Here is a 70,836-nt window from a genome sequence, read left to right as displayed (position 1 = left end):
AACCCGCGCGGTCAGAATTTCACCAAAAATCTGACGTTCTCCAATTTCCTCAAAAATGGTGCCAAAATTTCCCAAGACTCCCCCGGAAGATTTGGCTGTGAAAACAGAAGGGTTTTTCATCAAAGGAAAGGAAATCAGGCCTCGACAAGTTGACCTGCGGGAAAAACTTTTTTTGAAATAATCCATAACCCGCGCGGTCAGAATTTCACCAAAAATCTGACGTTCTCCAATTTCCTCAAAAATGGTGCCAAAATTTTGCCAAGACTCCCCCTGAAGATTTGGCGGTGAAAACAGAAGGGTTTTTCATCAAAGGAAAGGAAATCAGGCCTCGACAAGTTGACCTGCGGGAAAAACTTTTTTTGAAAAAATCCCTAACCCGCGCCGTCAGAATTTCACCAAAAATCTGACGTTCTCCAATTTCCTCAAAAATGGTGCCAAAATTTTGCGCAGACTCCCCCGGAAGATTTGGCAGTGAAAACAGAAGGGTTTTTCATCAAAGGAAAGGAAATGAGGCCTCAACAATTTGACCTGCGGGGAAAACGTTTTTTGAAAAAATCCCTAACCCGCCCGGTCAGAATTTCACCAAAAATCTGACGTTCTCCAATTTCCTCAAAAATGGTGCCAAAATTTTGCCAAGACTCCCCCGGAAGATTTAGTGGTGAAAACAGAAGGGTTTTTCATCAAAGGAAAGGAAATCAGGCCTCGACAAGTTGACCTGCGGGAAAAACTTTTTTTGAAAAAATCCCTAACCCGCGCGGTCAGAATTTCACCAAAAATCTGACGTTCTCCAATTTCCTCAAAAATGGTGCCAAAATTTTGCCAAGACTCCGAAGGAACATTTGCAAGTGAAAACAGAGGGGTTTTTCATCAAAGGAAAGGAAATCAGGCCTCGACAAGTTGACCTGCGGGAAAAACTTTTTTTGAAAAAATCCCTAACCCGCGCGGTCAGAATTTCACCAAAAATCTGACGTTCTCCAATTTCCTCAAAAATGGTGCCAAAATTTTGCCAAGATTCCCCCGGAAGGTTTGGCGGTTAAAACAGAAGGTTTTTTCATCAAAGGAAAGGAAATCAGGCCTCGACAAGTTGACCTGCGGGAAAAACTTTTTTTGAAAAAATCCCTAACCCGCGCGGTCAGAATTTCACCAAAAATCTGACGTTCTCCAATTTCCTCAAAAATGGTGCCAAAATTTTGCCAAGATTCCCCCGGAAGATTTGGCGGTTAAAACAGAAGGGTTTTTCATCAAAGGAAAGGAAATCAGGCCTCGACAAGTTGACCTGCGGGAAAAACTTTTTTTGAAAAAATCCCTAACCCGCGCGGTCAGAATTTCACCAAAAATCTGACGTTCTCCAATTTCCTCAAAAATGGTGCCAAAATTTTGCCAAGATTCCCCCGGAAGATTTGGCGGTTAAAACAGAAGGGTTTTTCATCAAAGGAGAGGAAATCAGGCCTCGACAAGTTGACCTGCGGGAAAAACTTTTTTTGAAAAAATCCCTAACCCGCGCGGTCAGAATTTCACCAAAAATCTGACGTTCTCCAATTTCCTCAAAAATGGTGCCAAAATTTTGCCTAGACTCCCCCGGAAGATTTGGCGGTGAAAACAGAAGGGTTTTTCATCAAAGGAAAGGAAATCAGGCCTCGACAAGTTGACCTGCGGGAAAAACTTTTTTTGAAAAAATCCCTAACCCGCGCAGTCAGAATTTCACCAAAAATCTGACGTTCTCCAATTTCCTCAAAAATGGTGCCAAAATTTTCCCAAGACTCCCCCGGAAGATTTGGCGTTGAAAACAGAAGGGTTTTTCATCAGAGGAAAGGAAATCAGGACTCGACAAGTTGACCTGCGGAAAAAACTTTTTTTGAAAAAATCCCTAACCCGCGCAGTCAGAATTTCACCAAAAATCTGACGTTCTCCAATTTCCTCAAAAATGGTGCCAAAATTTTGCCAAGACTCCCCCGGAAGATTTGCCTGTGAAAACAGAAGGGTTTTTCATCAAAGGAGAGGAAATCAGGCCTCGACAAGTTGACCTGCGGGAAAAACTTTTTTTGAAAAAATCCCTAACCCGCGCGGTCAGAATTTCACCAAATATCTGACGTTCTCCAATTTCCTCAAAAATGGTGCCAAAATTTTGCCAAGACTCCCCCGGAAGATTTGGTGGTGAAAACAGAAGGGTTTTTCATGAAAGGAAAGGAAATCAGGCCTCGACAAGTTGACCAGCGGAAAAAACTTTTTTTGAAAAAATCCCTAACCCGCGCGGTCAGAATTTCACCAAAAATCTGACGTTCTCCAATTTCCTCAAAAATGGTGCCAAAATTTTGCCAAGACTCCCCCGGAAGATTTGGTGGTGAAAACAGAAGGGTTTTTCATCAAAGGAAAGGAAATCAGGCCTCGACAAGTTGACCTGCGGGGAAACCTTTTTTTGAAAAAATCCCTAACCCGCGGGATCAGAATTTCATCAAAAATCTGACGTTTTCCAATTTCCTCAAAAATGGTGCCAAAATTTTGCCAAGACTCCCCCGGAAGATTTGGCGGTGAAAACAGAAGGGTTTTTCATCAAAGGAAAGGAAATCAGGCCTCGACAAGTTGACCTGCGGGAAAAACTTTTTTTGAAAAAATCCCTAACCCGCGCAGTCAGAATTTCACCAAAAATCTGACGTTCTCCAATTTCCTCAAAAATGGTGCCAAAATTTTCCCAAGACTCCCCCGGAAGATTTGGCGTTGAAAACAGAAGGGTTTTTCATCAGAGGAAAGGAAATCAGGACTCGACAAGTTGACCTGCGGAAAAAACTTTTTTTGAAAAAATCCCTAACCCGCGCGGTCAGAATTTCACCAAAAATCTGACGTTCTCCAATTTCCTCAAAAATGGTGCCAAAATTTTGCCAAGACTCCCCCGGAAGATTTGGTGGTGAAAACAGAAGAGTTTTCCATCAAAGGAAAGGAAATCAGGCCTCGACAAGTTGACCTGCGGGAAAAACTTTTTTTGAAAAAATCCCTAACCCGCGCCGTCAGAATTTCACCAAAAATCTGACGTTCTCCAATTTCCTCAAAAATGGTGCCAAAATTTTGCGCAGACTCCCCCGGAAGATTTGGCAGTGAAAACAGAAGGGTTTTTCATCAAAGGAAAGGAAATCAGGCCTCAACAAGTTGACCTGCGGGAAAAACTTTTTTTGAAAAAATCCCTATCCCGCGCGGTCAGAATTTCACCAAAAATCTGACGTTCTCCAATTTCCTCAAAAATGGTGCCAAAATTTTGCCAAGACTCCCCCGGAAGATTTGGTGGTGAAAACAGAAGGGTTTTTCATGAAAGGAAAGGAAATCAGGCCTCGACAAGTTGACCTGCAGAAAAAACTTTTTTTGAAAAAATCCCTAACCCGCGCGGTCAGAATTTCACCAAAAATCTGACGTTCTCCAATTTCCTCAAAAATGGTGCCAAAATTTTGCCAAGACTCCCCCGGAAGATTTGGTGGTGAAAACAGAAGGGTTTTTCATCAAAGGAAAGGAAATCAGGCCTCGACAAGTTGACCTGCGGAAAAAATTTTTTTTGAAAAAATCCCTAACCCGCGCGGTCAGAATTTCACCAAAAATCTGACGTTCTCCAATTTCCTCAAAAATGGTGCCAAAATTTTGCCAAGACTCCGAAGGAACATTTGCAAGTGAAAACAGTAGGGTTTTTCATCAAAGGAAAGGAAATCAGGCCTCGACAAGTTGACCTGCGGAAAAAACTTTTTTTGAAAAAATCCCTAACCCGCGCGGTCAGAATTTCACCAAAAATCTGACGTTCTCCAATTTCCTCAAAAATGGTGCCAAAATTTTGCCAAGACTCCCCCGGAAGATTTGGCAGTGAAAACAGAAGGGTTTTTCATCAAAGGAAAGGAAATCAGGCCTCAACAAGTTGACCTGCGGGGAAAACGTTTTTTGAAAAAATCCCTAACCCGCGCGGTCAGAATTTCACCAAAAATCTGACGTTCTCCAATTTCCTCAAAAATGGTGCCAAAATTTTGCCAAGACTCCCCCGGAAGATTTGGTGGTGAAAACAGAAGGGTTTTTCATCAAAGGAAAGGAAATCAGGCCTCGACAAGTTGACCTGCGGGAAAAACTTTTTTTGAAAAAATCCCTAACCCGCGCGGTCAGAATTTCACCAAAAATCTGACGTTCTCCAATTTCCTCAAAAATGGTGCCAAAATTTTGCCAAGACTCCGAAGGAACATTTGCAAGTGAAAACAGTAGGGTTTTTCATCAAAGGAAAGGAAATCAGGCCTCGACAAGTTGACCTGCGGGAAAAACTTTTTTTGAAGAAATCCCTAACCCGCGCGGTCAGAATTTCACCAAAAATCTGACGTTCTCCAATTTCCTCAAAAATGGTGCCAAAATTTTGCCAAGATTCCCCCGGAAGATCTGCCGGTTAAAACAGAAGGTTTTTTCATCAAAGGAAAGGAAATCAGGCCTCGACAAGTTGACCTGCGGGAAAAACTTTTTTTGAAAAAATCCCTAACCCGCGCGGTCAGAATTTCACCAAAAATGTGACGTTCTCCAATTTCCTCAAAAATGGTTCCAAAATTTTGCCAAGACTCCCCCGGAAGATTTGGCGGTGAAAACAGAAGGGTTTTTCATCAAAAGAAAGGAAATCAGGCCTCGACAAGTTGACCTGCGGAAAAAATTTTTTTTAGAAAAAATCCCTAACCCGCGGGGTCAGAATTTCACCAAAAATCTGACGTTCTCCAATTTCCTCAAAAATGGTGCCAAAATTTTGCCAAGACTCCCCCGGAAGATTTGGTGGTGAAAACAGAAGGGTTTTCCATCAAAGGAAAGGAAATCAGGCCTCGACAAGTTGACCTGCGGGAAAAACATTTTTTGAAAAAATCCCTAACCCGCGGGATCAGAATTTCACCAAAAATCTGACGTTCTCCAATTTCCTCAAAAATGGTGCCAAAATTTTGCCAAGACTCCCCCGGAAGATTTGGCGGTGAAAACAGAAGGGTTTTTCATCAAAGGAAAGGAAATCAGGCCTCGACAAGTTGACCTGCGGGAAAAACTTTTTTTGAAGAAATCCCTAACCCGCGCGGTCAGAATTTCACCAAAAATCTGACGTTCTCCAATTTCCTCAAAAATGGTGCCAAAATTTTGCCAAGACTCCCCCGGAAGATTTGGTGGTGAAAACAGAAGGGTTTTTCATCAAAGGAAAGGAAATCAGGCCTCGACAAGTTGACCTGCGGCAAAAACTTTTTTTGAAAAAATCCCTAACCCGCGCGGTCAGAATTTCACCAAAAATCTGACGTTCTCCAATTTCCTCAAAAATGGTGCCAAAATTTTGCCAAGACTCCCCCGGAAGATTTGGCAGTGAAAACAGAAGGGTTTTTCATCAAAGGAAAGGAAATCAGGCCTCAACAAGTTGACCTGCGGGGAAAACGTTTTTAAAAAAAATCCCTAACCCGCGCGGTCAGAATTTCACCAAAAATCTGACGTTCTCCAATTTCCTCAAAAATGGTGCCAAAATTTTGCCAAGACTCCCCCGGAAGATTTGGTGGTGAAAACAGAAGGGTTTTTCATCAAAGGAAAGGAAATCAGGCCTCGACAAGTTGACCTGCGGGAAAAACTTTTTTTGAAAAAATCTCTAACCCGCGCGGTCAGAATTTCACCAAAAATCTGACGTTCTCCAATTTCCTCAAAAATGGTGCCAAAATTTTGCCAAGACTCCGAAGGAACATTTGCAAGTGAAAACAGTAGGGTTTTTCATCAAAGGAAAGGAAATCAGGCCTCGACAATTTGACCTGCGGGAAAAACTTTTTTTGAAGAAATCCCTAACCCGCGCGGTCAGAATTTCACCAAAAATCTGACGTTCTCCAATTTCCTCAAAAATGGTGCCAAAATTTTGCCAAGATTCCCCCGGAAGATTTGCCGGTTAAAACAGAAGGTTTTTTCATCAAAGGAAAGGAAATCAGGCCTCGACAAGTTGACCTGCGGGAAAAACTTTTTTTGAAAAAATCCCTAACCCGTGCGGTCAGAATTTCACCAAAAATCTGACGTTCTCCAATTTCCTCAAAAATGGTGCCAAAATTTTGCCAAGATTCCCCCGGAAGATTTGGCGGTTAAAACAGAAGGGTTTTTCATCAAAGGAGAGGAAATCAGGCCTCGACAAGTTGACCTGCGGGAAAAACTTTTTTTGAAAAAATCCCTAACCCGCGCGGTCAGAATTTCACCAAAAATCTGACGTTCTCCAATTTCCTCAAAAATGGTGCCAAAATTTTGCCAAGACTCCCCCGGAAGATTTGGCGGTGAAAACAGAAGGGTTTTTCATCAAAGGAGAGGAAATCAGGCCTCGACAAGTTGACCTGCGGAAAAAACTTTTTTTGAAAAAATCCCTAACCCGCGCGGTCAGAATTTCACCAAATATCTGACGTTCTCCAATTTCCTCAAAAATGGTGCCAAAATTTTGCCAAGACTCCCCCGGAAGATTTGGCGGTGAAAACAGAAGGGTTTTTCATCAAAGGAAAGGAAATCAGGCCTCGACAAGTTGACCTGCGGGAAAAACTTGTTTTGAAAAAATCCCTAAACCGCGCGGTCAGAATTTCACCAAAAATCTGACGTTCTCCAATTTCCTAAAAAATGGTGCCAAAATTTTGCCAAGACTCCGCCGGAAGATTTGGCGGTGAAAACAGAAGGGTTTTTCATCAAAGGAATGGAAATCAGGCCTCGACAAGTTGACCTGCGGGGAAACCTTTTTTTGAAAAAATCCCTAACCCGCGCGGTCAGAATTTCACCAAAAATCTGACGTTTTCCAATTTCCTCAAAAATGGTGCCAAAATTTTGCCAAGACTCCCCCGGAAGATTTGGCGGTGAAAACAGAAGGGTTTTTCATCAAAAGAAAGGAAATCAGGCCTCGACAAGTTGAACTGCGGAAAAAAAATTTTAAGAAAAAAATCCCTAACCCGCGCGGTCAGAATTTCACCAAAAATCTGACGTTCTCCAATTTCCTCAAAAATGGTGCCAAAATTTTGCGAAGAATCCCCCGGAAGATTTGGCGGTGAAAACAGAAGGGTTTTTCATCAAAGGAAAGGAAATCAGGCCTCGACAAGTTGACCTGCGGGGAAACCTTTTTTTGAAAAAATCCTTAACCCGCGCGGTCAGAATTTCACCAAAAATCTGACGTTCTCCAATTTCCTCAAAAATGGTGCCAAAATTTTGCCAAGACTCCCCCGGAAGATTTGGTGGTGAAAACAGAAGGGTTTTCCATCAAAGGAAAGGAAATCAGGCCTCGACAAGTTGACCTGCGGGAAAAACATTTTTTGAAAAAATCCCTAACCCGCGGGGTCAGAATTTCACCAAAAATCTGACGTTCTCCAATTTCCTCAAAAATGGTGCCAAAATTTTGCCAAGACTCCCCCGGAAGATTTGGCGGTGAAAACAGAAGGGTTTTTCATCAAAGGAAAGGAAATCAGGCCTCGACAAGTTGACCTGCGGGAAAAACTTTTTTTTGAAATAATACCTAACCCGCGCGGTCAGAATTTCACCAAAAATCTGACGTTCTCCAATTTCCTCAAAAATGGTGCCAAAATTTTGCCAAGACTCCCCCGGAAGATTTGGCGGTGAAAACAGAAGGGTTTTTCATCAAAGGAAAGGAAATCAGGCCTCGACAAGTTGACCTGCGGGAAAAACTTTTTTTTGAAAAAATCCCTAACCCGCGCGGTCAGAATTTCACCAAAAAACTGACGTTCTCCAATTTCCTCAAAAATGGTGCCAAAATTTTGCCGACTCCCCCGGAAGATTTGGCGGTGAAAACAGAAGGGTTTTTCATCAACGGAAAGGAAATCAGGCCTCGACAAGTTGACCTGCGGGAAAAACTTTTTTTGAAAAAATCTCTAACCCAAGGGCCCGGTCAAAGTCAAGGGCCAAGGCCAAGGACCAAAGCCAAATGCCCATGCAAAGGGCCTGGGCAAAGGCCCCTGGCCAAGGTCAAGGGCCCATGTAAAGATCAAGGGGAAATGCCAAGGGCAAATGTCAAGGGCCTTGTCAAATCAAGGGTTGGGCAAAGGGCAAGATCAAGGCCAAGGGCCCGGACAAAGGCCCCTGGGCAAGGACCAGGGCCCGGGCAAAGGCCAAGGGTAAATTCCAAAGGCCCGGTCAAAGGGCAAGGGCCACGGCTAAGGGCCAAAGCCATGGGCCTGGACATAGGCCCCTGGGCAAGGACAAGGACCCAGTCAAAGTCAAGGTCCAAGGCCAAGGACCAAAGCCAAGGGTCCAGGCAAAGGGCAAGGGCCTGTGTAACGGGCCGCGGCGACGGCCAAGGGCAAAGACCATGGGCAAATTCCAAGGGCCCGGTGAAAGTCAAGGGCCAAGACCAAGGACCAAAGCCAAGGGCCCAGGCCAAGGGCCCGGACAAAAGCCCCCTAGGCAAGGACCAGGGTCCGGGCAAAGGCCAAGGGCAAAGGCCAAGGACAAATTCCAAGGGCCCGATCAAAGGGCAAGGGCCAAAACCAAGGGCCCAACCAAAGGTCCCGGGGAAAGGCCAAGGCCAAGGGTCCAGGTAAAGGGCCTAGGCAATAGCCGAGGCTTGGGCAAAGGGCCCGGGGCAAGATCAAGGCCAAGGGCCCGTGCAAAGGCCCCTGGCCAAGGGCCCAGGCAAACACCAAGGGTAAAGGCCAAGGGCAAATACCAAGGGCCCGGTCAAAGGGCAAGGGCCAAGGCCAAGGGCCCACGTAAAGGGCCCAGGATAAGGCCAAGGGCCAAGGCCAAGGACCCAGGCAAAGGCCCAGGCAAAGGGCCCGGGCAAAGGCCCCTGGCCAAGGGCCCGGGCAAACACCAAGAGCAAAGGCCAAGGGCAAATACCAAGGGCCCGGTCAAAGGGCAAGGGCCAAGGCCAAGGGCCCACGTAAAGGGCCCGGGAAAAGGCCAAGGGCCAAGGCCAAGGCCCCAGCCAAGGGCCCAGGCAAAGGGCCCAGGCAATAGCCGAGGCTTGGACAAAGGGCCCGGGGCAAGATCAAGGCCAAGGGCCCGGGCCAAGGGCAAGGCCAAGGGCCAAGGCCAAGGGCCCACGCCAAGGGCCAAGGCCAAGGGCCCACGCAAAGGGCCCGGGAAAAGGCCAAGGGCCAAGGCCAAGGACCAAAGCCAAGACCAAAGCCAAAGCCAAGGCCAAGGACCAAAGCCAAGGGCCCAGGCAAAGGCCCCTGGCCAAGGTCATGGGCCCAGGTAAAGATCAAGGGGAAATGCCAAGGGTAAATGCAAAGGGCCTGGTCAACGTCAAGGGTTGGGCAAAGGGCAAGATCAAGGCCAAGGGCCTGGGCAAAGGCCCCTGGGCAAGGACCAGGGCCCAGGCAAAGGCCACGGGCAAATGCCAAGGGCCCAGGCAAAGGTCCTGGGGAAAGGCCAAGGCCAAGGGCCCAGGCAATAGCCGAGGCTTGGGCAAAGGGCCCGGGGCAAGTTCAAGGCCAAAGGCCCGTGCCAAGGGCCCAGGTAAATGCCAAGGGCAAGGGCCAAGGCCAAGGGCCCACGCAAAGGGCCCAGGAAAAGGCCAAGGGCCCATGCAAAGGGCCTGGGCAAAGGCCCCTGGCCAAGTTCATGGGCCCAGATAAACATCAAGGGCAAATGCCAAGGGCAAATGCAAAGGGCCTGGTCAAAGTCAAGGGTTGGGCAAAGGGCCCGGGGCAAGATCAAGGCCAAGGGCCTGGGCAAAGGCCCCTGGGCAAGGACCAGGGCCCGGGCAAAGGCCAAGGGCAAATTCCAAGAGTCCAGTCAAAGATCAAGGGCAAATGCCAAAGGCCAAAGCCAAGGGCCCAGGGAAAGGTCCTGGGGAAAGGGCCCTGGCAATAGCCAAAGCTTGTCCAAAGGGCCCGACTTCCGGCGGCGACGCAATTGCGGGAGGTCGTGGGCTGCCTCGGCTGCGAGGCGACCCAGTCCGTCCCGGGGGTTGGAGCCCCGCTACCGCAAAGCGGGGCTCCGGTGGGGTGCGGGAAGAGCGTCCCGCACCCTGGGCTCCCCGGCTGTGCCCATTGTGGCTCCGAACCCTTCCCTCGCTCCCCCTGTAAAGGGGGAGTGGGGGTGAAGGGACGACGGAGCCGGGCTATAGGGGACATGCCCCAACCGGGATGCAAATGCGGCGACAAATCCCGTGATGAGCATCTAAGTTCTACCTGTCTTTAATGGTGTTAAAGAACCAGGTGGTTGTGAGTACTTGACTGACTTTTACATCTTGGGAACGATCCGGGGGGAAGAGGAAAGGAAGCCTGCCTCCCTCCCTTCGGGAAAGAAAGAAAATAACCAGTTTAAGTGACTGCTGCTACAGTAATGGATACAAAGTATTTGAAATTTGAAAACTGAGACTGCTGAGATTTCCCTTTGGGGATTAAGTGGGCAGAAAATATCTCCGTTTAAAGTTTTGGTCTTTACGCTCTGGCTTCAGAAAAATGGCGATGGAAAATTTGGACTGATGTGGGAAACAATTGAAACAAAGGGAGGAAGAGACAGGAACTGAAATTTGACACTCACCCCCTCCCCCAACATGCTGGACTTTGTGTTTGAACTTGTTTTGAACTCTGGATTAACGGATGAAGAAATGCTTACTGTCTTGAGGCTGTAACTGCTTAATCGGAAATTGAAAGTCTTGAGTGGGATAATAAATAAAAAAAATCTACTTTCCACAGAGGAGGCTTTTCAAAAGTTTTACACAATGGAAGGAAACCTTTGCAAAGAGTTAGAAGGGATGCTTGAAGGATGGTTTGAAATGTCTGGGCGACTCCGGGAAAAAGAACCGTTCTTTGGGGGTGGCAGTCCCGGAACGGTAAAATTTACAATATCCAGACCCCGAGGTGGGAGCTCGGGGGCAAGGGACAAGGAATTAAGATATTTACAAGAAGAAGAAGTATGGTACAAAGAAGCGGAGGAGCCCAGAAAAGAGATGATGTGTATCCTGAAGCTCGATGCAAAGTTTGTTGTGAATGCTGCCTGGATCTGTGGACATCTGGGAAAAGAAGATAACTGGAAGATTGGTCCCGGCGAAAGACAGAGAAAGACAATGGACAGAGGGGGTGTGGGGTGAAGTATTTAATGTAAAATTTAAATGGTCTGTTATGGTACCTGAAATCGGAGGGTGAAGGTTGTTAATTGTATGTTTATCTTCAATAAGTAAGGAGATATTGAGATTTTATGTTAATAGCAGCATGATAAAGGACAGAAGAAATAAGTTTAGATTTTATAAGAATATTTTGTTAAGATTTATGATAGAATATGATGATTAAGATAATTGTGTTATCTTTAATTGAAGTTAAATTCTTTTTTCAGAGAAAAGTTGTTAAGAAAGTAGATTATGGATTTAAAACCGAAGGTGAAAAGGCAGGGGAAGTCAACCGTCAAGATTCGGAAATAGAAATTTTTCTTTATGTATATAAACAAGAAGAAGAATCCTGGCAATATATGTATTTGTATTTGTTTTATATTTGTAGGTGTGGGTTTGGGTGTGTGTTGTGTTATGAAAATGCCAATAAATTCTTCTTAAAAAAAACAAAAACAAAAACAAAGGGCCCGGACAAAGGCCCCTGGCCAAGGGCCTGAGCCAAGGCCAAGGACCAAGGCCAAGGGCCCGGGCCAAGGCCAAGGACCAAAGCCAAGGGCCCGGACAAAGGCCCCTGGCCAAGGTCAAGGACCCGGGTAAAGATCAAGGGCAAATGCCAAGGGCCTGGTCAAAATCAAGGGTTGGGCAAAGGGCCCGGGGCAAGATCAAGGCCAAGGGCCCAGACAAAGGCCCATGGGCAAGGACCAGGGCCCGGGCAAAGGCCAAGGGCAAGGACCAGGGCCTGGGCAAACGCCAAGGGCCCAGGCAAAGGGCAAGGGCCAAGTCCAAGGGCCAAAGCCAAGGGCCCAGGGAAAGGTCCCAGGGAAAGGCCAAGGCCAAGGGCCCAGGCAAAGGGCCCTGGCAATAGCCAAAGCTTGTCCAAAGGGCCCGGGGCAAACTCAAGGCCAAGGGCCTGGACAAAGGCCCCTGACCAAGGGCCCGGGCCAAGGCCAAGGACCAAAGCCAAGGGCCCGGGCAAATGCCCCTGGCCAAGGTCAAGGGCAAATGCCAAGGGCCTGGTCAAAGTCAAGGGTTGGGCAAAGGGCCTGGGGCAAGATCAAGGCCAAGGGCCCGGACAAAGGCCCCTGGGCAAGGACCAGGGCCCGGTCAAAGGCCAAGGTTAAAGGCCAAGGGCCAAAGCCAAAGGCCCGGTCAAAGGCCCCTGGGCAAGGACAAGGGTCCGGGCAAAGGCCAAGGGCAAAGGCCAAGGGCAAATGCCAAGGGCAAATGCCAAGGGCCCGGTCAAAGTCAAGTGTTGGGCAAAGGGCCCGGGGCAAGATCAAGGCCAAGGGCCCGGACAAAGGGCCCAAGCATAGGGCCCAGGCAAAAGCCAAGGGACCGGACAAAGGTCAAGGCCAAGGGCTTCGGCAAAGGCCAAGGGTAAATGCCAAGGGCCTGGTGAAAGGGCAAGGGCCCAGGCAAAGGGTCCAAGCAAAGGGCCCAGATAAAAGCCAAGGCTTGGGCAAAGGGCCTGGGGCAAGATCAAGGCCAAGGGCCCGGACAAAGGCCCCTGGCCAAGGGCCCGGGGAAAGGCCAAGGGCAAATGCCAAGGGCAAATGCCAAGGGCAAATGCCAAGGGCCCAGTCAAAGGGCAGGGCCAAGGACAAGGGCCAAAGCCAAGGGCCCATGCCAAGGGCCTAAGCAAAGGGCCCAGGCAAAAGCCAAGGGTCTGTGTAAAGGGCCTGGGCAAAGGGCCTGGGCAAAGGCCGAGGCCGAGGGCCCAAGCAAAGGGCCCAGGCCAAGGCCAAGGGCCTGTGTAAAGGTCCCTGGCAAAGGCCAAGGGAATGGGCAAAGGGCCCAGGGAAAGGCCAAGGCCAAGGGGCCAGGCAAAGGGCCCCGGCAACAGCCAAGGCCAAGGGCCTAAGCAAAGGGCCCAGGCAAAACCATGGTCCCGTGTAAAGGGCCTTGTCGAAGTCCAAGGGCAAATGCCAAGGGCCCAGTCAAAGGGCAAGGGCCAAGGCAAATGGCCCAAGCAAAGGGCCAAGGCAAGGGGCCCGGGCAAAGGCCAAGGGCAAGGGCCCAAGCAAATGGCCCAAGCAAAAGGCCAAGGTAAAAGCCAAGGCTTGGGCAAAGGGCCCAGGCAAACTTGCGGGTTCAGAATTTCCCCAATAATCTGACGTTCTCCAATTCACTCAAAAATCATGTCAAACACTTGCAAAACTCCCCTGGAGATTTGGTGGTGGAAAAACAAGGGTAAAGAAATCAGGCATCGACACCTTAACCTGCGGAAAAACATTTTTTGAAAAAATCCCTAACCCGCGGGGTCAGAATTTCGCCAAAAATTTGACGTTCTCCAATTCACTCAAAAATGGTGACAAACTATTGCAAATTCTCCCCTGGAAGATTTGGCGGTGGAAACAGAAGGTTTTTTTTATCATAGGTCAAGAAATCAGGCCTCGGCAACTTAACCTGGAGAAAAACATCCAGTTGTTTTTTGGGGGGCCCCCAAGAGAGTGGGGCCCTAAGCTATAGCTTGTTTAGCTTATACGTAGATCTGGCACTGAATACACATGTGCCAGAAAGTGTGCAAGGGTGGGTAGGTTCAGGGGTTCTCCACAGATAGTCCGCGGGTGGGCAAACAAAATATGCTACATGAAACAAAATGTGTCGTATAAAAGAAGGTTGCATCTATCCATGTAGAGCTGTGTGGGTTTTCGGGTGCAGTGCAGACGGGCCCACATATTGTAACTTTCTTGTATGCTTGGCTTACGAAGGAGGCTCTTTCATGATTTAGTGAAATGGGAGATATAAAGAAATAAGCGACGCAGTTGCCTGCTAGCTTGTGCGCTAGAGACATCTAGCGTTCTGCTGGAGAAGTGTCCGATCAACTTAACAGAAGGGTGCAAAAGCAGTGGAACAATTTTTGTGTCATGACACACGTGCAGAAGCTCAGGAAAACCACTTCCCCAGAGTGGGGCTCTGTGTTAGCTAGATCTGTTTTTAAATACCTTCATTTGGAGATGAGCAGCAGCATTCCCACATCTGTGGCACTCCCTAGGTTGGCATGGAGGCGCCAAATATGCCCAATTCATGGAGCACAATGATTGCACTTTCCATGTGCAATGCCGCTACAGAAAAGTATTTTTGCCTGCCTCCACATTGGGACTATAACATTAAAACCCAGGGCTTTTTTTCCCAGCCGGAAATTGCTCCCGTTGCTCGGTCCCAGCTCCTGCCAACCTAGCAGTTCGAAAGTACGCCAGTGCAAGTAGATAAATAGGTACTGCTGTGGCGGGAAGGTAAACAGCGTTTCCGTGCACTCTGGTTTCCATCACGGTGTTCCGTTGCGCCAGAAGTGGTTTAGTCCTACTGGCCACATGACCCGGAAAGCTGTCTGTGGACAAACGCCGGCTCCCTCGGCCTGAAAGCAAGATGAGCGCCCTAACCACATCATCACCTTTGACTGGACTTAACCGCCCAGGGGTCCTTTACCTTACTTTTTACCTTTTTTACAATAAGAGGACAAGGCAGGCGTTCAAGGTAAGTCCCAGCACCTCTTTTTCTAGAAATATAGCACTGCTAAAACCAATCAATTTTTGCATTTCATTTGGTTAAGGCTGTCAGGTATTTATTCGGCCAGTACTGTGGTAAGAAACATGTTCCTTTCAAACATTCAGACGGGGTGTGGCGATGAGGGGAGGAAAAGAAAGCCACCGACATTGTGTACATATTGTTCACTGAAAAATCCTTTACTCCTTTCGAGTTACATTAGATCTTTTAACCAGAAGTGCCTTTTTTTTTTTTTTAACAAGAATACAAGAATTCACAAATGACAATACGGCAGGTGACGGCACTGCATAGCGATAGCCATAGAATCGTAGATTTGCAGAGTTGGGAGGGGCCACAAAGGACATCTAGTCCAACCCTAGCCCGGAGTGACAATCATTGCGCATCACACCAGAGGATGGGAAGACATGACAGGTTATCGTACCTAATCTATTCATCAAGCATCAGTAGCAGTTCTGAGATGTGTGTGTCGGTTCACAGGCATGATGGAAGGTAGTTCTAACACATGGCTGAGCACTTGCGGGGTCTGAGCAGAGAACAAATCTGCACAATGCAAGGAATATTTTAAGGCTGGTGCTGGCCTTCACAAGCAAAACACTGCCAACAGGAGATCCAGCCAGGTGGGCTCTGCATTAGGGGCCGCACAGAGGTGAAGGAGGAGTTGGGCGGATTTGGCAGGTAATAGCCCTGGGTGCAACGATCCCGGCTTTGTATATGGCTTTGGGCTCTACCGAGAGAGAGAGAGGTACAAAATGATACATGGGATTTTGGGTTATAATATCTGCAACCTCTATTTAAAGCAGGGGTCAGTGAACGTTTTCAGCAGGGGGCCGGTCCACTGTCCCTCAGACCTTGTGGGGGGCCAGACTATTTTTTGGGGGAGGGGGAATGAACGAATTCCTGTGCCCCACAAATAACCCAGAGATGCATTTTAAATAAAAGCACACATTCGACTCATGTAAAAACACCAGGCAGGCCCCACAAATAACCTGGAGATGCATTTTAAATAAAAGGACACATTCTACTCGTGTGAAAACACGCTGATTCCAGGACCATCTGCGGGCCGGACTGAAAAGGCGATTGGGCCTTAGTTTGCCTACCCGTGATTTAAAGGAACAGTCAGGGAGAACATGTGTACAATAGACAAAGAAGCCATTTGAAGCTTCCATCTGAGGCAGCGAATTTGCACCAGACCAACTACGGGCCCTTCCAGACTGATGCTGTTTCTGGATAGCAATCAGTCACACACTGGCAAATTTAGGTGGCACAATTAAATGCACTGTGAAGTATGGGGTACTGGTAGTAATGGCCTGACGCACGGTTTTGTAACTTCCTCGCAAACCAATCAGAATAAACGCTCCATAAATGGCAAACCCTGCCTAAGCTCCCCACAAACTTTGCGCAAACGGATTAGGAGGAACGCTCAACAAGCTGGCAGTCTGGAACCAGTCCATATGCAATAAATAAACAGGGATCTATTTAGCCATGTATGCAGGTGGTGGGAATTTGCTGCCTCAGATGGAAATGTTATGTTCTTCCTTGTGTATAATAATTGTCCTATTTGTTTTATTTTAAGCACGTTGCACACACACACACACACACATATATATATTTACAGCACTCAGAATATATAGCAGTCACTTATATTTATTATAATATATAGCGTGGGCATGATTTTCCTGCATTGAGTTGAAATCCATGTCGAAAAATATTTTTGTGCAAAGCGACAACAACTTTCAGACTTCCTCAGGGCTTTCAATCTATTTGAGCAGGACTGGGGTCCATTTGAAATATACAGAAGCCAGCGGCAAAATTTGAATCCAGATCTGAAATCCGCTTCCCCCCCCTCTCCAATGCCTGGAGGAAATACTGATCCTTCTCCATTACAGTTCATCGCATGGAGCCAAGCAGATAAGCCTGGTTGTGTTGTGAAGACCGTGTTCTTTCTCTTCCAGGGGCGAAATGAGAAGAGACTTTAATTGCGCTTTCGAATCCCATGCCGCAAAAAAGTAGCTACGGATTTCCCCAATAAAGGAAGGGTTATTCTGTGCCCCTGTGCCATTTATCCACTCTAAACCACCCTCCTTGCCAGCTCCGATTTGCTGCAGTTTTTAACGACTGAACATTGCATAATTTTCAAGAAATCCAGCATGGGGGGGGGGCAGTTTTCAGCAGGAAAAGGAGAAGAGGTTAAACTCCCTCTCACCCCACTGGTCTGATCTGGACTGAGGCCCTCGAGGTTGCATTTTGGAAAGTTCGAGACATGGGGATTAAAAGCACAATTAAAATCACGCATAGGCGTGGGCGTATTTTTTTATTTTTTTTAGCCCCTACTAGTCTAAAAGTAGTAAAATAGCGGATATTGTGGTGTTGTTTTATTAGCGAAGTGGGGTTGTTCCGAAACGAGTTAGAAGCTTTTATTAGATTGCCGTGGGGTGTTCTTGGGTGGCTGAGAGCCCGGGAGCTCTGTCTTGGGCACAATAGGGTAGAGAGCATTGTTGCCATTCAGGGGGGCTAAGCGGACATCGTTCTCCTGCCTCTCCGATCCACCTTCTTCCTTGATGGCCCACCCGGCGTTCAGAGGAACCAGACTTCCTTGGCTGAACTGCTCTTCCTGCGAGCAAGGAAAAGGGAAAGGCAGATGATCATTCAGAGGCTCGTCGGACGCTGCGCCTGCGTATTGGGAGCGGCACACTGCCAGAGGGCGAGCCTGGGACGCCAGTGGGACGGGCTTGTTCAGGGCCCGCCGCCGGCACACAGCGCTCCGTAGCGGCTCGCTGCTGGCGGGCGAGCCCAGGATGGGCTTGGTCAGGGCCTGTCAGCGGTGAGGAAGCCCGTCCCTGGTTCGCCCTCTGGCAGCGTGCCACTCCCAGCACACAGGCGCATGACATCATGATGCTCCGCCCCCAGGGGGGTGCCTCCGCCCCGCCGCCCCGGGTGGCCTAGAGGCTCCCTACGCCCCTGCCCTCAACCTCATTGCATCTCCAGCACTTCTCTGATATACATCTTAGCAAGCCTATTCAGAGTTAAATACCACCTGTAAATCAATTTCAAGACACTTCTGAGCAGTGTGGGCCAGCACAATATTTGATTCGCATTGAACTACAGTTTGTTTTAAATGCGATGGGCGAACCAGGTCAAATCCTTTGCCCCCACTCTATTGGGTGGAGTGGATACCTCCCCTGTGTATAAGACACCCCCTATTTGGGGGGGACTAAAAATTCAGAAAATTGGGGGGGGGAGGGATTGCCCAGAGTTGTTGAGATTTTGGGAGGGAGGATTGCCCAGTGTGGATTCTGCACCCTGAGTAGATAGGATGTTGCAATCGGAACCTACGGATACCTACTTTGCTAATGTTGTCGAGAAGCTTGCTCGCTGAGTCCTTGTTCTTGAATTTGCTTCTCTCCAGCCCCTCCAGCTTAACCACCAAGGCTTCAGTCTTGGATATGACACCCCCAATGGAATGCTCCAGCTGCAGAACCCGTCTCAGGAGTCTGCGGAAGAAAGTGAGCTTTGTTCCCATGCTGACCTCTTTGTGCATCAATCAGCAAAGGAGAGGTTATTCCCAATCTCCACTTCTAGTTTTGAGCCCAACTCTTCCAAATTCGTTTGATATAAGAAGGGGAATATCAGACCCTCTGAGTGTCCCTATTTTCCAGGGACAGTCCCGGATTTACAGAAGCCATCCCGGTTTCTGATTTCATCCCAAAATGCCCTGCTTTTCTCCTATTTTCATTGGAGAAATGTTGGATGGTATGGAGTTAGGCCAAGGAGTATGAAGCTATACAACCAGTGCTTTTTTCTGGGAGGACGCAGGGGTACGCATACCCCTAAACAATTTGTGAATCTAACGGGAGAAGAAACTAAAAATGTTAAATTTTAAAGGTTTTTTTCTAGCACGGTGAATCGTCAGTTCCGTTGCTACCCCCGATGGCGGCCTCATTTCCTGTCACAGTGTTTTTTTCTGAGTTTCAGATGGAAGCGTGCATTTAATGTGTGAAGCAGTATGGAATGTGGATGTGTGGTATTTTACTGATAAAAGTTTGGCCTCATTGAGGGGCAGTATTTCAATATGAGTAATGCAGGTTCTTTGTACTTTTGTCCGTTTACTGTATCCATTTCTCCCGATTTGAACTATAAAATGGTGATTTTCTTGAGTCAAAGTGAGAGTACCCCTAAACATTTTTTTTAAAGAAAAAAAGCATTGTATATATCTGAAGGCTACAGGGAAGTTTTTTTAAATGTGTACTGTTTTATTATGTTTGTATATATGTTGGAAACTGCCAAGAGTGGCTGGGGCAACCCAGTCAGGTGGGCGGGGTATTATTATTATTATTATTATTATTATTATTATTAATAAATAGGACACCCCTATTTTCATCAGAGAAATGTTGGAAGGTATGGAGTATAGGTGTTTTGCATGATATATAATTTAGTGATCTCTTTTTGGTTGTGTATATTCTGATGAGTGTATTTGACAGGTATTAATAAAAGTAAATAATAATACAGACGTTTGGAACTCCTCCTCAGACACCAGGCTAGATTTGTTTCCTTGATTGTTCTTCGCATCCGCAATGGCAAATGGGCCGTCCAAATTGTTGTCGCTGAAGGATTTCCCTAAATTCTCAATTTCTGCATTCAGAGCAACCTAGGAAAGAAGCAGCAGCCAGTCATTTTTATTGTGTCCAGGTGTGTCCATCGTGCTTTTAAAACTCAGGACCGCAATCAAAGGCACTCCTGTGATACAGAGTGAGAATGCACCCTTACTCTCTTCTCCTCCAAGTCGTGCCGCATTCTCTTCTGCTCCTCCTCATCCAGAATCTGGTTCCCATCTTTATCGAACTTTGCAAAGGCTGCTGTGATCTCGTGCTCAGCATGGCCAAGCCTATGGAAGGAAGGACAGCAGGAGAGAGAATGGAGCTGAAACACAGGGGCCTGAACACCTAACATTCTTATTATAGATGAAAAGTTTGCCAAAACACTTTGGCTGCCCCTTCAGCGTATGCGGTGAGTGTGGGATGTGATACATGAGGAGCAGTCAAGTACAACATTCCTTCTTTTCCTAGAGAAGACATGCAGTGGAATGTTTGGTCCAGCCAGTCGAAAACTTCCTGTTTCCTCCTGGCCTGGAGCATCCTTCCTCTTGCATGTGACTAGAGGTGGGCGTGACCTTACCTGCCCAGGTAACAAAAAGGGCAAGGCACACAGCACACCTTCTTCTTCTCGACTCTTCTCCATCTTCCTTTCGTCGTGTGAACTGCAGGACTGCTAGCCTGCAGTCACTGGAATTATTCCCCCATATGGGGTAGATTCAAATGTACAGTGGTACCTCAGGTTAAGAACTTAATTCGTTCCGGAGGTCCGTTCCTAACCTGAAACTGTTCTTAACCTGAAGCACCACTTTAGCTAATGGGGCCTCCCGCTGCCTCTGCACCGCCAGAGCACGATTTCTGTTCTTATCCTGAAGCAAAGTTCTTAACCTGAAGTGTTATTTCTGGGTTGGCGGAGTCTGTAACCTGAAGCGTCTGTAACCTGAGGTACCACTGTATATACTTTGTAACTAAGTCTGCCTTCAGGGATCCAACTGTGAACTGATGCTGTGAGTAAACTTCTTATATGTTCTTTAAACAAGATTGTGGCGACGCGTGTTCGTTCTTTTAAGAGGGATAATAAGGGGACTTACCAGGAATCTAATAGTGAGAGGCTTAAACAAGCCTGCAACAAGCTACCTGCTGTGCATTTAAAAGGAGAATGTAAAACTCTGCTAAGTTATAGAACTTGCTGTTGGGATATTTGTACACGCTGAGCTGCAAAAGCAACAGTGAGGCCAGTGTGACATGTGTCTGTTATCCTGTGAGAAAGCCAGCAGTCCTATCTGCTTTCTCACACATGTGATGTTATTGTACTTTACTTTCAGTTCTGGCTCGAGAGATGCTAGACGCTCTTATGCCAGTCTGCAGTATGAGCAACTGCTGAGAAGGTTAACTGCAAGCTCTGAAGCCACTTACTCTCTCAAGCTGTTCTTAAAGTCTTCAAATTCCAGCTCCTTGGTCCCTTTTTGCAAAGCCTTTTGCACGTCAGAGATCCGGTCTTTTTTCAGCTTCAGCTTCATTAGGGTCCTATTATAGCCCTGGAGTTAAAAGGTGCATAGAAAAATTCAGCCTTGCCACCTCACCCTGCTGCAGGCAGAGATAAGAGGTATGGCAGCCACATGAACAGTCTGGAATATGGTCACAATGAAATCAGAATAATTCTTCACAAGACATCAAAGTGAGTTCACATGTCCCCCCACCCTGCACACCTTCCAGTTCTTTCTGCTGTGTGTCTGAAGAGCTTAATAATACCGGTAGTAGTAGTAGTAGTAGTAGTAGTAGTAGTAGTAATAATTATTATAATTATAATAATAATAGTGGAGAACAGCCTGCACACTAATAATAATAATAATTTTTATTATTCATACCCCACCCATCTTACAGCATATCTAAAAACATAATAAAAACATCAAGCATTAAAAACCTCCTGATACAGGGCTGCCTTCAGATGTCTTCTAAAAGTTATGTAATTCTTTATCTCCTGGACATCTGATGGGAGGGCGTTCCACAGGGCAGGCGCCACTACTGACAAGGTCCTCTGCCTGGTTCCCTGTAACTTTGCTTCTTGCAGTGAGGAAACCAGCAGAAGACCCTCGGAGTTGGACCTTATGCTGATTGATGGGGGTGGAGACACTCCTTGTGGTGTGGTGTGTGTACACCAGTGTGGTGTAGTGGTTAAGAGCGGTAGACTCGTTTTCTGGGGAACCGGGTTCACGTCTCCACTCCCCCACATGCAGTTGCTGGGTGACCTTCGGCTAGTCACACTTCTCTGAAGTCTCTCAGCCCCACTCACCTCACAGAGTGTTTGTTGTGGGGGAGGAAGGGAAAGGAGAATGTTAGCCGCTTTGAGACTCCTTCGGGTAGTGAAAAGCGGGATATCAAATCCAAACTCTTCTTCTTCTTCTTCTTCTTCTTCTTCTTCTTCTTCTTCTTCTTCTTCTTCTTCTTCTTCAGGTATACTGGGCCAAGGCCGTTTAGGGCTTTAAAGGTCAGCACCAACACTGTGAATTGTGCTCGGAAATGTACTGGGAGCCAGTGAAGATCCTTTCGGATCGGTGTTATATGGTCCTGGCGGCTGCTCCCAGTCATCAGTCTAGCTGCCGCATTCTGGATTAGTTGTATTTTCTGAGTCCCCTTCAAAGGTAGCCCCACGTAGACCGCATTGCAGTAGTCCAAGTGGGAGATAAGCTGTTCCTCCCTCTTCCCTCTTCCCGGCACCCAGCATGATGCATAACAGTGGGGCAGAAGGACCCAAAGTTTTGTGGACCTTGAGGAAATTATGCATCCCGAGGGTTGCTGGGGTTCTGCATGCCAGGATGCTGCCATGTAGGACCCGAAGCTGCAGAAATCAGAAGGAGGAAGACCGCCCTTCTGTCCCCTCCTCCTGGCTTCTAAGCAGAGCTGGTGTTGTCTCAGGATGTGGGGGTTCAAAAGGAAAGGGGTGTGTGTGTTTCTGTAGCACGTCACCTGATTTTGAAGCTGGTGTGGGCGATCTTGCCTACAGCCGACCTTAATCCTCTATCAGGTTTATCCCCCACACCATTCATTGACAGGATTCAAACAAACACCCCAAATTCTCCTCGCCCCATCATCACCCAGAAAAGCATTATAACAGTGAGCATTTACTCAATGCGCAAACCCTCTGAAACATAATCCACATTTCACAGGAGAGGAAATGTGGATTTCAATTAATGAAGGAACCTGTTTCAGGATGTCCGTGAGCTGCAGTTCATTCTTCTGGTTTGAAAGCTCCTCTTTGACTTCAGAATACGTGTCGTTGATAATAGCCAGGAACATGTTCTGCGGGAAGAGAAACAGAAGGGTCGATTCCTCCATGTGGACTAGACACATAAAGCACCCTCTATGCTCCATGGAATAAATGAAAGTAAATTATACCTCCCAACTTCAAGAATCTAAAAAGTTGCTGTCACAAATAATGTAGTCTTTCCCATGCCACCTATTTAGTTCCAGTTACAGGTAGGTAGCCGTGTTGGTCTGCCATAGTCAAAAAATAAAAATAAAAAATAAATTCCTTCCAGTAGCACCTTAGAGACCAACTAAGTTTGTTCTTGGTATGAGCTTTCGTGTGCATGCACACTTCTTCAGATACCTGAAGAAGTGTGCATGCACATGAAAACTCATACCAAGAACAAACTTAGTTGGTCTCTAAGGTGCTATTGGAAGGAATCACCTATTTAGTGGCACTGCCAAAAAGAAGGAAGTGTCTCACAAGCCAACTAGTTCAGTGGGGGGGGGGCAGTCATTGTATTACAGCCCCCACAATCCCTGACCATTGCGTACCCTCCGACATTTCTCTGATGAAAGTAGGGACGTCCCCTTCCATAATGATAATTTTACTATTTATACCCCGCACATCTTACTGAGTTGCCCCAGCCACTCTGTGCGGCTTCCAACACATATAAAAACATAATAAAACATTGAAAAAACTTCCCTATATAGGATTGCCACCAGACGACTTGGAGGGTCAAATAACTCCAGACCCCCCCCCCCAACATTTCTCCAGTGAAAATAGGGATGTCCTAAGGACAAGCAGAACATTCTGGAATCCAGTGAGAAACTGGGACGGCTTCCCTAAATCAGGGACGTCCCTGGAAAATAGGGACACTTGGAGGGTTGCCATTGCCTATGCTGGTTCGGGCTGATTAGAGCTGGAGCCCAAAAACTTTTGGAGGGCTACAGGTTCCCCACCCCTGACCTAGACAAACTGAGAAGAAAAGAAGATGGAGTTGCAAAACTCTTCTTCACGACACCACTCATAAGCACTCTTGCTTGAGACTTGCTAGATGCAAAGAACTGCTGCTTGCTCCGGGTAGCACTGCTTTGAGCAATCCCGAATAAAATATACAAGAATTTTTGTTACGTTAAGTCCAGCACGGCTCCTTCACACTCCCTGTTTCATAGGGGCCAACGCCCTGGGGCCCTGAGCACCCACAAAATATCCCATGAAGGGGCTGGACACCCACAAATTTCAGTGCCAGATCCATGCACGCTGCATAGCACCCACGGCCCCGGGCTTCCCATGGTCGTGGGGCCAAGCTGGGACTCCTGCCATCTTGTTTGCAATGTTTTGTTGGTGTAAAGCAGAAAGACTTCCCAAATACAGAGAAAGGCTCTACATCAAGCTGTTGTGACAATAATCTGTTTGTTTGTTTGTTTGTTTGTTTGTTTGTTTGTTTGTTTGCCTGATGGTGTATAACTTGAGAACAGCATCTAATATATTCCAAAACGCAGGAGGTCTTGGAGTGGTTCCCAGCAGGCTTTTTCGCAGCTTCGTCTCTTTGCAAAATTCCAATGCATTTGTTCCTCTCTGCTTGGCTCGGGGGTCACATCACTTCACACCCTCCAACATTTTTCTGATGAAAAAAGGTACGCGGGTGGTGCTGTGGGTTAAACCACAGAGCCTAGGGCTTGCCAATCGGAAGGTTAGCGGTTCGAATCCCCACGACGGGGTGAGCTCTTGTTGCTCGGTCCCTGCTCCTGCCTACCTAGCAGTTCGAAAGCACATCAAAGTGCAAGTAGATAAACAGGTACCGCTCTGGCAGGAAGGTAAACGGCATTTTCGTGCGCTGCTCTGGTTCACCAGAAGCAGCTTAGTCATGCTGGCCACATGACCCGGAAGCTGTACACCGGCTCCCTCAGCCAGTAAGGCGAGATGAGCGCCGCAACCCCAGAGTCATCCGTGACTGGACCTAACGATCAGGGCTCCCTTTACCTTTTTAAGGGAACATTCTGGGATTAAATCAGAAACAGGGACGGCCTCTGTAAATCCAGGACTGTCCCTGGAAAATAGGGACACTTGGAGGGTCTGAAAGCAGGAGGCAATAGAAAGCAATAACACACAACTTACCAACAGCACAAAGAATACAAAGAAGACGTAGGTGACAAAATATATAGGCCCCAAGACCCGGTTAGCGTTGTCAATGGCGTTGTAGTCAAAGTCGCCGAGGATTATACGGAACTGGGTGAAGCTGGAAGGTAGGAAGAGGGTGAGAGTCAGCAATGTCTCTCTGGGTGGAGAAAATAAGTTCAAGTGTTAAATATGTCACCGTGCATCCCTAGACTTTGAATGGAGGAGCTCAGGGCTCCGGCAGTCTAGAAGCAGAGCTTTGTAGTGTTGTGCTGGGCTTGTAGGATACCTGCTTCCCATGACAGAACCTTCTGTGCACAAAACATATGGATCAATGGTCTCGTTAGATAGTAAAATTCATGTTAAATTGCTGTTTTAGGGGTTGTTTTTAAAAGTCTGGAACAGATTAATCCATTTTGCATTACTTTTTAAGGGAAAGCGCGCCTTGGTTTTGGAACGCTTTGCTTTTGAAATGGACTTCCGGAACAGATTGAGTTTGAGAACCAAGGTACCACTGTATGGACTTCAGACCAGTTTTGGATGATATATTGATATATCATCCAGCTCCAAGTTGCTCTGGAAGCTGAGAGAAAGGTTATTTGCTTACCAACAACACTTGGAGAGTTTTCTTCCTGTTTTTTTCTATATATAAATTTTATAAATTTCCTTTTTTCTCATTACAAATATACATGTAACATACAGTTTACATAACGTCTCCCCCTCCCTCCCTTTGGACTTCCCTCAACTTCCATTTCTGATTTATTATCCTCATTATTTTATTCTGCTATTTTCTACAAATATCACATTTTCCCTTTTATTACATTATTTGTTCCCTATCCATAAAATTGTGAAGGTTTATTTAAATCCTACCATCAAGTCAATATTCTTTCTTTGTTTCTGTAAATATAATGTAAAGGGTTCCCACTCTTTCCAAAATCCCTATTGTCCTTTTAACACTTGGAGAGTTTTCTGATTAAGTGGTCTATACTTTCGCCCTAAACAAACAAGGAAACAGGAGAACAGACAAACCCCGCACACGCTAGTCTACACAATCAGGCACACACTATAAAATGTAGAACGGGTGTGTGATGCGGTACAACTCAGTACTTACCAACCTATGTGGTGGCATGCGACCAAAAACCTTAGAGGAGGGTGAGGAGGAGGAGGAGGAGAAGGAAAGGGAGACCCACTCACATGCATTTGACAAAGGTGCTGAAGTTTTCCACTTGGGTACCGAAGAGAAGGTATCCCAGCTGGGCGTAGGCAAAGAAGACGATGAAGAACATGATGGCAAAGCCAAGGATGTCCTTGGCACAGCGGGCTAAGGTGGAGGAGAGCTGTGTCATCGTTTTGTTAAAGCTAATGTATTTAAATATCTGGATGGGGAAGGAAAAGAGAAGGACAGTTTAAGGGCAGGTTAAGGTGAGATGGGATGAGGAGAAAGTCTGGGGGAAGTGTGCATGCACACAAAAGCTCATACCAAGAGCAAAATTACTTGGTCTCTAAGGTGCTACTGGAAGGAATTTTTTTTATTTTTTATTTTGTTTTGGGGGAATTTATGGGCTTCATCTCAAGTGACAAAGATTGACAGGGCACTAACGGTATGCCTCAGATGCAGGTCGGTCCTCCACCATCTTCTGTGGCTGATAATTGAGGGAGCAGGGCGTGTCTGTTCCACACTCTCCAACATACCTCTGTTGAAAATAGAAATGTCCCCTCCAATATGGGGTTGTCCGTATGTGTGTCAAGAGGTTGTACTGTGGTTGTGCGACAGTTCCTCAGTTTTCCAAACGGGCCTGTTTTATTCATGACAAAAGGGGCAGACATTGCACACAACATCCGGTAGGTGGCTCCCTCTGCAAATTTTGTCACCCTGGAAATTGTTCATTTCAACGTTTAAAATGTATGCAGCCCATATTGTTCGGCCAGCAGCTGCTGCCTTAGGCTTCAATGGAGCAGCGAAACCTGAATGACTTTTGAACTACCCGGGACTTCACCCAACCAATGGAAGCATGCCGTCCTCAGCCAGCTTGAGTACAGCACATAAAGAGTTTTCGCCAAAAACCAGAGAGGGAAAATGATATGCCTGCAAAGAACCGCAGTTAAAAGTGTTGAGGGGTCCATTTTCAGCATGTTTCCAGTTGCTGTCGTAGGGTTGCCACCCGTCCTGTATAATACAGGATTGTTCCGCATTTCAATGTAAAATACTACATCCTGTATTCATTCAATACAGCATGTCGTTTGCCCTGTATTTCCAATCTGCTGTGTGCCTCGGACGTGACTTCTGGTGTTTCACGAGGCACTGGAAGTTGCTTTGGGGGCCATGTGGTGTGGGTGCTGAGCACGCACCAATTTTTTTGTGGGTGCTCGAGCACCCAGGGCCCCCTAGAGATGGCACCCTTGGTGGGCAGGGGAGAAGATGAGGGTGAAGGAGACTAAGCAGAGATACGATAGCAATCTTCAAGTATCTGAAGGGCTGTCACATGTAGGAGGGAACAAGCTTGTTTTCTCCTGCTCTGGAGAGCGGGACCAGAACCAATGGCTTCAGGTTACAAGAAAGGAGATCTCAACTAAACACCAGGAAGAACTTCCTGACAGTAAGAGTTGTTCAACAGTGGAACGGTCTCTCTCCCTCGGGAGGTTGCGAACTCTCCTTCCTTGGAGGTTTAGAAGCAGAGGTTGGGTAGCTATCTATTATAGATGCGTTAGTTGAGATTTCTGCAGGGCTTGGATTAGACGGCGCTTGGGGTCCCTCCCAACTCTACGAATCTCTGATTCTATGCATAATATAGATGCTCCATCCTAGGAGTGCTGGAATCTTTGGCTGACAAAAGACAGATTCATTGTCGGGAAGCCAAGTTTTTATCTTGTAAATCTCCCTGTGATCCTCAGATGAAGGGCAGTATAGAAACCAGATAGATAAATAGATAGATAGATAGATAGATAGATAGATGATAGATAGATAGATAGAGAAATACCTTGATCCAGGCAAAGAACAAGTTCACAGCATTCATGTTGTTGTACTGAGTCTGCCAAAAAGCCAGGAATTCAAAGTCCGCATAGATGCTGGGGTTTCTCAGAAGCTGTCCCATCAACCTGTTGACCTCAATGGTGCGAAAGATGTGGAATCCGATGGCTACAATAGAAAGCTGAGGGGGAAAACATGGGATTTAAAGGAAATTCTACAGAGAGTGGAGCTCAGTGCTTAGGAAAGATACCATGCCCTATCACACCCTCCCAATGAAGGTTTAGTTTCTTAGACATTAGGTGGAAGTGCATTTTGGAACAAAGACTATTGGGGCAAGGCAGTTTCTCTTGTCACCTGCTAATTAGTCGAGAAACACATATAATTTCTGCAAAGGTGAGATTGCATTCATACTTAACATAGTCAGCCGCTTCGCATATTGCATACCATCAGTGCCGGATTTACGTATAAGCTAAACAAGCTATAGCTTAGGGCCCCGCTCTCTTGTTCCCCCCCCCCAAAAAAAAATTAAAGAAAAAAAACCACCTGGATGAACATTACCAAAATATAAGATAAAAAACAAATAAAATAAAACCCACATACAGCAACAGCGTTTTGTGTTGTGTAGGCTCCTATGATGTAAGTCATGGGCCCCGCCTGCTAGCCTGCTCCCTAAATTATCACTGGTTTGCTCATTTCTATATATAGGGTGCCTACATTCTGTATGGACTGGTTGCACGGCAACATGTAGCATGCAGCTGCAGACCGCAGTGCAGCACAGTTGAATGTAGGTCAAGCTGTTATCTAATATTAAAATACATATTTTGTTATGTGCAAATGGCTTTAGATACCTATTAGGTCCATAAATTACCATATAGCACATGTTCAACACAAAAAACAGCGACAATTTGCTGTTGACAAAGGACAACTGGACATATAAAGGGCCCCATTACCTTCAGTAGCTTAGGGCCTCATCAAACTTACCAGCCCTGCATACCATCCAAGTGTCCCTGTTTTCCAGTGACGGTCCCAGATTTACAGAAGCCGTCCCAGTTTCTGATTTGACCCCAGAATGTCCCCCTTTTGCTTAGGAAGTCCCTATTTTCATCAGATGAATGCTGGAGGGTATGTTGTTTCCCTGTCTTTCTCTGATCTGCGAACGAGCTGCTCTCCTTGTCAGCTCCCAGACAACCTTAGTCTTTGGTGGAGGGGAGGTTGCAGCCTCTGCCTGCCCCTCTAAAAGTGCAAAGATATCCTATTAAAGGGATCCAGGAGGAGCTGCTTTTGTCTGGAAACCCAGTGTCAGGAGTCCCGATTCTCAACTTGATAACACAGTAAGCGTAGCTAACTAAAAAGGAGGATTTATTGCAAAAACAAACAGATAGCTCCGGGCGGCTCGAACAAAGCCTCTGGCACCATTATTCAAGACAACCCTTCTGAAGACTGCATGACCAGAAGCAACTGAACTGTCGCATCTGATGTCTTTTGTTTTGCTTCCGATCTTGCAGCCCTCCTATTCCTCAAGATCTCGGACTGAGTGAGTCAGCTCCCACCTTTTTCCCGTTCTCTGAGAGGCTGTCTCTTAACTCTTTCCTGTCTGTTTGTGCTTCCAGCGAGCTTTGACTGCGTTCTAGCCTGCTCTCCGTTCCTGTCTTATCAGCTTGCACATCAAGGTCTGGAGGAGCCGGAGTATGCAGCTGCCGGCTTTCCTCCGTCTGGCTAACATCAAAGCAGCCTCTCTGTTCCTGGCTGTTTTCTGCATTTACAGTTGTACCTCGTGTTACGAATGCTGCAGGTTGCATTTGTCACGGGTTACGAACCCGCCGAACCTGGAAGTACCGGAACGGGTTACTTCTGGGTTTCGCGGTTCGTGCATGTGCAGATGCATCAAATGACATCACACACATGCGCAGAAGCACCGAATCATGTCATGCACATGCAAAGGCGCGGTGCTTCATGATACGGACTGCTCATGATGCGAACGGGGCTCCGGAATGGATCCCGTTCGCATCCAGAGGTACCACTGCAGCTGCAACCTTTCTCTTGGAGTTGACTCATTCCTGACACCCAGGCAGGGGCGAGGGCCATAGCACTCCTCAAGGTGTCAATCCCACGGGGGGGGACCTCCTTGATGTGTGTCATTAGGTCCTCTTCTCCTCGGGTTGACCCCAAATGGTATATACCGCAGCAGGCAGGCGGATGGTCAAATTAATTTCCCAATACCTTGCCAAACCCTTCATCTGTCATCAATAAAAGTTGTGGCCTTCTTTGACCCAAGCTATGTGCCTTCCCTGTGTAGTCATCATTGACGGTCCTGGTTCGTTCAATATGAATGGAAAGAAATCTCACCAATATGACAACGATGTCCAAGATGTTCCAGATGCTGGTGAAGTACTTGAGCCTGTGAATGCGCAGCTCCAAGATCTCTTCCACCACGTAGTAGAAGATGAAGACGCAGAAGACGATCTCGCAAGCGACAATGAAGAAGTCCCAGGTACTGACATAGCGGAGGAGCTTTACTGTTCGGATCTGCCACGAAGGGATGGCTCCACCGGTGGCTGGGAATTCAATCACTAACCTAATAATGAGGGAAGAGGATGCGTATGGGCAAAGACTGATTCTGCATGTTCCATTGACATGCCTCAAAGAAGGATCAATAGGCATATATACAAAACGTGATTGAAAGATGAACTCACCTGTTCTGCAAATTGGTTTTGTAACTATTCTGCATTCTTTGCCAATAATTTTTATTAGTTTTCAATTGCATTCCAATAATAGGCTCATTATAACAATGCCAAATTATAATACAATTACTAATACCAATCATCCTGATACCAAATTATATAATTTAGGTGCCCCCCCCCGTACTAGAATTGATGGTTTGACAACTTTCTTTATTTCCACGTTCCAAAACCTTATTAATTTCAATTGCACTCCAGTCAAGATAACAATTCCTTATACAACAACTGTGATAGTAACAACGTCCCTTTGTATTGACACATTAAATGATATATGAAATGGGTAATAGATGGTTTCGCTGAAATGAACAGGAGCAGAGAGAAGAGCTGCCACATACCTTCCTGTTTGGCCAAATACCGACCCCACCGAAATTCTTGAACTGATAGCTCAGCTGAAAATTGGTAAGCCCCCTGGGCCGGATCTGATTCCGGCTGAGGCTATAAAGCTTCATTCTGTATGGTGGGCAGGGATATTGGCTAAAACTTTCGACGCAATTAATGCCACTGGCTCGATACCAGCAATATGGAAGGAGGCCGTTATAATTCCTATCTATAAAAAGCCCCCCCCCGTGACCCAGGGAACTACAGGAACATCAGCCTGTTATCGATCATCGGGAAAATATACGCCCGTTTTCTGTTGGTAAGGTTGACGAAGTGGTCTGACGAGACTAATTTGATTGGCCACGAACAAGCCGGTTTAAGATTAAACCGATCCACAACAGAACAGGCAATTGTTCTATATCACTTAGCCCGGAAATATTCGACACCCCAACGGGGCCAGCTATGCGCTGCTTTCATAGATCTGAAGGCGGCGTTCGACAGTATCCCGAGAAAAATACTATGGGATAAACTTGCCCATTGGGGAATTGACAGAAGACTTTTGTGGCTTATTTCCCAACTTCATGATGGGTCCGTGGCCAGGGTGAGACTAACACCTGCCGGCGATCTAACTAACCATGTGCCAATAAATAGGGGAGTACGGCAGGGTTGCATTTTAGCGCCATTTCTTTTTAACTTATTTATCAGTGACATGAGGAAGCCTCTAGCCGACTCACACAAATTCATTCACACTCCGCGCATAGCAGATTATCGTTGCTCACTACTTCTTTACGCAGATGATGTGGTGTTACTCTCCTACTCTAGGATGGGTTTAAGGAGGGCACGGTTGCTTCACATCGTTATGCCTTCATTAGAGCTAGGTTTAATGTTTTTGCATCGAACGTGATGAGTCATAGATTTACTAAGGGCCAAGTTTCTCCTACGTGTGCCTGTGAAAACAAATCAACTGAATCTCTACAGCATGTAATGTTCAATTGCCCTATGTACAGATCGATACGTGCCAGTATATTAAATCCGATAATTCAGTCCATTGCTGATAAGCCAGTTGACCTACATCTTGCTTGGGTTCGCCAAGATGTGGACCCTTATATAACTCTACAGGTTGCTAGATTCCTAACAGCCGTCATCTCGCACAAGAGACAAAATTGGATGTCAGCCGATTACTGATAATTAGATATGTTTTTCAAAAATAGAATTAGACATTGGTTTTAGTTTTGGGTGCCTAAATTTTAACCTTAATTCTTTTTTAGATATGTTTTATCAAAGTGATAATATTGGTCCCTGTGAGTTGTGTTATTATATCCGCGGCCTGTATTGGGTTGTCGTTTTATTTGATTTTATCTGATTTTTGATTGACTGCTTGTTTTGTATTGTATGATTGTATTGTATGATGGGCGCAAATGCCGAATAAACATCTATCACATACCTCAGGACGCAGAAAAGGTTGATATTGGCATTGTACACAGAAAAGTCAATGAAAACCACGCGGGTTCCCCGATTCAGCCACAAGTTTTCTTTCAGGACTCGGAGAGCTTTAGCGCTTTCCCGACGGGTCATTTTGAGATCCATGTAATAACCTCCTCCGCTGTAACTTGTCAGTCGGCCCCAGTGAGAGGAACCGCCCAGCTCTTCCTCTGTGTGGTACTGCCACCTGCACACAGAAGGCGCAACAAGAGAAAGAGGGGGCTGATGGATGAATCCAAAATGTTATCTATTCCAGACTCGGGATGCTATGTTCATATTGCACATGAATTCCCGCCTCCCTCCCCCCAAAAGATTTAACCTAATGCCCCATAGGTACACACAGCCAGTAACACAGTTCTTGGGACTCTGGCCAATATTCTTTACACTGAATATTTTCGGAACACTATGCAACGTTGGCTCAGTCTGCACCGAAACAAGGCATGGAGCGAATGCACAGGCTTCCAGAACGGAGATTATGGCTGGCCTCTTTGCTCCCCCATAGGTCCTGCTCCTCCTGTTTGGCTCCATGGTTAGGCTTAGCATGTTATCTGAACCCCGGGTTCATGGTTTATCTAAAGGTAAGAACTATCGCTTTGAAATGAACTCGGAAACAGCTCATTACTCAATGGTTCTACTGTGGGCCGGCCCATCTATTAGTCTCCTTGAGGCTGTTGCCTCAGGAGACAGGCTGGGAACAGCTGGGAGAGGTGGCAGATCGGGGCCCCTGAGGGTCATGCCACTCGCGGCCTCCTGCGCTTGTCACCCACAGCCGCCACTTCAGAAGTGCAGGGCTGCTGCCTGCTCTATTCTGGCCACCTTTTCTCTCCCTGCCACCTTCAGCGTGTCAAGGCCAACCCAGGCCACCTCCAGTCGCCTCAGGCGGCGGCAGAGGCAACAACAAGTGCATGCGTACCATTTTCTGTTTTGCCTCAGCGGCAAAATGTCTTGAGCTGGCCTTGGTTTTACTGTTATTTGCTCCTGGTGGCTAAGAAATACCACCAGGCTAGGAACCACCTGTCCCTGCTTGCTCTGCATCTCAGAATAACCTTCCTGACTTCCCACCGGCTTCCAAACCCAAACAGCTTGTGGAGGTGCCAGCCACCATGCCAACCGCAGACCCCCCAAAAGTGCCCATTTTCTAGGGGCAGTCTTGGATTTACAGAAGCCATCCTGGTTTCTGATTTCGTCCTGGAATGTCCCACTTTTCCACAGGACACCCCTATTTTCATCAGAGAAATGTCAGAGGGTATGGAGTTATGCGACCCTCAAGCCAAGGAGATATGTAACTATACAACCTTTAGAAGACATCCGAAGGCAGCCCTGTACAGGGAAGTTTTTTTTTTAAATGTCCAATGCTTTATTATGTTTTCATGTACGTTGGAACCTGCCCAGAGTAGGCAGTCAGATAGGTGTAAAATAGAATAATAAAAAAATAAAAACAAGAAAAATAATAAAAACAAGAAAAAGAGAAAAGGTAAAGGTAAAGGGACCCCTGACCATAAGGTCCAGTTGTGTCCGACTCTGGGGTTGCGGTGCTCATCTCGCTTTACTGGCCAAGGAAGCCAGCATACAGCTTCCGGGTCATGTGGCCAGCATGACTAAGCCGCTTCTGGCAAACCAGAGCAGCGCACGGAAACGCCGTTTACCTTCCCGCCGGAGCGGTCCCTATTTATCTACTTGCACTTTTGACGTGCTTTCGAACTGCTAGGTGGGCAGGAGCTGAGACCGAACAACGGGAGCTCACCACGTGGCAGGCATTCGAACAGCCAACCTTCTGATCGGCAAGCCCTAGGCTCTGTGGTTTAACCAACAGCGCCACCAGCATCCAAAAAGAGAATAGGACATGCCTATTTCCATCAGAGAAGTGTTGGAGGATATGAAGGTGTAGACAACTAAGAGGATGACCAAACTCTTAGTTTGTGAAACTCAAGAAAGGCAGAAGTTATGATCTACTCACGCTGTTCCATTGAGGAGCCCAAATGGGGACCTGTCCTCCTTCTCCTCGCTGTAGACATCATAACAGCCAAAAATGTCTTCCTTGAAGTCTTCATGCACCACACACGAGTTGTTCTGCACCTTCAGTTGACGCATTCGTGGGACCCCCAGCAGCAAATTCTCGTAATAGATGTACGACTGAGTGTTGTGGCCTAGAGATTCGTTGTTGTACCATTTGGTCCAATACAAGCTGTCCAGTAAAGGGCCTTGAGTATACTGCAGAGATGTGCAGAAAGGGGAAAGAAAAAGGACGTGACATCTGAGGCAGCAACAACACACAGAATGACCGGAGACTGGAAACTAGGGTTGCCATATTCCCAAAAGTGAAAATCCACACAAAGTTGTTGAATTTTTTGGCGGGAACAACCCCCCCCCCCAATCAAGTTTTCGGACTTTTCTTGGATTTTTAAAGCATTTTATAAAAAAAGAAATCGCCCTACTTGCCATACGTCCGGATTTCCCCAGACATTTTGCCGATTCAGCAAAAATCCGCCCAGACGCCATTTTTGCAGCCCGATTCTTGTATGTGTCCAGGAAAACCCGCATGTATAGCAGCCCTACTGGAAAACTGCCTTTCTCATATGGCTAAATGTATTATTGGGTTCCGTTTGCAGAGAATCTTAGTTTAGAAGGGGATGGGGATCAGTTAGGGCCCTCCTTGTAAAACAGGCCTCCCTAAAAGGTTGGGGAGCAGAGCCAAGTTGGGAGTGCACTGGGGGTGGGGCAAGCAGATCAGAGTTATGACTCTGAGCACCCAAGGGTGGGAGGGCCCCTTTGTATGTGCTAGGGAAAGTATTTGTGCCAATTACTAGCTGACATGTGCACAAATTGCTAACGCATGATGGCATGGGCTGTGTGTACATTTTCTCACATAGCTCATTGTGCAGCCACCAACACAACTGATTCCCAAGTCTGGGCAGGCTTGATGTCTATACAAATTGAAAAGGAACCATGATCAGCTGGGATGAATAGGTGGTTGTATTTCTGGCCTGGGTCTCTATCACATGGGTTCATTCGTAAGTCCATACCATTCATTTTCTTCCTTCATTTGAATGTTTAAAAAAGATTGTTTTTAAATACATGTTTTATGACAAAAATACATATTTAAACATGTATTCTATAGCAAATTTTTAAGTGCACACTTAAACCCAAAATGCACACATTTCTTCTTCTTCTTCTTCTTCTTCAAACATTTTTGGAGCTAAGAACTGTTTTGCAAAGTTCGGAGAGGTACAAAATCCAAAGAATGATTGCAAAATCCAAAGATTGATCTACGTTTCCCGGAGGCACAAATTTGCTTTCAAATGTGGACCGAATGAAAACTCTCCTCCATTCCTGCTAATCTATTTTGAGCTGTTGGATGAGTAGCTTTCAGCTGAACCTGTGCCGATTTGTAACGGCCAGTTCAAGTCAGTTATTTATGATAAGCCAATTTACGAGCGCCGCTTTCAGTTTTGCTAGGAAAATCTGACCCACGAAACACAAGCACACAGCTTGTTTGGTACTCACTCTCCAAAAGTCAGCCATGCTTCCAATCTCCTGGAAGGAGATACCACTGTCTGTAGGAGTTTCCAAGAAGAGCTCAGACATCACTTTGGTGTAGTAATAGGCATTTGAACTTGTCATCCCGTAAGTCACTAGAGATAAACCAAGATGGGGGAACAGGAAGCATTTCAATAGGATTCAGACATTCATTCCACCTGACTGGCTTAAGTACGCAATATCGGGGCAGGATATAAGGGCTTGTGTGACAAAAAAACAAAAAACAAAAACCAACACCAGGAATTATGGCCATAAATATGGTTTTGGATTGTCATTGCCATTTTAACCAGTCCTAGCGCCTAGGACAAATGCCTCATCCATTCAGCAAAGGGGTCAGGTTGTGCTTGCTCCACTAAGAGTGGGATCTGTGAGCGGGATGAAACTTATCACATGCATGCATGCACTCAGGGAGACGTAAGCGCTGCCTAAGCTGTAATGTCAATAGCAGGATTCTCAGCGGGGAGAAAACTCGATAGGCATCCTACACAAACAACAAATTTTCAAAGCTCCTCTTTTGCCCAGATCAGGACATCATTACTATATGAGAAGAGTGATTTGAGCTTTGTCCCCCTGTTTGCAAGTGATAACTATTATTGGCATACCTGTTCCGCCGTGGAGTGCATGAAATATAATCTGTTGCCCTATGAGACATCACAGGTGCACCTTTGAGATAACAATAAATCTTCCCAAAACAAACAGCCATTGTTGTGCCCACACAAAGTGGTTTAGTACTTGGCACACAGCTGCATTAAATCTACCCGGAGAGCACAATAGGAACGGCCATCTATGTTATCGTTCAGGCCATCCTTCCTGCATAGTTCTTTGCGATGGAAAGCGGGGGAACATCAGGGTGTTGTGGAAGTTCTAACCACGCATGTCAAATTCCGAGTAGCTGCAAGAAAATGTGGGTGTTCCTACGAAATGAGAATGGGTCGTTCCTTCCACTACAACAGTGCCCCCCAAACTTGGGCCTCCAGCTGTTTTCAGACTACAATTCCCATCACCCCGACCACTGGTCCGGCTAGCTAGGGATGATGGGAGTTGTAGTCCAAAAACAGCTGGACACCCAAGTTTGGGGGAACACTGCACTAGAAGAACCAACGAATCTGTGGGCAGGGGAGGAAGGAGGGGAAACCAAGAAGGCACCATTACTTTCTCCTACCACAATCCAGTCCAGGAAGCCAAGTTCAAAGCTTGTGGGCTTGGCATCATTTGAGACAGCCCCATGGTTACCATGGAGGTCATGAAGTTCTGAGCTACTCTCAACAAGGGTGTCTCAGTGGGGTGTCTCACTGCTTTGGGGCAATGAAGGGGTTGTTGTTGTTGTTGTTCAGTCGTTCAGTCGTGTCTGACTCTTTGTGACCCCATGGACCAGAGCACGCCAGGCACGCCTATCTTTCACTGCCTCTCGCAGTTTGGCCAAACTCATGTTAGTAGCTTCGAGAATACTGTCCAACCATCTCATCCTCTGTCGTCCCCTTCTCCTTGTGCCCTCCATCTTTCCCAACATCAGGGTCTTTTCTAGGGAGTCTTCTCTTCTCATGAGGTGGCCAAAGTACTGGAGCCTCAACTTCAGGATCTGTCCTTCCAGTGAGCACTCAGGGCTGATTTCCTTCAGAATGGATAGGTTTGATCTTCTTGCAGTCCATGGGACTCTCAAGAGTCTCCTCCAGCACCATAATTCAAAAGCATCAATTCTTTGGCGACCAGCCTTCTTTATGGTCCAGCTCTCGCTTCCGTACATTACTACTGGGAAAACCATAGCTTTAACTATACGGACCTTTGTCGGCAAGGTGATGTCTCTGCTTTTTAAGCAAAATGAAGGGGACAGTATGCCAATCGAATCCCTGTTCTGTCCCAAACACCCAGCCTCAGGAACAAGCACTAGAAACTGGCCACTTAAACACCTGGTAAGGGAACTAGGGTCCCAGTAGACTACAGTGTCTCTGCCTCCCTATCCTCGGGGCCCAGTTTGCTGCTGCACGGAGAACTCGTCTTTTCAAAAGCCGCCTTGTTGAAAGGTAGGGTGCAAGTGTAATGAACCAACAAAAGCCATCTATAAGAATATTTGTCCCTCATTGGGCTGGAACCACCCACATGAATAATAAAAAGGAAAAGCAGCCCAGGCAAACTTACACAAGCAGATATCCACCAAGAATACAATGTAGACCAACAGTTCGCGCAGTGTGGTCTTTACATAAAGCTCTCGGTTCTCAGCGGTGTTTTCCGTTAGTGTGGTGCCCCAAAGTCCTGCAAAGAGAGAGAAAAGGGAAATAAGTGAATAAATGTGCTCCTGGATTCACCTATTTTAGGTGCTAATCCACAGCACAATTGCCCCAGAGTGCTTCATCTGATGTGAGCAGTACAACCCCAGAAAAACTGAGTGAAGGGGGAAAGCTTTCAGGGGGAAAGCTTTCAGGGAATACTGGGGGTGCATATATGACAGCCCCCAGCCCAGCAAGGGCCCCAGATTCTTAGCTTCCTTCCTTCCTTCCTTCCTTCCTTCCTTCCTTCCTTCCTTCCTTCCTTCCTTCCTTCCTTCCTTTTGTTAAAGTTAATTAGTCACTTCTAAAGAAAGTTAGCCCCTTCATGGATCACTGCCTTGTCATGGCGAAGGGGCCTGAATAACTCCAAGAAGTTATGAGCTATGCCATGCAGGGCCACCCAAGATGGACAGGTCATAGCCGAGAGTTTAGACTAAATGTGATCCACCTGGAGAAGGAACTGGCAAACCACTCCTGTATTTTGCCAAGAAAAATCCACGGACATAAAAAAGGGAGAAGCTTTGAGAAGAAAGTGAAATTTTCCAAGGCATGCTCTGGTTCATGGGGTCACAGAGAGTCGAACATGACTAAGACGACTAAACAACAACAAAAGAAAGTTATAAAACAAAATGCAGAGGCAACTCTAAGGCTTCAGCACTTAGCAGGCAGCACCGTTGCTAAGGACACATAATCACTTCAACACTGTTTCCAAACAATCCAAAGAAGGCATGCTGACCACCCGCATCTGAAATTTGAAAAGGGGGCCCCTACCAGAGCAGCAACCCCGAAGAGAAACTTCTTGTTACTGCTATTCTAATGCTGAATAGAGGAGGATACTGGAGTGGTTTGTTTAAGCACCTTCCTTGTATCTCATTTACTCTCCAAGGGTGCTGTCTTTACAGAATACAGTCCTACCTCTGGTTACGTACTTAATTCGTTCCGCAGGTCCATTCTTAACCTGAAACTGTTCTTAACCTGAAGCACCACTTTAGCTAATGGGACCTCCCGCTGCCGCTGTGCCGCCAGAGCACGATTTCTGTTCTTATCCTGAAGCAAAGTTCTTAACCTGAAGCATTATTTCTGGGTTAACGGAGTATGTATTACTTGGCTTTGGTATGTTTTAGTCAGAACCAGGGCTTTCTTCAGCCGGAGCATGCTGGAGCGCAGTTCTGGCACTTCTAAGGAGAACACCATTGCAGGGTGATGCTCCCCTCCCCCCGTTTCTTGCCTTTAAGTACTTATGAGAAGCCCAAAACGAACATTTCAAGTCAAAATGGAAGCTGACCAGTGTGTGTGAGTCTACAGGAACCAGCTCTTATAAATTAAATAGCAGTTCTTATAATGACCAGCTGGAGTGGAAACCTGTAGCAGTCAGTATGGCAGAGCACCCCCACTCCTCCTGACAGTGAGGTCAGTGCAATGAGAGGACACTAGTGGGAGCGATTGGCTCTGCTGTTGCGTTAGCACCATGCCAGTCTCACCTTACCCCTCCCGTTCTACATTGCCACCGTTGCCACAGTGACGCAACTAACCAGGGCCCAGGTGAGTGTCCTTTCGGCCGAGCTAATGGGATTCATTCTGCTCCCCACCCCTTCCACTGAGGCAGCCTGAAGGAGCTCATGCGCTCGACTGCTGTTCCAGATCCAAAGCAAATGCTCTTTCGTGCTCCCAGCGGTGCCAACCCTGAGCCTAAGAACATGGGCTGGGCTCCGTTTGAACATTGTTTTCTTTCATCAAGCTGCTGTTTCATCAGCTAACAAGCTGATGAGATAGTTCAGACCGTTAATGGCTTCTTCATCGCCTTCTTCTTCTTCTTCTTCTTCTTCTTCTTCTTCTTCTTCTTCTTCTTCTTACTTTAACTTTCATCTGGTGCACATGTGACTCCTCACTTAAAAGCCGAGTAGGTGTACCGACATCAATAGCCTAAGGGTTTCTAATCCTTTAATAGAGTCTCAAGAGGTTCAGCTCTAAGGACACCTGCTATCAGCGATCTGAGATGGATATTGCTACACACCCCTAATCAAAAGCACTCAGAATGGAACAGAACAAAGTGTGCTGTAATAGGGAATACTAATATATCGTGCGAGCGAAGCTTTTTCCTCCTTCCTACTTGCGCTTCAAAAGCTTCCTTATTCACGACACAGGTCTGTCTCTGTGTTGAGAGCCAGTGTGGTGTAGTGGTTAAGAGTGGTAGACTCGTAATCTGGGGAACCGGGTTCGTGTCTCCACTCCTCCACATGCAGCTGCTGGGTGACCTTGGGCTAGTCAGACTTCTCTGAAGTCTCTTGGCCCCACTCACCTCACAGAGTGTTTGTTGTGGGGGAGGAAGGGAAAGGAGAATGTTAGCCGCTTTGAGACTCCTTCGGGTAGTGAAAAGCGGGATATCAAATCCAAACTCTTCTTCTTCTTCTTCTTCTTCTCTGGAGGCCTCCCCTCACCGCCACCATCAGAATTAAGGCAGGGTTACGCTTCCCGTGAGGACAGCTGCCTGAGCCTACTGTGGCACCAGACAAATATGCCTTCTCATTTCCCTAGGTCTTTCATCTCAGTTTTATCAGACCAGCTTCCATGCTACTTTCTTTTATCTGCCACTTTGGGTTGTATTTTAGCGCTTTACAGTCGTACCTTGGATCCCGGATGCCTTGCGAATCCCGAATGTTTTGGCTCCCGAACGCCGCAAACCCAGAAGGGAGCACTCCAGTTTGCGAACGTTCCTTGGAACCCGAACGTCTGATGCAGCTTCCGCGGTTTCCGATTGGCTGCAGGAGTTTCCAATCAGAAGCCGCGCTTTGGTTTCCAAACGTTTTGGAAGTCAAACGGACTTCCGGAACTCATTCCTTTCGACTTCCAAGGTACGACTGTATTTATAAGCCACCCTGGAAATAGTTTCATTGCTGATACACTCTGCAAATGACCATTATGAATTGTTCCAATAAAATATATCTCCTGTACCGGTCCCACTGCTTTTCTGATTCCCTACAGACCCTTTTTCTTTTTCTTTTTACCAAATCAGTCAGGGGTGTGAGAATATCTGGCCGTGAGCTACATGTGGGCTCAGTTGGTAGAGCATGAGACTGTTAATATCAGGGTCATGGGTTCGGGTCCCACGTTGGGCAAAAGATTCCTGCATTGCAGGGGGTTGGACTTGATGACCCTTGTAGTCCCTTCCAACTCTACAATTCGACAATTCTATATTATTTATTTATTCATTTATCTATAATATTAATTTCCCCTGACAGAGACTCAGGGCGGCTTACAAATAAAAGCAAGATGCATGAAATGGTCTACAAAGTTTGATAATACGTTACAGTTTCATTTTCTACACACCTATGCCCAGGGATGTATTTCTAGCAAACATTCCAAATTACATCACCTATCTGAGACAAAGTGAGCTCCGGTTTCTGAAAGCTGAAGCCACCACATTTGTTACTAAACCTGTTCGGTTTAAAAAAATGAAGGAGGAGATATCAGTATAGCATGCAAGCCAACCTTAATGCATGCTTAGTCAGAACTTAAGCTTCGCTGTGCAGAGTAGCATTCACTTCCAATAAAGTGTGTATGTATATATGGGATTTGCAGCCAAACAGTCCCTGTATTAAAGTTTTTGTCTTCCCTGAGGCCAGAGGTATGCTGAAAAAACTGTGGTAACTTTTAATCAGTGTGTGTGTTTGTGTGTGTGTGTGTGTGTGTGTGTGTGTTTATTAGTAAAATGTGATGCTAACAGCAAATGGGTGAGGGGATTATCACAACCCAATGAAAACTGTCCTCTTTAAGGGAACCTTTCATCATATGTGGTGGAATTGTAAAAAGATAAAGGAATTCTGGGACTCGGGTGGCGCTGTGGTCTAAACCACTGAGCCTAGGGCTTGCCAATCAGAAGGTCGGTGGTTCGAATCCCCGCGACGGGGTGAGCTCCTGTTGCTCGGTCCCAGCTCCTGCCCACCTAGCAGTTCAAAAGCACATCAAAGTGCAAGTAGATAAATAGGTACTGCTCAGGTGGGAAGGTAAACGGCGTTTCCGTGCGCTGCTCTGGTTTCGCCAGAAGCGGCTTAGTCATGCTGCGCACATGACCCGGAAGCTGTATGCTGGCTCCCTCGGCCATTAACACGAGATGAGCACCACAACCCCAGAGTTGGATACGACTGGACCTAACGGTCAGGGGTCCCTTTACCTTTTAAAGGAATTCTGGGAAATGATCTACAATGAATTTAAAAAAATGTTTAAAATAACCTTTGCCAAAAGACCGGAGGCCTCTCCCTTAGAAATTTTAGGTCAGATATACCAAAGGATTTGAGAAGACTGCTCATGTACGAGACTACAGCTGCAATGATGCCGCTTGCCCAGCGGTGGAAAGAGGACAAGAGGCCGACAAAGGCGGACTGGCAGATGAAACTAATTGACTCTGTAGAGATGGCTAGATTGACTGGGAAAATCAGAAATCTGGAGGACCAAAACTTCAACTGAGAATGGGACAAATGTTGTTGTTCAGTCGTTAAGTTGTGTCCGACTCTTCGTGACCCCATGGACCAGAGCATGCCAGGCACGCCTATCCTCCACTGCCTCCCACAGCTTGGCCAAACTCATGCTAGTCACTTCAAGAACACTGTCCAACCATCTCATCCTCTGTCGTCCCCTTCTCCTTGTGCCCTCCATCTTTCCCAACATCAGGGTCTTTTCTAGGGGGTCTTCTCTTCTCATGAGGTGGCCAAAGTACTGGTGCCTCAACTTCAGGATCTGTCCTTCCAGTGAGCACTCAGGGCTGATTTCTTTAAGGATGGATAAGTTTGATCTTTTTGCAGTCCATGGGACTCTCAAGAGTCTCCCCCAGCACCATAAATTCAAAAGCATCAATTCTTCGGCGAATTGGGACAAATACAGATAAAAGGACACTGTAAACACTTGAACTCTTTGGCAGCCTTTGAATAACACTTGCAATGTTACGAAGACTTTGTATATGTTGGAGGACTATAATTCGGATGAACAATAATATGCAGTTGATTAAGGTATTTAAAGGACCCACGGAGGTGAGGAGGGAAGTCCTAAGATTTGGATGAATCTTGTTTTATTTCAATTTTTATTTTTTATTTTTAAAATGTTAATTGTGTGATCTATTTTGTAAAACCAATAAAAATTATTTCAAAAATGAAGTAAGAAAAGAAAAGAAACAAAGAAAACTGTACTCTTTAATATTTTTTCCTGGTTTTGCCATTGGGGGTGGGGGAGATAAGCTTTATATATAGGATGTACTTGGAATGTTCCATTCTTCTTAAGTGGAACACATATGGTGATAGCAGGACTTTCCCCAGACAGAATCCAATATTCTATATTGGAAGGGGAAGAAATATATAGGGATTGTTTTTGTCTCTCACCTGTGGTTCTTTGCTGTTCCCTCTATTAGGTTCTGAAATCAGGAGGAAAATTAACTACGAACCCTTGATCATCTTGGTTTCCCTGCTCTGCACACATTCCAACTTGTCAATATCCTTCTTATATTGTAAGGTAAAGGTAAAGGGACCCCTGACCATTAGGTCCAGGAGCTCACCCCATCGCGGGGATTCCAACCGCCAACCTTCTGATCAGCAAGCCCTAGGCTCATTGGTTTAACCCACAGCGCCACCCGCGTCCCTGTGTCCCTTATATTGTGGTGCCCAGAATTGGACACAGTATTCCAGGTGTGGCCTGACCAAGGCAGAATATAGTGGGACTATTACCTCCCTTGATCTGGACACTAGACTTCTGTTGATGCAGCCTAGAATAGCATTCAGGCCACGTGTAGGCCCAATCGCCTTCTCAATCCGGCCTACGGATGGTCTGGGAATCAGCGTGTTTTTACATGAGTAGAATGTGTGCTTTTATTTAAAATGCATCTCTGGGTTATTTGTGGGGCATAGGAATTCTTTCATCCCCCCCCCAAAAAAAATATAGTTCGGTCCCCCACAAGGTCTGAGGGACAGTGGACCAGCCCCCTGCTGACCCCTGATTCATGCTGTTGACTCATATTAAGCTTTTGGTAAACTAAGACCCCTAGATCCTTTTTACATGTTCTACTGGCAAGCCAGGTGTCCCCCATCTTACATTGGTGCATCTGATTCTTCCTGCCAAAGTGCAGAACCTGACATTTGTTCCGATTGAATTTCATTTTGTTAGTTTTTCTCCTATCTGTTAAGATCATTTTGAATCCCGATTCCGCCTTCTGCGGCATTAGCTACCCTTCCCAGCTTGGTGTCATCGGCAAATTTGATGAGCATCCGCTCAGTTCCTCCCTCAAAGTGTTTTTTTTACAAAGACGCTGAACAACAATGGGCCCAAGACAGAACCCTGTGGCACCATACTTGCCATTTTTTTCCAGGTTGTACAGTGCTCCAGTAAACAGAGGACAAACACTGGAGCAATTTGGTTTGTGCCATCTCTCTGTGTTTCAGGGAATCCACAACCAACGTTTCAGTAAGGGCACAAGTGTCAGCCAGAGCTCACTCCTCGAGCCAAGGGAGCTGGAGTCATGCCCTGAAATTGCTTTGTAATTTACAGGTGAAAGAAAAACATTTCCGGGCAGTCTGGAATGGCTATGACACACCTTCCTAGAAAACCAAGTTCAGTTCTGCTTTTGGGGATGATCAAGAGAAATCCAAAGACCGATGGTTCTATTCAAGGTGAGAGTCTCCATCCTTATATTGAATACGACCAGGAAGGGTGGATGTCTTTGAACCCCTTTGAACTTTGCTTTACGGAATTTGCTTCACCGCAAAAAAAAGGAATCTAGGTAATAACCAGTCTAATATAATCTGTACTGATAATCAGTCACATCTAACCTGGAGCGGCAGTGCTCAAGGCACTAGGACTAATGGGAGCCGCCCAGAGTAATTGAGGCAACCCAGTCAGATGGGTACCATATAAACAATATAAGTATTATCTGCCTATCACATCTATCTCATACATAGCATACATAGTTTCTTCCTCCCCATTTTATCCACGTAAGATCTGTGTGAGGTAGGTTAGGCTCAGAGACTGTGACTGGCCCAAGGCCATCCAGTGAATTTCATGGCTGAGCGGGGATTTGAACCCTGCTCTTCCCAGGTCCTAGTCAAGCACTCTAACCACCACACCACACTACACTAGGTGCTCTCCAGGTCCCATCAGACTCCAGCTCCAACCAACGCTAGGCTAAGGTTTTAGCAGTGGCTCATTTATCATCTTAATGAAGACTAGGACATAGCCTGTGTCAAGCTTTGGAAGTTTCTTAGCTCTGTGAAATGGAGGTATGCAGTTTAGCTGTGGCCCTCTGCCTTGTGACCTGTTTCTTAGTGCCTGGCTCGGTACTGAGCAATTTGTTCCAAGATGTCTTGAAGGTTGTTTATTGGGCCTGTCTTAATCCTGCCCTTCCTGGCCAAGACAGGGGACATTTCCAGCTTTCTTTGATGCTTACTGCGACCCCGTAAAGTTTGCTTGGTTTGCTTGTTGCATTTTAGAGCCTAGCAAAATTGAGAAGAAAATCAAGAGAGTCACCCATAAGGAAAAGACTCTCCGTTGGACCCAGAGCTCTGGGCTAGCTAGAAGAACAAAGGCCAGTAGCAGGGAAATCGTTTCAGCCTGTTAAACACGTCAAGCTGAAGGCGGCGGCGGCGGCAGTGATCAGAGCACCATTTGGGCTGATAGTTTGAATCCAAAGCAGCTATGGGAGAAACAGGACCCCCTTGGAGCGTAATGCTGGAAGCCCCTCCATGAGAAGCCCAGGTTGTATATATGTAGAAATAAACCACATGTCATAAAGACACCATCGTATCTGCTGTTTCCAAAGGAAACACAAACCCTGGACCCCGGAATCCCACACCACTCAGTGATAGTGGTGCCATGTCACAATACAGAGCTACAGTAGCTTCCATTGTCACCCCTTGTTCTCTCAATGTTACAGAGAATCCAGCTGACTTTTTCTGCTTTTTCTGCACTGTCCTCCCGTCCCGTCTTTTTTCCAGGCATGATCCCCGCCCCTGCCATACATTTCCAAAGCTGAAGCAAGCATTTACACCCCTCTGTTTCCAAACGATGCCCACAGCTATGACTGGCGCCAGATATTCTCACACCCCCTTGGTGCTTCTCTTGCGTATTTGCAGGGCCCCAGTAACTGAGGATCTGCCTCACTATTTGTCCTTTGGTTCACTTTACTCTGAACCAAGAACCAAATTTCTGGGATCTGTTCTGCCTCATCTACATTCCAACACCATTACAGAAAAGATTTCCTACTTCCTGTCAGACACTGATTGCAGGGTAACCCATAAGGTCTCTCTTTTTGCCCCAGCAGCAATAAAAATCTGCGCAAGAGTTATTGAGGAGTTTGCAGTCAGCTGCTTTGGGGGTGCTCTCATTTAACCTCAATATCTGTTCATAATTAATCTTTTTCATCTGCATTAAATTTTACCCTTTCAATCTGTACATTCTATAGATGTTACATGTGACTGATATAGTATTGCAAAGATGTAGGTTTTATGTATGAATCTAGGCGGCAAGGTGGTTTTATGCAGTATCTGTACTCTTGGGATTTGTACTGTATTTATTTATCTTACCGTATTTTCCAGCGTATAAGACGACTGGGCGTATAAGACGATCCCCCAACTTTCCCAGTTAAAATATAGAGTTTGAAATATACTCGAGTGCAGATTCTCCACCCGGCGTATAAAACGACCCCCGACTTTTGAGAAGATTTTCCTGGATTAAAAAGTAGTCTTATACGCCAGAATATACAGTATATGTGAATGGCTTCTGGCCCAAGCATTAATAAACTACATCTAAATATGTTAGTGGAACAGCTGCACAGGCTACCAAAAAGCTACGGAAACTTTTCAGAGCGGCTCTGCCTCTGAGTAGGAACTTCTTATTCGTGACTGGTAAATAACTTGTGGAATTGTCCTGTTCTCTATGGGAAGGAGTTTTCTTGGCGGGGATACAGGAGTGGATTGCTGGTTCCTTCTGCAGGTGGATAACGTTTAGTGAAAACTCTCCACTATGACCTGACCGTCTTGGGTGGAAGTTATTCAAGCCCCTTCGCCATGACAAGGCAGTGATCCATGAAGGATTGAATTATGGTGCTGGAGGAGACTCTTGAGAGCCCCATGGACTGCAAGAAGATCAAACCTATCCATTCTTAAGGAAATCAGCCCTGAGTGCTTACTGGAAGGACAGATCCTGAAGTTGAGGCTCCAGTACTTTGGCCACCTCATGAGAAGAGAAGACTCCCTAGAAAAGACCCTGATGTTGGGAAAGATGGAGGGCACAAGGAGAAGGGGACGACAGAGGGCGAGATGTTTGGACAGTATTCTTGAAGCTACCAACGTGAGTTTGACCAGACTGTGGGAGGCAGTGCTCTGGCGTGATGACTCCCTCATCTTCAAATGACCAATTGCCTCCTAGCCTGTTTCAAGAAAGAGAGGTGCCGGAACTCACCATGAACATCTCCCTTGTTCTCTTATGATGGCAATGGCGCCCACCTGAGAGGTGCTGGAACTGGGGGGAAAGCCCTGCTATTCTCCTGCTACGAGTGTATTAAATGTTTGTTGTCGATGCTGATATTTGTGTTTTGAGCAACACGCCCCTCCAGTTCATTTTTAGCAACCTCTTGGCCTTGGAGGTAGCTTCCTTCATCTTTGGCATACATTAAAGCTGAGCTTTTGATACTGTGGTTTTTTAAAAAAATAATCTCCCGAGCACTTTAGGGAAACTCGACCCTCTTCCCTTTGCATGTCTGCTTCCTTTTTTTAACCCCCCCCCCAATCAGTGGGGAAGCTGCATGCTCCGCTACCAGGGGCGAAGAGCAGGTGGGGGTGTGGTGCGCGTTCTGGGGGCGTGGCGCCTGGAGCGCATGGGGGATGCGCGGCGCGTGTCCGGGGGCCCTGCCGTGATGGCACCTACCGGAATAATAGTGCCAGGGGCGGTCCACTCCCTCCGCACTCCCGTTCCTCCGCCAGTGCCTCCCCCCACACTTTTGGGATGTTTACTCTTTGAAGACAAATGTGACTGTCGGGTCCGTTTTACATATATATTGAATCTATCCAGCGGCGTAGCATCAATTTTTGGTACTCAGGGTTGGGCATGCATGTGCATCAGGCATGGGGGGGGGGGTCCCAGCCCAACCTTTGTCGCCAGAGTGACCCCAACTCCACCAGAGCAAAGTGGGGCCATGCCGAGGGAGTCCAGCTGCCCAATGTGGCCCTTGACGGACAGAGAGGAGCACCAGGCCGGATCATGCTGGGGTCACCTGCATGGGGGTGCCTGTTTTGCACCCCCTCAAAAATTGTGTGCCTGGGGCCACGGTCCCCCGGTACTCCCCATGCTATGCTCCTGGATTTGACAGCACTGTGGTTCCCAGTTAGTCTTGGGTGGCACTTAAGACTAACTTCAGAGTCACCACCCCTCTTGCTGGTTCCATGACCAACTCTTCTAGGTAAAGGTAAAAGGTGAAGGACCCCTGGACGGTTAAGTCTAGTCAAAGGCGGCTATGGGGTTGTGGCGCTCATCTCGCTTTCAGAGGGAACCGGCGTTTGTCCACAGACAGCTTTCCGGGTCATGTGGCCAGCAGGACTGAACCGCTTCTGGCACTACAGAACACCGTGACGGAAACCAGAGCGCACGGAAACGCCGCTTACCTTCCTGGCGCAGCAGTACTTATTTATCTACTTGCACCGGCGCGCTTTCAAATGCTAGGTTGGCAGGAGCTGGGAAAGAGCAACGGGAGCTCACTCCGTCCTGGGGATTCGAGCTGCCAACCTTCTGGTCGGCAAGCCCAAGAGGCTCAGTGGTTTAGACCACAGCGCCACCTGCGTCCATGGCTCCCCATCGGGGAATCGAACCCCAGTCTCCTGTCTGACAGGCAAGGATACTTACCACTACGCCCATGCTAGCTAGGTTCACGAGACAGCCCTGTTTTGCTAGGTTCCATGGCAAATCTGAAAACGGCTTTTAAATTGCCTAGTAACTGCAAAGGGTGTTATCGCCCAGGCCCCTCAGTCTTGCGACACAATTTCCTTAGCAGCGTGGGAAACCTCCAGAGATCATGTATTTTATTACAGTTATATCCTGCATTTCCTCCCAGGAGTGCAAGGCAGCTCAAACACCTCTCTTCCCCTGTTACCATCACAGTACCTCTCTGAAAGATAGCAAAGGCTGAGAAACACTATTTAACCTTTGGGGGAGGTGGGGTGGAAGCAGGGGCATGTACGGAAATCTGAGAAACTCCACAGCACCACACAATGCTCATTTAACAGACAAAAAACTGGCGGTGTTCAGAACCGCCACTCAATGAAAGGGGAGACAGAGCTCTCCCCAAACCCAAGCAACCCATGAGAAACCCGAAAACAATAAAAGAAATGGGGAGGATCAGGGGATCTTGTTGGGCTTACCAAAAGTGCGACTGTGGATTTGCTTACCCAATGAGCTTCATAGCTGCATGGGATATGAACCAGGGATTCCGCAATGCTAGTTCAAGACTTAGCAGAGCAGCAAGCATAGAGTAGCAGCCTAATAATAATAATAATAATTTTATTATTTATACCCCGCCTAGCCCTACCAAGGCTGTGTACACAGCTTTAAACCCCATTCAAAAAAACATTCTTTTGCTCCAAGAATTCAGGGTGCTGCCATTTACCCCTCGCCGAGTTCAAATCCCCAGCAGCTCTTAACCACTCGCAGTGCCCAGAATTATTTGAGGGGAAATAACGTGCTTCGAATATATTGGAAAGGTACAGTGTGTACACAGCCCCCCCCCAAAAAATGCCAAGGGAGTATTAGTAGCCCCAGGAAGCTCAGGCAAGTGAGTCAAGCCACACTTTAGAAAGAGAAAGCAAATACAACAACATTGTGACCACCTCACATGTAGCAGATCGTGGGATCAGAGTGACGGGTGTGTCTATGGAGGAGCTTCAAAGAAACACCTCCATGGGACTTTTGAAAAGTTCCCCCCCCCCTACCTTCAAGTTTTTAACCAACTTCTCCTGTTATTGTAACAATCCTCTATCAACATTCAGGACAGAACACGCACAAAAAAGAAGAAGCAATAAATTAATATTTCATTCTCAAGTCATTGCAAAAATGTGTAAAGGCCACTCCAGCTCCAAGCTCTATGGCTATCCATGGTCATAGATATTGTCTTTGACATTATCCTATTTTTCTACACACGGTGTTCAGTCTAACTAAGCCCATTTACTTGGATGCAAGCCAACGCAGAGCTATGCGCGTTTTCTCCTGGGGTTCAATGGGGCTTACTTCTACACGAGTCTGCATAAAATTACTCCCCTGCTTATGTTATATTTGCAAACTGCCCTGTGATCCTTGGATGAAGGGTGTTTTAAAAAATTAATTAATAATAGTAACAACAACAACAACAACAACAACAATATGTTTGGAGCTCAGGGAAATGACACTGGCATTGCATCCCTCTACGGGTTCAGCAGTTGCGAACTCTGAGGTTCAAGCTCTCCAGCTGGAAAAGGCTTTCAGACAACCCCTGTTCTCCTTTCCTGTCTCTCTATCCCTGCTTTTCCTCCTGTTAATCAAACAATACGGCCGATGCAGTACAGAGAAGTGCAAGACGCAGCTGTTTTGCTGCAAACCACTTCCACAGCAATCGCTGTGCAAAAATACTTGCTTTCCTCCTGCATGGAGGTGGAGTTGCTGTGAGTTGCTGGCCCTCTCCTGAGTCTAAAAACCAATCCTCACCATCGCTACCGCCAACCACCCTGTTACCTCGGATGCCTTTGCAGATATAGAAGCAGCACGCAGAGAAAGGCTTCTTCTTGGCAACCCTCCTCTCATCTTTCTCTCTCTCCTTCTGGTAGGGCAGGGAGTCGGTCAGCTTCTCAATATTCTCATAGGGGTTTTCCAAGATGGATTTGGGATTGTAGATGGCCCTGATTTTCAGGGAAGAGGAAGGCGACCCGTTATAAACGGGGTTGTCCCATGCCTTATTCCCCAGAGTTTCCAGTTCGTGCTCTTCTCGGGCTTGGAAATGGCTCTCAGCTCGGTTGTTCAGGTGGGAAGAGCTCATGGCGAGGCAAACCGGGGCCGAAGTTTCTTTTTAGTTCAGTTGCCGGTTTGTTCGGAGGAACACAGAGGAGAAAAACAGGCAGGTCAGCAATAGGGGGAGCATAGGTTCTGTTCTGCACTCAGCCGCTGAACGGCCTCGTTCTTTTATACCAATTCATTGGGTGACAGGTTACAGAATGGAGGCACAGACCATTGTTGGAACAAGCGCAGGGTCTATTCTTTGGTGAGCACAGCTACACCCAGGGGAGGATCTCTTCCTCGCTCTGAACAACAGCCATGAAAACCAGCATGAGGTGGGGAGAGAGAAGACGGCGGAGATATTGGCTGATTTGGCCTGGCTTCCAGGGAAGGAGGGAGGCAAGAAAAGGCCGGATGTTCATTGGACACCTTGGGTTGCCGGTAATGGTGAGTGGCACCTGGCACATCCCCAAAGGTGCTGATTTTTAAATAGAGCTGCGCTGACAGAGCATTTGAGGTTTGTAAATCAAAACTGTCGACTTGTTTTCTGAGGCTGCTTTTTGAACTGGGGCCTTTCAGAACTCCTGCATTCAGAGCCGTCTTTCCCATAGGGGTTAGTGGTGCATCGCGCCAGGGCGCCAGCCTCTCAGGGGCGCCCCAGCGAGTGGAGGAGCTGCGCAGCTTTGCCAACAGCCTCCCCTTTCCCTGCACACCCGCCAGCTGTGCCCCGCCAACCATAAGGCTGGCGGGCATGCAGCTTCCTTCCCAAGCATCCTCAGGAGGAGAGCGATCCCCACAGAGGCTTGGGATGGAAGCTGCGCCCCGCCAACCATATGGCTGGCGGGCAGGCAGGCAGCTTCTCTCCCAAGCCTCTGCGGTGTTCGCTCTCCTCCTGAGGAGACTTGGAGGAGGCGCAACTTCACTCCCAAGCCTCTGCGAGGATCGCTCTCCCGCAGCTGCATGGGGGAGAGTTGCACCCCCCCAATGGCTGGCAGTGCGCAGCTACGGCCGCCCAAACACTATCCGTGGTAATTTGGGGGCACTGGGCGGATATTTGCACCCCAGCACCGCATCTGCTAAAGACGGCCCTGCCTGCATTCAAAATGGCAACCTAGGAACAGGCACTAACTAGCAGCAACGGCCATCTAAAATCCACATGTAGGCCAATTGTAGGATCAAGGGTGGCAGCTCCCGGGAGCCAAGCCCTTTTGGGGGGCTCCCAATATTTTGGGAGTGCAGGCTGGCCCCACCAATGTCCAAAAAGTGCAGAGGCAAAGTGCAGAGCTGAGCTCAGCATGGCTCCAGTAGCCGACTCCTTCCTCTCTTCCTCCTGTCTTGGAGGGGAAGGAGGGTCAAAGCAGCTTCCCGCTAGTGGCAGCACCAGGAGAAATTCAGGGACAGGCTGGATGAGGAAGAGTGGTGGGAGCCACCTGCCCAAGAGGCCCCCAGAGTCGGCCCTGAAGAAGATGACTTAGACCCCGAATCCTGAAGGTGGGACACCAAAGAGCAGTCTCTGGATCGATCTGCACACAATGTGTATATGAATAGGTTCAAAGTAACAGAGCCACTTATTAAATCATTTTAAGTTAATGTATGGATCAGAACTGAACAGGGTGAGAGAGAAGAGATACTGCTAAACGTTGAGGTTGAGTTCTGTGTTAGGGTAAGGTCTCAGCAGTGCCAGTTTCAAAGTTAAATTATACCGCACACTTCAAGGAAAGAGTCTTCTGCTTCTGCGCTACTCTGCGAGTCAGCTGGCTCGGGGCAGCAGAAGACTTTTTGGGTTCTGGATCTGGGCCTCAAACAGCGCACCACTGAAATTTGAGGTGTCAAGGTCCGCCACTGGTCCACAAAAAGGTCTGCAAAAAGTCTGGTTTTCTTGGGAGGTGGGTTTGTTGTGGAATATGACTTTGCTGGTATGTAGTTGAATCCCACCCAAAATCAGTGATGGTGTCTTAGCCATTCTCTTAAGGTTCATGACGAAGAGAGCAAATGGTTTTGCTGATGACTGAAGGCTGTCCAGTGCACATAACCGCCAGGTACATAGAGTCCTCTCTTCCTCCTCCGCCTGTTATATTTGTGCCAAACAGGTTGGCGCAATAACATCCCTCATGGTACCTCGGTTATCGTGCCTGTATTGGTAATTTCACTAATAACTTAGATCCCAGATCCTGATAGAGGGACACCAAAGAGCAGTCTGCTGAAGGGATGAGCTGGGAGGTGCTAGAAGCAGGGGGCTTGAGTGATCGGGGTAGGTGTGTGGGTCAGGAGAAGGAGAATCTTGCAGGACAGGGTTAAAGGCTGAGAGTCATAGTATGAGAGCAGACTCAGACAGCATTGCTGTATTAAGAGGGCCACCACCATACATGGTTGGTTTGGGTGCTATTTTTCTAGAAAAGGAGGTGCCAGAATTTGCCATTAATGCCTCCCTTGTTCTCTTATATTTTATCATTTGTTCCTCGCCCATCAGACTGGGTTGCCCCAGCCACTCTGGGCAGCTTCCAGCATATACAAAAACATAATTAAACATTAAAAACTTCTATATACAGGGCTGCCTTCAGATGTCTTCAGAAGGTTGTATAGTTGCTCATCTCCTTGACATCTGATGTCAAGGAGGCTCCCAAGACATTCTGGCACTTGAGGCAAATCAGAAAATGATGCTTCCCTCCCTGTCAGGGAAGAAGGGGTGTTCCATCAGGAAGAAGGGGGGGGATAAATGTGGGAATGTTAAGGGATGTGGGGGAGGGTATATTGTTTAAAATATCCTGTCCCAACTTGTGTTTACAAGTTCTATAATATCTGCAGAGTTAACATTCCCTTTTTAGCACACACACAGCGGATAGCTTGCACAGACTCGCTAGAATCATTAGAAATATTATCCTTGTGTCTTCCCCTTTCTAATCCCTCTTTTAATAAGACACTACACAGTCTTCAGTAAAGTATAAAACATTTACTCACAAGAAATCATCTGTTCACACAAAGGATCCCAGAGGCAGACTTAAAAGTTACAAAACATGTGATGACTATCTCCTTATGGGAGAAAGTCCCCCCTTTTCTTCTCTTGGCCTAGAGCCAAGGGTGCATCTTAGTAATGCTGCTGTTAAGATGGCAATGAGAGAGAGAAGACTGAAGAGACAAAATGGAGGCCCGGCCTGTGGTTCTTCAAGGAGAGGCCACAGCCATCTCAAGTTACATACAAGGAAGTTTTGTCTCAGTCCAGGAACGCAGGAAGTTCCGGCTGCAGGACTGAGACAACCTTTATGTCTACTCTAGCAAAAGTTGTGTTTGACTGCTCCTGTCCTCTTTTACATCCCACAATAAAGATATACACTGAGATCTGCTGCCCCTGTGGATCCTGCCACCTAAGGCTGTCACCTCACCTTGCCTCATGGGTGGGTCGGCCCTGTTCGGAGGGAACAAGGCCGCAAAAGTTGAACTTGAGTTATGACTGCTCTTTAACAGCTCTGAAGGAACTTGCTTCAGCAGTCATGAGACTGTTCCGATTGCTGTGGCAGAGTTTAGGAAGGAGCCCCTCACTCCTGCCCCCCTCCTCGCCACCCACATTACTGTCTATACTTTGAGGCAGGCAGACCTTCTTATTCTTTGTAAGCTGTGGAATTGAACAGCGTACTTGGTTTGTTTGTTTTTTGTTTTTTTAAAGGATAGCATCTTATTCGGTGGCCACAAAGGAGACTCTCAAAACGCTGGCATTGATTTATTGGGCAAACTGTGAAAGCGCCGATGGGCCATTAGTTCAGGGCACAAAAGAAGATCTGCCTTACGTAAGATATCACAAGACAGTTTTGTGCATTGCCTCCACCCTTACATAACCCTACAGGTTGCTAGATTCCTAACAGCCGTTATTTCGTATAAGAGACGAAATGGGATGTTAGCTGATTAACGAAATTATAAATATGTTTTCCAAAATGAAATTAGTCACTGATTTTAGTTTGATGCTTAAATTTTAACTTTAAAATTTCTCCGAGATATGCTTTTATGGAAATGTTAATATTGGTCCTTGTGAGTTGTGTTCTTATTTGCAGCTTGTACGGTGCTGTTGTTTTATTTGATTCTCTTTTGTTTGTTCTGTTTTGTATTGTAAGATGGGCGCAAATGCCAAATAAACATCTATCAGTATCAGTGCATTGCCTCCAAGAAACCCTTAGGGCTTAGTTAGGAAACTAACGAAAGGCTGGAATCCTGGCCACTTGTTTTCCAAACGCCAAGAGGGACTGAGGTGTAGCAATGGGCATGAGAGGTAAAGGACCCCTGGATGGTTAAGTGCAGTCGAATTCAACTATTGGGTGCGGCGCTCATCTCCACTTTCAGGCCAATGAAGCTTTTCTAGGTCATGTGGCCAGCATGACTAAACCGCTTCTGGTGCAACGGGACACCGTGACAAGTGCCAGAGCGCACGGAAACACCATTTACCTTCCCACCACGGCAGTACCTATTTATCTACTCGTGCTTGTGTGCTTTTGAACTGCTAGGTTGGCAGGAGCTGGGACAGAGCAACGGGAGCTCACCCCCGTTGAGTGGATTCGAACTGCTGAACTTCCGATTGGCAAGCCCAAGAGGCACAGTGGTTTAGACCACAGTGCCACCCACGTACCACACTGGACATGAGAGGGGACGCCCAGCACATCCTAGCCACAGAAAGCAGCTTGCTGCTGGGGTGCTTGGAGATCTGGTTTCTTTGCATCCCCTTCGTCATGTCAAGGAGGCTCCACACTCTCTCACTGGTCATAAGAATTCTCCACATTTGTATAGCACTTTTGACTGTCCACAGTGCTTCCTGTGCAGAACTTTGTTAAAACTCTTAGGAACAGAGGAAGCTGCCATTTAGGCCAGTATTGCCCGCACTGACTGGGAGAATCTCTCCAGGTTTTCAGACATGTGTTTCTCCCAGACTTACCTGGAGATACGAAGGACTGAACCTGCGGCCTTCTGCATGTGCAGCAGGTGCTCTAATACTAAGCCATGTGCAATGTTAGAAGCTCAGACCTATAAGCTAGGTGTCAAATGGCTCCTTAAACCAAAGTTGCAGTAGCCAAGAGAGTATTATTCACACTCTACCTTAGAATGTATCTATCTATATCATCAGGTGCCACAAAAAGGCATTAGACATATCAAGAGACCCATCGCACCCTGGTCACAATTTCTTTGAGCTTCTGCCATCAGGATGGAGATACAGAACAATGAAGGCGAGAACAATTTCTTTCCTAGAACAATTTTGGCCTTAAATGGAAACTCTGGACTCTGAAGTCATCTTATTTTATTTGTTATATTGTCCTGTATTGTACTGTGTTTATTCGTATTTTTAAATTATGTGGAGTGCCTTATTTGAGTTGATATAGCAACCCAGGAATTTCGTTGTTTCCCACAAGGGGACAATGACAATAAAGATTTATTCTATTCTATTCTATTCAAAATAGAATGTCCAGTTGCCATTTGTGGGCAAGACTGCTCTAAAATCTTATTTTTCAAATGATGGACCGACAACCAGTTAAACATCTGGCTAGTTCAGATGACAACCTTGAGCTAGGTTAAGAACTTAAAGAAGAAAAGTCATTTGATCCAGGGACAGGTCACATATCTGTCGGCCTATTCCAACCTCTTTCTCTTAATGGCGACACGGACCGCTCATAACATAAGAAAATTCTTCGCAACTCTGAGCAGACCGGTGGGGTGGGAGTAGTGAAGACAAGCAACAACAGTTAACTATAACGTTGTTCAATGCACATGCCCAAAGCATCTTCTGAAGTCCATTCTGATTGTGCGGATAAAATAGAATAGATGGAATTCTACAGGATGTGGTATTAGTGTGTGAAAACAGCCAAGATCCAATGATCACCAGGCATTCGCCTAAGCAATTATGTCGGCTTCTACAATTTCCCCTTCCAACTGCAAGTTCTCAGGCTTCAACAAACCCTGTTCAGGGAAGAGTCCTTTTAGGACCAGTTGGAGTGACATGGTGGAAGAAACATGGTCCTTTGGATCTGTCCCCATGTTTCAGGAATCAAAAAAGTTCTCTAGATAAATATTCATCATTATAGTCACTTCCACTGGACTCAGTCCACAAGAATAATAGTTGACATGAATCTGCACACAATGTGTATCTGAATATGTTCAAAGTAACTGAGCCAGTTATTAAACCATTTTAAGTTAATGTCTGAATCAGAACTGAACAGGATGAGAGAGAAAAATTACTGCTAAACGTTGAGGTTCAGTTCTGTGTCAAGGTAATGTCTCAGCTATGCCAGTTTCAAAATAAAATTACCGGTATGCTGCACACTTCAAGGAAAGAGTCTTGCTGGTATGTGGTTGAATCCCACCCAAAATCAGTGAAGGCATCTTAGTCATTCTCTTAAGGTTTACGGCGAAGAGAGCAAATGGTTTTGCTGATGACTGAAGGCTGTCCAGTGCACATAACCACCAGGTACATAGAGTCCTCTCTTCCTCCTTCACCTGTTATGTTTGTGCCAAACAAGTTGGAGCAGTAACATTCCTCATGGTATTTCGGTTATCATGCCTAATCTATATTAGTAATTTTGCATGCCAGGTTCTGCTTGCAACAAGTGTGTGTGTGTGTGTGTGTGTGTGTGTGTGCGTGTGTGCGTGTGTGTGTGTGTGTTGACAAAGGCGGTAGCTCTCTTCAGAAAACTTACAACCTGTTTATTAATGTTCCTTGTGATTCGTTTACAGGGAGATTAGACGGTGGCTGTTATTTTTGAGTGGAAAACTTTCCTGTTTAGGGGTCCTGTAGTTGGAAGGGACCCCGAGGGTGATCTAGTCCAAACTCCTGTGATGCAGGAATCTCAATGGAAGCATCCATGACAGATGGCCATCCAACCTCTGCTTCCAAGCCTCCAAGGAAGGGAAGTCCACAACCTCCTGTGAGAGACTGTTCCACTGCCGAACAGCACTTGCTGTCCTCATATTTAGTTGGAATCTCCTTTATTGTAGCCTTTGAGTCCTACCCTCCAGAGCAGAAGAAAACAAGCTTGTTCCATCCTCCACATGACAGCCCCTGAGATATCTGAAGATGGCTATCATATCTCTGCTCAGTCTCTTTTCCAGGCTAAACATACCCAGCTCTTTCAACCGTTCTTCATAAGGCTTTATTTGCAGACCCTCAATCGTCTTGGTTCTCCTTGTTCCAGCTTGTCAACATCCTTCTTAAATTGTGGTACCCAGAATTGGACACAGCATTCCAGGTGTGGTTTGACCAAGGCAAAATAGAGTGGCACTATTACTTCCTTTGATTGTGCCCAGGGAAAGCATAACCCCACACGCCATGTGCTTCAGTGCATACGTGTTCAGATAACATATATTGGATTGTCTTCCCTTATTGGATTATCTGCGGACCAGAAAAATCTGAATTAATTGGGGGTGGGGCGGCGGTCAGTTTGAGACGCAAGCATCTTCAAATCCACGTTAAACTCCCATGTAGAGGAAAACCTAAATGTCCACACCATATCAAGTAAACAGAATTATTCCCAGCAGGTGGCAGCAAAGTATTTTGCTATGCTAACTTCGCCTGCAAACAGTCCTATTTATCCTCCTTATCCTTGTGCAAGAGAGCATCAGCTGTTTCTTCCGATGTGACTTTTGGGAGACGCAGAGGGACTCTTAATCCCAACCCTACCTGTTTCTGCAGATTCGTGGATTTATTTACTTCAAGACACCTGGGCATTCCCGAATTTTTTGTTCTTCTAGCCCAAGTTGTAGCAAGATGAGGCAGGGGATAGCGGAGGTCCACATGATTTAATGCTCCTACAGATTAAAATAATTATGATTTGAAATTCCTTGCACATAGAAGACTAGATGTCAGGGAGAAGGGTATAGCTTTCCTCCTGATGTGTTAGTTTTCTATGAGCAGGGCTTAATTAATGTGTGGCCCGTGGAGTTGGCAGCAGTACAACCTGTTAATAGTTTTACCACCTCAAATGATGTTTGTGGAAAACATGGCCTCAGAGCGAGAGAGGAGTGCACAGGTGAAATTTGTGTGGGTGATTGCGGCTTTGAACTTAGCTAGGCCCATAAATCGGGCCGGAGAGCAGGTCCTGTGTGGGTGCCATTGGGTGGGTGCCAACTGAACTAAAAATACCTAGCTGGGAACTGGTGAGAGCACGAGGTACCTACAAATCCTCCTCCTTTCTTAATGGTCCTTTCCGTGACTAGCCAGTAAATATTTCCCAGGATAGTCAGAACCTTCCTCGCTGCTATGTTTTGAAGTGCCGTTTGTAGGTAGGCAGTCTTAACTCTGCATAATTTTGACAACAAATCTTTTCCTGGGGTTGGGCAGAGGACTCAGAACCCTTTCCACATTCTCCCCTGATAAAAGTTGGTTGTAAAAGAGCTCAGTTTTTGAATATTGTTTTTATTTTATTTTTTATATAGAGAGAAGCAAATAGGTACAGTGGTGCCTCGCTAGACGAAAATAATTCGTTCTGCGAGTGTCTTCGTCTAGCGATTTTTTCGTCTAGCAAAGCACCAATGCAAAATAGCGGTTTTCATGACGGGAAATTTTTTTTTTCGTCTTGCGAGGCAGCCCCATTGACAATTTTGTCTTGCAGAGCAGCCTTCCGCTAGCGAATGCCTTTCGTCTAGCAAGTTTTTAATCTAGCGAGGCATTCGTCTAGCAGGGCACCACTGTATTTGTTTTACCCTCTCCCAGGGGCGTCGCTGGGGAGGGGCGGTGGGGGCGGTACGCCCCCAGTGACAGGGTGAGCAGCGGCGGGTGGGGGTGACAAGCGGCGGCCCCTCCCGCCACTCCCACGCGCCGCCGCTCCCTCCGTCACCCCGGGAGCAGCAGCACACGGATGGGGTGCTTCCGCCGCTTTTTTCCGGCGTGGGGGGGGGTCGACCAGCGAGGGGGGTGTCAAACTTGTTCCCCCCTCCTTGCTGGCCACCACCCCCCGCCGAAAAAAACCGCGGGGGGGGGGCGGGGAAAGCCTGGAAAGGAAGCAGAGCAGGCGCGTTTAAGCGCCGCTCTGCTTCATTTTCCCCTTTCCGCCGCTTTTTTCGGTGGGGGGGGCCCGACCAGCGGGGGGGTGTCACGCTTGTCACCCCCTCCTCGCTGGTCACCACCCCCGCCGAAAAAACCGCGGGGGGCGGGGAAAGGAAGCAGAGCAGGCGCATTTAAGCGCCGCTCTGCTTCTTTTTCCCCTTTCTGCCGCTTTTTTCGGCGGGGGGGGTCGGCCAGCGGGGGGGGGGTGTCACGCTTGTCACCCCCTCCTCGCTTGTCACCACCACCCCCCGCCGAAAAAAAGCCTTGGAAAGGGGGAAATCCCCCCTTTCTGTATACATGTGCGTCGTGACGTCATGATGACGTCACGGCGCGCGCGTCGTGCCCCTCCCCCAGGGGGGTGCCTCTGCGCTGCCGCCGCCCCCAGCAGCGCAGAGGCTAGCGACGCCACTGCCCTCTCCCCAGGCGGCCATTTCCCCATTCAAACGCCAGTGAGAGCCAGTGTGGTGTAGTGGTTAAGAGTGGTAGATTCGTAATCTGGTGAACCGAGTTCGCGTCTCCGCTCCTCCACATGCAGCTGCTGGGTGACCTTGGGCTAGTCACACCTCTTTGAAGTCTCTCAGCCCCACTCACCTCACAGAGTGTTTGTTGTGGGGGAGGAAGGGAAAGGAGAATGTTAGCCGCTTTGAGACTCCTTCGGGTAGTGATAAAGCGGGATATCAAATCCAAACTCTTCTTCTTCTTCCACCGCTCCCTGTCTCAATGTTCCAGATGTGCATTTATGCTTGTAAACATTCTGAAGGGACGCAGTCCTTGGAGGGCTACACTACCTCTCTCTTTTTAAGGATCTGAATAAAATTTAACACCTTCTTTCTCCACTGCAGACTGATGGGTACCATCCAAAATGGAAAGTGCTTATTGGCAAGGAGGCGGAACAGCAGCAGCAGCAGCAGCAACAACAACAACAACAACAACAACATCAACATCAACATCATCATCAACAACAACAACAACATAATTTATTTATACCCCGCCCATCTGGCTCCCAACAGAACCCTAAAAACAGAATAAAATTTCAAACATTGAAAACTTCCCTAAACAGGGCTGCCTTCAGATGTCTTCTAAAAGTCAGATAGTTGTTTATTTCCTTGACATCTGATGGGAGGGCATTGCACACGGCAGGTGCCACTACCGAGAAGGCCCTCTGCCTGGTTCCCTGTAACCTCACTTCTCGCAGGGAGGGAACTGCCAGAAGGCCCTCGGAGCTGGACTTCAGTGTCTGGGCTGAACGATGGGGGTGGAGACGCTCCTTCAGGTATACTGTGCTGCAGGGTCGCCTTTACCCGGGGGTGCAAGGGGTGCGGGGCACTCGGGTGCCAAATTCTGGGGGGTGCCAGATGCATACCTACTGTATACTGGTCCCCCTCAATTGGCGGCAGTGAAAAGCAATGGAGCAAAAGTCCCCACCCCCTCCTCCGTTGCTCTGTTACTCCGTAGCGTCAAATATCCCCGACGACGAGTTGTTACAGGTGAGCGATTCCCCCCTCCCAAAAAAAGCTCAATGAAAGTTAATTTGGGGGCAGCTAAACTAAATTTGGGGGCGCTAAATCTCTGCACCCTGGCAGTGCATATGCTAAAAGATTGCCCTGCTGGGCTGAGGCCGTTTAGGGCTTTAAAGATCAGCACCAACACTTTGAATTGTGCTCGGAAACGTACTGGGAGCCAATGTAGGTATTTCAGGATCGGTGCTATATGGTCTCGGCGGCAACTCCCAGTCACCAGTCTAGCTGCCACATTCTGGATTAGTTGTAGTTTCTGGGTCACCTTCACAGTTAGCCCCACGTAGAGCATGTTGCAGTAGTCCAAGCGGGAGATAACCAGAGCATGTACCATTTTGGTGAGATAGCGGGCAGGGAGGGTCTCAGCCTGCGTACCAGATGGAGCTGGTAGACAGCTGCCCTGGACACAGAACTGACCTACCTCTCCATGGACAGCTGTGAGTCCAAAATGACTGTCAGGCTGCGCACCTGGTCCTTCAGGGGCACAGTTATCCTGTTCTGGAACAGGGAGTCCTCCACACCAGCCCGCCTCCTGTCCCCCAGTGAAACACAAGAGGCATTAAAATGTGTCTTGCCCGGCCTGTATTGGTGAAACAACCCACTGTGCCATCACTCAGTTCCTGTTCTGCTCCTTCTTTTTCCCTATCTCATACCCTCCAACATTTCTCTGATGAAGATAGGGACGAACAATTCAACAACAACAACAACAATTTTACTATTTATAACCCACCCATCTGACTACATTGACCCAGACACTCTGGGTGGCTTTCAACATAAATAAAAACAAAATAAAACATTAAAGATTAAAAAACTTCCCTATGCAGGGCTGCCTTCAGATATCTTCTAAAAAGGTTTTATAGTTACAGTGGTACCTCAGGTTACATATGCTTCAGGTTACATATGCTTCAGGTTACAGACTCCGCTAACCCAGAAATAACGCTTCAGGTTAAGAACTTTGCTTCAGGATAAGAACAGAAATCGTGCTCTGGCAGCGCAGCGGCAGCGGGAGGTCCCGTTAGCTAAAGTGGTGCTTCAGGTTAAGAACAGTTTCAGGATAAGAACGGACCTCCAGAACAAATTAAGGACTTAACCAGAGGTACCAATATACTTATCTCCTTGGTTCTTCACACCATGCATAATTCTATACACCTCTATCAGGCCTTGCCTGACTTTTTTTTTTCTAAATTAACCCCCCCTTCCCATAAATATGGCAACATTTCCTCATAGGGGAGTTGCTACAGACTCTTGATCATTTCAGTTGCCCTGTTCTGTACCTTTCCCAGCTCTGCAATGTCTTTTTTGAGCACTGCAGCCTCGAGTCAATAGGAAAAGCCCCCAAGTGCTTATCCCATAAGAAGAAGTCTCCATTCTGCCCAGGGGAAAGGTTAAAAGAAGTCCGGTACAGAATGTGTGGGTGGATTTTTTTTTTACATCTGATACAATTGAGTTTCACCATCTAACATAAGCGGTCAGTTTCAACACCCAAGCGATATTATCTAAATTATTTTGATGCAAGCAAATGGATTCCAAATTAGACCAGGGAGAATTTGGCCGCTAACAGAACTGGCTCTGTAAGGAAGCTTATTCAAGTTCCTTCGGCAAGCAGTTCACCGTGGCTTGCCTTCACACCCATTCTTGTGGCAGGTTCCTCATACAACAGCTGTCCATTAAATAAACGCCAGCCATCCAGCATCTGGCCCAGGAAAGAATAGGGTCAGTGCTGGTGCACCCAGGAGGCAATGGGTGTTTTTTGGAAGACAGGCAAGATAGATATAAATGCAGCACTTTTCTTTCTAAAAAAATGTTTAGGGGTACTCTCATTCTGTCTGAGACTCAGGAAACACCATAACAGGAAATGAGGTCACCATTGGGGGTAGCAACGGAACTGATGATTCACCATGCTAGAGAAAAACTAATTTTGTTAGTGTCTTCTCCCGTTAGATTCACAAAATTTTTAGGTGTATGCATACCCCTGCGTCCCCCCAGAAAAAAGCACTGTGTGTGTGTGTGTGATTGAGGGGCGAGCCCCCACTAAAACCTACAAATTAAAAAATGGTAGGATCTTGATGAATTGGGATGTGAATGGAAGTACAAGCTGCAGAATTATGCTAGACAAGGAATCCCTGGGAATCCTGAGCCAGTGTGGTGTAGTGGTTAAGAGCGGTAGTCTCGTAATCTGGTGAACCGGGTTCACGTTTCCGCTCCTCCACATGCAGCTGCTGGGTGACCTTGGGCTAGTCACACTTCTCTGAAGTCTCTCAGCCCCACTCACCTCACAGAGTGTTTGTTGTGGGGGAGGAAGGGAAAGGAGAACGTTAGCCGCTTTGAGACTCCTTCGGGTAGTGAAAAGCGGGATATCAAATCCAAACTCTTCTGCAAACCAGCCTTGTTGCCCTAGCAGAAGACCAAATCTGTTACCATGACAAAAAGGTTGATGGGCCATCTGAGAGGAATCCTTTGGCCTGGGGAGACAGATGTTGCCAAGGTGATGGGGTGTGTGCTTGAAGTGACAGGAAAAGAGAGTTTTTAGCAAGGTGTTCTGAGAAGAAGGAGAAGGAAGAAAGGAGAAAGGAGAAGGGATCCATCTTGGGCAGGCTGGCTGAAGGCTGGCTGGGAGAGATGTCTTTTTATTTATTTATTTATTTATAAAAATGCTTTATTTTAATGTTTCAAATTATAATACATACACATATTTCCGACAAAACATACACAACCTACATACATTTTTCAACATCTTAAAAACCAAACACTCCATCATACTTTCCTTATCTTCATCACACTCTACCCACCACCTTCCAACACCTTCTGTGTTAGAAGAAAGAAAGAGGAGAAACAGAAAGAAATTATAGCTGAGTTGACTGGAAGTCATGCACAGGGTGGGGTGTGGGGTGTTGGGAGAGATGTCTTGTACTTCAGGGTTGCACTGCTGTGGGGGAGAAGCCCCTCTTGAAATGTCCATGCTGTAAGATCTGGACTTCCTCCACGGAGACTGAAGGCGTAAATAGGTGAATAAACCATATTTCTTAAAGCTACAACAGTTTCCGCCATGTCTCAATTCCCCAAAGGAACAGAGACTCTGGGTGAGTGCCTGGACCTTCCAGGAATCTTGCAGAGGGTGGAAGCAGCTCGTGGCTTTTGTTACAATATATATTCTCTCTCTCTCTCTCTCTTTCTTTCTCTCTCTCCTCCTATCCCTTGAAAAGGAATTCATGAGTCAGGTTTCCTGCACGTCAGGAGAAGTTAGAACAGAATGTTCTAGTAATGACACTGTAACAGGTAACATTCCCATTATCCTTTCATTATGTTGGGAGTTAAATATTATTTTGACACTAGCAATGGGACAGCACCCTCCTGATGGCTGCCACCCCACCTCCCATCTTCTGCCACCTGAGGCAATATGACAGGGCTGGGCCTAGCCACAGCAAGTCAATATATTGGGCTGGCCCTGTTCAGTAGCACTCATTTCATTCCCATAATTAAAGTAGCGTTGATGTAGAGCAAGGAGTCATCTTGTCTCTCCTCCCTTCCAGGGCTAACTTTGGCCTGAACAGGTTAGTAGGCAGCTCCTTCAATTTCCTGAATCTCAACAACTGTGTATTTAAAACAGGGCACCAAGATATACTGATTACACCTTCAGAACTGGCAACAAACATTTGCCCTTTTTGCAAGTGCCCTCCCGTTTGTTCGTTCGCTGGATGCATGGAGAGGGTCTGTGGGACTGCAGCCCCTTCCTCCACCCAAACTTGCCCACTTTGCTTTGCCCTGTTCTGGGAGAAATTGAACTTCCCCCCGAATTAGCAGGTTTCTAGTTGGTGATTCCATAGGGATGCCAGATTTCGAAGAAGTGAAAATCCAGGCACAAAATTTGATTTCATTCCGGAATGTCCTGCTTTTCCTTAGGATGCCCCTATCTTCATTGGAGAAATGTTGGAGGGTATGGAGTTATCCGACCCCTGAGCCATCTGAAGGCAACCCCCCCCCCCAATGTTTAATGTTTTATTATGTTTTTATATATGTTGGGAGCTGCCTAGAGTGGCAGGGGCAACCCAGTAAGATGTGTGGGTGTGTGAAGAGTAAAATTATCATTATGGAACGGGGGAATGTTGGAGGCTATGCAATTGCTTTGCCTGCTCGCAGAGAAAGAAGACCTGGCATGTAGACTCTGTTTTGAGAGGACCGAGAAAGGAAGGACAATTTGTTGCAAGGAGATTCCTGCAGATTGTTCTGGAGGGTTGACAAAAGCTTCACCTGCAGAAATGTCCTCTTTTAATTTACAACTATTTAAAGCATAGGAGCCCCGGGGTCTGCTTTTAATTCTTTTTGGGGGGGTTGGGGGTGGGGGTTGGAACACAACTGGGAGAAAGGAACAAAACGCAGCAATTGTTATAGCAGCATCTGGCCTCCTGCTGAAGAGCTGACAAAATTTCTGCTTTTGCTGTTTCTGGTCTCTGTCCAAAGGGGGAGCCAAAAGTGGACCTTCTTCTCCCTGCCGTTGCTGCGTGGAAACGCTGACCTAGGGTCTAACCCACGGGGGAAACTTCTCCTGGGCAAGAGCACTGTTGCGCTTTTCTCACACAGCTCCCCTTTGTCGTTGTTGTTGTTTCAGTCCGCAGGAGAGCTACACAGCAGTTTGTGCCATTGCTGTGTGATGCGGATAGAGAGATGCTGGCTCAACGTGGCGGCGAAGTGAGCAGGACAACACAATGAAGACAGTGTTCCTTTTGGAGCATTTTGCCCTAGTCCCAAAAAAAAGAACATCATTACGGAGCTAAGGAAGCGAGCCAAGGGGGCAGGGCTGTGAGATCATCCTGGACTGGGGCAAATCGCCAGAGTCAACAATGCTGACCATTGTGAAGCTCCGTTTACACAACACCGTATTTTCGTTCTTTCTGATGCTGCCAGGACATTGTGGGGAGGGGGGGGCGTGTTGCAAAGCGAGGCCCAGGTGATGGCCAGGAGACTGGTGCTTCCAGAGCAGGCGGCTGAAAATTTGCAATCAGCTGATCAGGACAAAGTGGGATGACAAATGCCCCACTCTCTCCTGAGCTGCTTATCTTGGTGCTTTCGTAGGCTTCTGATAAGATAACGGAATCCCATGGCAAGGACTTTATCCAGAAGCACACCAGCAGGGTTATACATAGCTCTGTTCAAATATGCGGTCACAGACATTGACTTTCCCCGCTATATCCTATTGCTAAAAATAAACTGGGCTTGGGTGGATTTCAAAAACTACCTAGAAGAAGCTTGCAGGGGACGCAACAGACAAAGGAGAAAAGTCATTACAACGAAGAGAGTTGTGGCCTAGTTTCGTTTGCAAATTGTTATTATTATTATTTTACAGCTGCTTAGAGTATAGCTATAATTAGCTTTCATGACGAGACAGAGGCCTAGTATAATTGTAAATCTCTGTCTGGGCTCTGCAACTTCAAACTGCCGGTGAGACTCTCGGGAATGAATGTTCTTCCCTATGAAGTGCCTTGTCTCAGTGGTCAGAGCATCTGTTTTGTGTGCAAAAGATCCCAGCTAGATGGACCAGTGGTTTGGCTCAATATAAAGCCCTATGTTCCTAGAAAATACATTGTATATAGGAAACTAGTTGCAGGTTAATTTCCTTAGTGAGACACAGGACTCAGTTAAAGGTAAAGGTAAAGGTACCCTGACCATTAGGTCCAGTCGCAGACGACTCTGGGGTTGCAGCACTCATCTCTCCCTATAGGCCGAGGGAGCCGGCATTTGTCCACAGACAGCTTCTGGGTCTTGTGGCCAGCATGACTAAGCCGCTTCTGGTGAACCAGAACAGCACACGGAAACGCTGCTTAACTTCCCGCCAGAGCGGTACCTATTTATCTATTTGCACTTTGACGTGCTTTCGAACTGCTAGGTGGGCAGGAGCTGGGACCGAACAACGGGAGCTCACCCTGTTGCAGGGATTTGAACCGCCGACCTTCTGATCGGCAAGCCCTAGGCTCAGTGGTTTAGACCACAGCGCCACCCGCATCCCTTATACAGCTGCAAATAAAAGGTTTTGTGTTGTAAAGTGCAATATACAAATGTGACACTAGATGGTGACAGTGAGCTATGGCAAAGTCGATATATTTTTCAAAACTTTTTTTGAAAAGCATTTTCACAGCGTTTGTTTTTTTTAAAAAAAATATGTGTGTAGATTCCACCCCAGTTTCATTATATCTAAAAGCAACAACACACATCATTATGGCGAAGAAAAAAAGCCATAAGGTGAAATGGAAACCCCTCAGAAGTGGAGAATCTGCCAGCCGTGGGTAACTTTCTTTGCTGTATAGCTTAATCATGCTTCATGCTTTGTTATTTTAGGCCCCCTCACTGTTAACTCCTCTCAAACCAGCCCTCAGGCTGTATTTCACATGAGCATTTAATCCAACCAGTGTACTTTATAAGAATTTCAGTAATAATAATAATAATATTAATAATAATAATAATAATAATAATAATAATAATAATAATAATAATAATAATATTTATATGCCACCCATCTGGATGGGGTGCCCCAGCAATTCTGGTTGGCTCCCAACAAAATATTAAAAACACAGTAAAACATCCACCATTAATGCTCCAGAGCAAGGCAGAAGTTAGTCCGAGGCTGACATGCTGGAGAAGAAGACTGATGAGTTACTAGTCTCTCAGGACCCTGGATCACTGTCCAGGGAGAAGAATACAATGCTTGCTGCCCCTGAGCTCTTATATTGGAGGATGGATGGCGGTTAATGGATTGAGGTTGAATCCTGACAAGACAGAAGTACTGTTCTTGGGGGACAGGGGGCGGGCTGGTGTGGAGTGGAGGACTCCCTGGTCCTGAATGGGGTAACTGTGCCCCTGAAGGACCAGGTGCACAGCCTGGGAGTCATTTTGGACTCACAGCTGTCCATGGAGGCTCAGGTCAATTCTGTATCCAGGGCAGCTGTCTACCAGCTCCATCTGGTACGCAGGCTGAGACCCTACCTGCCCGCGGACTGTCTCACCAGAGTGGTGCATGCTCTGGTTATCTCCCGCTTGGACTACTGCAACATGCTCTACGTGGGGCTACCTGTGAAGGTGACCCGGAAACTACAACTAATCCAGAATGCGGCAGCTAGACTGGTGACTGGGGGCAGCCGCCGAGATCATATAACACCGGTCCTGAAAGACCTACATTGGCTCCCAGTACGTTTCCGAGCACAATTCAAAGTGTTGGTGCTGACCTTTCAACGGCCTCGGCCCAGTATACCTGAAGGAGCGTCTCCACCCCCATCATTCTGCCCGGACACCGAAGTCAAATGCCGAGGGCCTTCTGGTGGTTCCCTCACTGTGAGAAGCAAAGCTACAGGGAACCAGGCAGAGGGCCTTCTTGGTAGTGGCGCCCTCCCTGTGGAACGCCCTCCCATCTCATGTCAAAGAGATAAACAACTACCTTACATTCAGAAGATATCTGAAGGCAGCCCTGTTCAGGGAAGTTTTTTATCTGTGACATTTTAATTTATCCTAACATCTGTTGGAAGCCGCCCAGAGTGGCTGGAGAAACCCAGCCGGATGGTTGGGGTACAAATATATTATTATTATTATTATTATTATTATTATTATTATTATTATTATTATTATTATTATTATTTTCCACCTAGCTCTGACTACCCTTCTCCCGAGCACACCCTTCCTCGGAAGTGAAGAGTCTTACATGGGCAGCCTTCAAAGCCAAGACCTCCCTTGCCTTTCTATCAGTTCCCACCTGGTGCAAGGCCTATCTTCTTCTTTGGCAATCATTCGTAGCCGAGTAAGATTGTCTTCCATAAACACAGTTTTAACACTGAGTCTGTAAGTGACTGTGGAGGCCAATTCTGGATCCACACGTCCTTCCACAGTTGGTACATAGGTTTCTGGGTGGCAATTGGTCACAGTGAGGGTTTGCCAAGTGTGCCTTCCTCTTAGCACATTTCTCCCTTTCGTCCTGAGTTTGAGCGTCTTCAAAGTCCATGACACCTTTGGTAAAGGCTGTTCTCCAATGGAGCACTTGCAGGCCAGTGTTGGTTTGTATACTACATTTTTAAGGATTTGCCTTGAAAGAGTCATTAAACCTCTTTTGTTGACCACCAGCATTATACTTTCCATTTTTAAATGCGGAATAGAGTACTGTAGTTGCTTTGGGAGACGTGTACCTGTGTGCTGGCATTAGGGGGCGGGACCCCTGGGAAGAATCCCCTGGCTAAGGGGGTGCTTTCTCTGCGAATCCTGGACCCAGAATCTTGGGCTCCTGGGACTCTTGACAGGTTCAGGTTCCGACAGTCTGCTCATTCTCTAACACTAATAAATTGTTCAAAATGATCCTGGGGAACGTAACTTCCCAGATACAGAAAAATGAAAGGTTGTCCTCATGCGGTCGATGCTGGAGGATTTCTACTGCCACATCACAATCCGGGATTTCTGTGAAGTCAAAGTGGGGGAGTGGAGAAAACAAAAATATCATAGCATCGTAGAGTTGGAAGGGGCCCTGAGAATCATCTGTTCCAAACCCTTGTGATGCCTGAAAATGCAGCAGGTTGCATAACAGTGGGGGGAAATTGAACCTTCACCGTCTTCTCTTCCTCATGAGAGGGAGGATGAAGTATGCAGAGCCCTGGAATATCCCATAATCCCTTCCCACAATGTGTTGTCTTCAACATGAAGTCCCAGGTTCCATGTATAAATTGGGACGGGCGAGCTATTTTATAAACAAGCAAGCAAGCAAGCTAACACCCATGTACACAAAGCAATTATCAACTGACTTTCCCCTTCTCTAACTAAACAAACTGAGAATTTGACCTTAAGGTTCTTAAAACACGGCAAGTATCGGGTGTGCACACAAGCGGAACCGTAGAATCGGAAGGGACGGTGGCTGGATATTAGGGCAGAAGGTGAACAAACAGCATGCTGAGTCATTGCAATGTTTGGGTGGAGGAAGACCGCAGCAGCCACTGTGGAGGTAGTCTGTGTACAAGGGGGCTTGACCAAAAGGAGGGGGGGAGGCATGGTCGTGGAGGGCAAAATGAGGGGTTCGAGGTGGCGCTGCGAAAGAGAGAAGTGGCTTCAGAAATAGGGCCGAGTGAAAAGTCTGTGTTTTTCTAAATTCCCTTCCATAATAGCAGCAAGGGAAGGCTACTAGGAGGGACACATAGAGGCCCCTTTGGACCAACTGCTCAGCTTCAATGTGTGGCAAGCACAGGAATTGCTTCCTTCTGCCCATGCAAAAAGATGCCACTGGCCCATACAGGAGTGTGTTAAGATTTCTGGACGTTTCTTGGTGGTTCCCATTTTTAGAACATACTGCCAGCCTAAATCCTAACGGCCAATGTCCCCCCCCCCTAAAATAGTTGAGGGGGCTGCCTCCACCAAAAAATTAATGGGCGTTGCCATTCAAATGGTGTGTGTGTGTGCTGTGTCATGTGATTGATTATGTGGGGATTGGCTTACCTGGTTCTCCAATGTTGGCCCCCCTGACATGGGTGTAGGCAAGGGGGTCAGCGG

At 47.0% G+C, this 70,836-nt stretch overlaps 2 protein-coding genes across 3 annotated transcripts; one reads left to right on the top strand and one right to left on the bottom strand.

The window, feature by feature from the left end:
• Nucleotides 1-11,731: 11,731 nt before the first annotated feature.
• LOC117046245 (basic salivary proline-rich protein 2-like) lies at nt 11,732-12,679 on the top strand. The gene has a single exon (XM_033148042.1). The coding sequence runs from the start codon at nt 11,732-11,734 to the stop codon at nt 12,677-12,679; it is 948 nt and encodes a 315-aa protein (XP_033003933.1).
• Nucleotides 12,680-16,888: 4,209 nt separating this feature from the next.
• PKD2L1 (polycystin 2 like 1, transient receptor potential cation channel) lies at nt 16,889-58,487 on the bottom strand. 2 transcript variants are annotated; one of them, XM_033148668.1, is made up of 15 exons: nt 50,542-51,109; nt 37,685-37,798; nt 35,516-35,643; nt 33,969-34,222; nt 31,974-32,198; nt 29,820-30,048; nt 27,484-27,654; nt 25,700-25,881; nt 24,506-24,626; nt 22,339-22,437; nt 20,554-20,675; nt 19,313-19,430; nt 19,057-19,193; nt 17,892-18,039; nt 16,889-17,159 (listed from the first exon to the last, which is right to left on the bottom strand). In XM_033148668.1, the coding sequence occupies exons 1-15, from the start codon at nt 50,840-50,842 to the stop codon at nt 16,953-16,955; spliced, it is 2,556 nt and encodes an 851-aa protein (XP_033004559.1). In that variant the 5' UTR covers nt 50,843-51,109; the 3' UTR covers nt 16,889-16,952. The 2 variants fall into 2 exon arrangements, with proteins under 2 accessions (XP_033004559.1, XP_033004560.1); XM_033148669.1 differs by lacking the exon at nt 50,542-51,109 and adding an exon at nt 58,448-58,487 and having other exon boundaries at nt 16,892-17,159.
• Between the last annotated feature and the right edge of the window lie 12,349 nt (nt 58,488-70,836).

This window comes from Lacerta agilis, chromosome 5 (assembly GCF_009819535.1).
Source record: "Lacerta agilis isolate rLacAgi1 chromosome 5, rLacAgi1.pri, whole genome shotgun sequence".
NCBI lineage: Eukaryota > Metazoa > Chordata > Lepidosauria > Squamata > Lacertidae > Lacerta > Lacerta agilis.
This window is presented reverse-complemented; position numbering and strand designations above follow the sequence as displayed.

Coding starts and splice junctions, on each gene's coding strand:
- LOC117046245 (XM_033148042.1), top strand. CDS start 11,732: ATGGGCAAGGACCAGGGCCCGGGCAAAGGCCAAGGGCAAGGACCAGGG.
- PKD2L1 (XM_033148668.1), bottom strand. CDS start 50,842: ATGAGCTCTTCCCACCTGAACAACCGAGCTGAGAGCCATTTCCAAGCC. Junction 30,049..31,973: donor AACCTTTTCTGCGTCCTGAG/GTATGTGATAGA, acceptor CCTCATTATTAG/GTTAGTGATTGAATTCCCAG. Junction 24,627..25,699: donor AGCACCTTTGTCAAATGCAT/GTGAGTGGGTCT, acceptor CCTACCTTCCAG/CTTCACCCAGTTCCGTATAA.